The following is a 70,942-nucleotide window of genomic DNA, read 5'->3' as shown; positions in this document are numbered from 1 at the left end:
AGACTAAGTGTTGTCCCTGTCGAATTATGACGTCACAATTATGGCACCAATGACGTCATCATTAACATATGTTATTCTCCATGGAGAGTTCTTTACAATGAGCTGTGTCTCAATTTTTTCCATTCATCGGTTTTGGAGATATAGAGGTGCAAAGGTTTTCGGTTTTTTCCAAGATGGCGCCTGTACCAAATGACATGACGTCATGATTATCATTAAAATATTCTAAAGGAAGAGCACTCCCATGGTGAAAATTTCATGTCAATCGGACCAACGGTTGCCGAGAAAATGAATTTTTAAAATGCAGACACATATGGCACACAGCACACGTACGTACCTGAATGCTTCACCCCGTTTTTCGCTTTGCGAGCGCAGGGTAATGAGATGTGGGGACCAACTACAGGCTAAATGTCGGACGAAGTTGAATGAAGAAATTGCCACAACTGAAACAAAGGGACCTCTTACACCGCATGAGTTACAAACGCTTGGGAGTTTCTGGATCAAAGAAGCCCAGAAGACCCTTCGACATAGCCTTGATAGAGGTGAATTCAAGACCCTGAGCCCCTTTTTGGATGACGAGGGAGCCATCAGAGTTGGCAGTAGGGCAGATGAATCTATGATGTCCTGTGAGTCAAAGCATCCAGCACTACTTCCACATCGCAATCGGATATCTTTCTTGTTTACACATCAGATGCACCAGTATGGGTACAATGGAGTGGCAACCATGGCAGCAAAGACCAGACGAACAGCTCACCAAGTCTATCAGGTTAAGATGTGTATTTTGCCGAGAAATGGAGCATCGAGAAGAATATCAGGTGATGGCCAACTTACCAAGGCATCACACGGCACCATTTACTCCACCTTCCCACTACACATCCTGTGATGACTTTGGTCCATACCTTGTGAAGGTTGGACATAATAAGATGACCAAACACGACGGGGTCATCTTCACCTGTAAATACGGGAGCAGTTAATGTCGAGCTAGCAGTGGACTGTTCAACCATGGAGTTCGTGCAAGTATTACACCAATTTTTTGTATTGGAGGACAACCAGCATACCTGCTGAGTGATAACGGGATACAAATGTTAGGTGCAGAGAGAGAACTACGAGATTTTTTTGGTAGATGACTAGCAGAAGTAGTGTTGGGGGGACAGGGGGGAAAGGGGTGATGGAAGGGGGGGTAGGGGGGAGGGGGTGGAGGCAGGAGAGGAAGGGGAGGAAGGGGGTTCATCACCTTTTCGTTTAATATGTGCTGGTGAATGTCGCGTTCATCCCGTTTCTGCGTTAAGTGTGATGCTGTGGTGCTGTGCACACACGACTCGAGTCGAGTCGTGTGTGCACAGCCTCCGCCATCCGGGCATAGTCGATCGCGAGGTGGACCGCGTGCGCGACGGACCGGGAAAGGCAATCCGCCACCGGGTTGTCTTTACCCGCCACGTGACGGATGTCCGTCGTATACTCCGACACGGCAGAGAGGTGACGCTGCTGCTGTGCCGACCATGGCTCGGCGACCTTGGCCATCGCGAACACAAGGGGCTTGTGGTCGACGAAAGCCGTGAACGGGTTGCCCTCCAGCAGATGGCGGAAGTGTCGGACCACCAGGTGGAGCCCGAGCAGCTCACGGTCGAAGGTGCTGTAGCGGCGTTCGTGCGGGCAAAGCTGCCGGCTAAAAAACGCCAGCGGCTGCCAAGCACCACGCACCCACTGCTCGTGCACCCGCCCACCACGTAGTCCGACGCGTCGGTGGTGAGGGCGATCGGTGCATCGGGCGCTGGGTGCGCCAGCATGGTGGCGTTGGCCAGGGCCAGCTTCGCGCCCGCAAACGCCGCGGCCATCGGCTCCGATCAGGCGATGTCACCTTTGCCCGGCTTGCCCCGGAGGGCCTCGTGCAGGGGGCGGAGGAGCTGGGCGACATGGGGCACGAATCGGTGGCAAAAATTTACCATGCCCAGGAACTCCTGGAGCCCCTTGATCGTGCGGGGTCGCGGGAAATCCCTGACCCCCTCCACCTTGGCCGGTAAAGGGACGGCCCCGTGCCTGGTGATGCGGTGCCCCAAGTAGTCGATGGTGGCGACGCAAAACGGCACTTTGCGGGGTTGATGATTAGGCCATGCTGGCCCAGGCGTTCGAAAAGCGTGCGGAGGTGGAGCAGGTGCTCCTCCCGGGACGCGCTCGCGACTAGGATGTCGTCCAGGTAGACATAGATGAAAGGTAAGTCGCGCAAGACGCTGTCCATAAGCCGTTGGAACGCCTGGGCCGCATTCTTCAACCCGAAAGGCATTCGCAGGAACTCGAAGAGGCCGAAATGGGTGATGACGGCCGTCTTCGGGACATCGCCCGGTTGTACGGGGACGTGGTGGTAGCCCCGGATGAGGTCCACCTTGGAAAACACGGTCGTGTTCGCCAACCGGGCGGAAAAGTCCTGGATATGCGGGACCGGGTAGCGGTCTGGGGTGGTGGCATCATTGAGCCGGCGGTAGTCACCGCACGGCCGCCATCCTCCGCCGGGCTTCGGCACAATGTGCAGCGGAGAGGCCCAAGCGCTGTTTGAGCGCCGCACGATACCCAGCCGTTCCAGCGTGGCGAACTCCGCCTTCGCCACGGCGAGCTTCGTGGGTTCGAGTCGGCGTGCCCGGGCGTAGACCGGCGGCCCGACCGTGGGTATGTAGTGCTCCACCCCATGTTCAAACGGCCACCGCTGAGAAGGTGGGCCGCGTGAGGGCCGGGAAACTGGCTAGGAGGTGGGTAAAGTCGTCCGCTGCCGGAAGCGTGCAAACTAAACTCGCCGGGACGGAACCTTTCAGCAAGCCGCTTGGCAAGCCGCTCGGTGAGCCGCTCGGTGAGCCGCTCAACGGGCCGCTCAGCGAACAAGCGAGCGAGCTGAAGGTTTCGGCCTTGGCGAGACGTCTGCGCTTAACGTCGACCAACAAGCGCTGAATGCGCACATAGGAAGTCCGCACCGAGCAGGGCCATTGGCACGCTGGCGGTGACGAACGACCATTGAAAGCGCTGCCCTCCGAACCGCAGTGAGAGGCAACGCTTCCTGAATGTACGGATGGGTGTACCGTTGGCGGCAAGCAAAGCGGGGCCCCGGCCCGCGGCTTGCTTGTCGGACGCGTAAGCGGGGAGGACGCTTACCTGCGCTCCTGTGTCGCAAAGGAAACGGCGCCTGGACAAGGTGTCCGTGATGAACAGGAGGCTGCCGGAATGGCCAATGCTCATGGCCGCAAGTGAGCGCCGGTCGTTTCCCGACCCATCAAAAGAACACGGCGGGCGGCACGTTTTAGCCTGGCGGCCGAACCTGGCATGGTAGTAGCACCAGGTTTGCGGCGGTGGCCCCCGCGGCGGCCGTGCCGGCGGCGGTGGTGGTGGCCGTGGCGGTAGTGGATGGGGCGTAGCAGCGGCCACGAGGGAAGCGGGGGCGCTGGAGCCGCCGTGCCGGGATCCACTACGGCAGCACCGTACGCCGACCGCGTGCCGCAGGCCGCGAAATACTTGTCGGCCTCTCCAGCCAGGGCGCGGGGTTCCTTTATTTTGGAACCGGCCAGCGCGAGGCGTACCTGTACAGGTAGCTGGCGTAGGAAAAGCGCCCGGGATAAGAAATCCGGGGGCTGGTCTCCAAGCAGGGACAGCATGAAATCCATCCGGACAGATGGTCGTGTGTCGCCGAGGGCGGGAAGGTCCAGGAGGCGGTCGGCACGTTCGATCTCTGTGAGCCTGAATGTGGCGAGGAGGAGACGTTTGAGCGCCTCGTACTTGTGGTCGCCGAAGGATGGACACGACTCGGGCGGCAGTGCCGGGCCCGAGGGCAGCGACCACGTGGTAGTACCTGGTCTCGTCCGCCGTGATGCCCCGGAGTTCAAATTGAGCTTCGGCTTGCAAAAACCAAACGTCGGCTTGCGCTTCCCAAAGCTCCGGGAGTTTGAATGCGACGGCGTTGGTAGCCATGGCGCGTTCGGGGGTCAGCAACGGCTGAACCAATCGGCGTCACCAGTGTGGTGCTGTGCACACACGACTCGATTGCCAGAGAGGTAGGCCACAACGCGTTGGTACAAACAAAGAGTCTTTATTAAGAGCTCGCACTTCAGCACTGGGCGGGCTCGAGCTTAGAGCCCGCATATATGTCCCGAGGCCACGCCTTGCCCCCGGGCGTGGCCGGTCGGCCGATAGGCGGGGCATGCATTACAGTTCCCCGCCTGGACGCTCGCGCCACCTGCTGGTGTGCGGAATTCTTGTCCCTTGTGCCCGCCACAATGCCAGACAGGAAGAAGAAGAAGCCGTACTCCCAACTTCGTACACTTCCGGAATTCTTTGATTTATTTGTATTCAAATGTCTGGTGATTGTTTTGTATTTATTTATGCGAATGTGTACTTGTATATAACTGTCATTAAAGGGAGGGGAGGGGGAGTAGGAGGGGGGGACGAGGAGGGGGGGACGAGGCGGGGAGAGGGGGTAGGGGGAGGGGGAAAGGGAGGGGGAGGGAGGGGAGGAGGAGGAGGGGGAGGGGGGAAGGGGGAGAGGGGGGATGAGGATGGCTGGGGGGGAAGGAGGGGAGAAGGGAGAGGGGGGATGGGGACGGGAGGGTGGAAGGGGAGGGGAGGGGGGGAGGCAGGAGAGGAAGGGGGGTCATATATATGCTGGTGGGTGAATTAAGTGTGATGATTAATCTGAGTTAAGTGTGATGCCGATCAGGAAGACGAAGCCATACTACCAAATTCGTACACTTCCGGAATTGTTTGATTTATTTGTGTTCAAATGCCTGGTGATTGTTTTTTTTTGTTTTTTCGAATGTGTACTTGTATATAACTGACATTAATTTTAAAAAGCTTAGGCACTATCGAGCAAATTTTTTTTCTGACTCCAAAAAAAACGACCTTGTTATTGCTCAATGTTTTTTTTTTTGGTTTTTTTTTTTGGCCTAAACACTCCCAGTCACTCACTGATGAACCTCTGAAAGTTTGACCAAGATCCGTTCAGCCATCTCTGAGAAAAATGGCGACACAGACAGACAGACAGACAGACAGACAGACAGACAGACAGACAACTCTCTTATATAGTAGACTAGCTGAAAGCACCCGGCGTTGCCCGGGTTATTTTTGAATGAATTTACTACTATAATTCAGCTTTTACTCGCGGCCATAGAAGATTGACCGCTATAATTCAGCTCAGCTTTTAATTGCAAAATGGGCCCAGCCCAGCCAATGCGGCCTTGACCGGCCTCGCCACCTAGCCAATAACCTTCCCGGAGCCTGTCCCGACATTTTGGTTCTTTTTGAATGAATTTACTGCCATAATTCAGCTTTTACTCGTGACCATAGAAGATTGACTACTACAATTCAGCTCAGCTTTTCATTGTGAAATGGGCCCAGCCCGGTCGAGGCCCAGCCACCGAGCCAATAACCTTCCCGGGGCCTGTCCCGACATTCTCAAACTTTTTTGGACGACCGCCCCCTTCTGCCCTCTTGGACCAGCCCAATGCCCCCCTTGTCCTATCGTTCATGGTCGGACACCCAGAATTTATGCAGATAGGAAGCAAAAATAACAGAAGCCAAATATTTTCTGAATAATATTTTACTTTATTTTACTTTACTTTTTATTTTATTTTGCACGACCGACAATGTTTCAGCAGAACAGGTCCAGGTGAGGCAAACTGGGACTCTGTTATCACAGGCCCAAATACCGTTAGTGTGAAGGGTGGGCCTGTTGACTCGCTGCGAGATTACGAACGTCTGGCTCCATCTCGGTGAGGAAGAGACGCAGATCGCCCCTGTTGGTAATGTCAAGGCGGTTTCGATACTTGGTCAGCAGCACCATCACGGCGCTGAACCCTCTTTCAACGAGGTATGATGTGGGGAACGCCATCAGCAGCAGTTCTGCCTCTGTCCACATTGCAGGTTATTCGCCCCGCTCCAGAATCCAGAATTTGCCGTATTCATGCTGCGAGAATCTTGCCTTCGCCTCATCATCATTGTGGAGGTTGATAATTTTGTCCTGTAATTCGCGCTTCACATCTTGAATGTCGCATTTGAATGGGTTGATCACCCATGCTGGCACCGACAGTTCTAGCATGTCTCGAAATGCTGCTCCATATCTCCACGAATCTTCTCAAGGTGATTGCAATAAACGAGCAGCTCTTCATCAGAAACAGCAGGTTCCTTTGCCAACTGGGGAAAGTGGGACATATCTCTGCGGCCGAGGGTTTCCCTGTGCAGAGTCGCCTTGTAGTATAGGCATATTTGGAATTTCGTGTATTTTTTTTGTTAAAAGCAAAAACTCAATTGATTTTGTAAGAAGGTATCATAAGCTTTAAAAAAAATTAGGGTGGCATTTTTTCTGAACATTCTAAGACTATGAAATCCAAGATGGCGTCCAAAATGGCCGCCGAACACTAATAATGCGATATCTTCGCGAGTACATGTGATTCAATTACAAATAAAGTGTCTAAATATATGTTTTCTGAGACCAGGAATCGAATGGAATCATCAAATTTATGTTATATGTATGATCTACATGCCAAATTCCAAAATGGCCACCGCGCACCCACAATGTAAACTATACCTTCTCCCTTCGCATGTAATTACAAACAAAGTATCTATTTAAAGACATGTATTTTTCACAAAGAATACATAATTAACAAGCCAACAAACAGATCTAAATAAAATGAAATACTTGATTTACTGTTCAATCTCTTAAATCGTTTTAACAGGAAGATGCAAAAAGTCATACTGATTAAATGCCTGGCTTTCATTTAGTATTTTTAACAATGGATATCAAGTGAATTATAATTTTGTGAATGTCATCGAAAGTAACACCTCAATCTTCACAATCTTCATTTATCCCTGGTTGGACAGTTTTGTTGTTGCAGCTGAAAACCCAGCATCCACAAACTTCCGTACATGGGATATTGTTCTTGCGACAGCTGCACCTTCCTTCGCATCCACGTTTGCACCCGCACTTTATGAAGTGCAATACTGCTTCAGGAGCTGGTGGATTCAAACAGCGAACTGGAGAGAAGTGACTTGAAACTGCATCAAATGTCCAACCAAATGCAGGTGGTGCTGGGAGGCACGGGTGAGTTTCACAAGCTTTTCTCCAAATCATGGATATGTAATGTGCCCGACGAATGTGTAAGTCCAGTGAACCAGAAGTTGGTGGTAGGTTTTCTCCTTCGGCTGCACGATTTGAGTAGAGGAACCAACGGAGCTCATTCACTTTTGTGTAGATTTTGGATCGATACAAAATACAGACAAAGCGTTCCAACTGAGAGCATACATCAGCGGGCAGATCAATGTCATCATTCCCGAGCATTGCTAGTGCATCCAGGATCTCATCATCACAAGACATAAATGCCTTGAAGCACGAGTCTTTGGTTCTGCCAGCAAATATACCAGACATATCGGAACCTGTCAGAGCATGAAAACCTCACAGTGCAGAAGCGCGCTTTGGTCCTAAGTTGTTGTATATGCTCCGCACAGAAATGTTCCTCTTCAGCCTGCCCTTTCCCGTAAGGAAGGTTGTAGACGTTGGTAAGTTTGGATACATGTAGACAAGCAACAAAAAGACGTCTGTGTCTGGGGAACTGACAACAAGTTCTGCTTCATTTAGAACAGTTAGAGCATGCAGTACAAGCAAAGTGTCTGCCTCTTCTTGGCTGTGAGTGAGGAGCGAGTCTGGGATATCAACATTGCCCTTGGTTTGTGTTCCTGAGGTCACCATAAGTTGTTTCAGTCTGTTGTTGGAGCTCTTGCTGTGACATACAACTTTGTCAGCCAAATAGTCGGTCAGTTGTCCTTTGGCGCGGATATCTGATAAGAAGTCCTTCAGGGAAATATGTTGGATTAAAGTGTTGTCCTTCACGTGGTAATATGTTGACTTTCCCTTGGTCCTCTTTGTCCTCATCTGTTCCTTGAGCGATGTTTTGATGTACCGGTCGAACACCAATCTGACCTCATCATATTGTGCTGCCATGTTACAGATTATCTGGAGAAAGGCATCTGCAAAGTCTTGGCACGTTTTCATTTGTTACGTTTTGATAACTGAATTTACCACAGCCATCCCATCAATAATGATCACTCGGTGTGCTGACGATTCATCTGTTGGGTCAACATTTGTATGTTCCACTGCTGTGTCTGCCACCTGCAAGGGTACTTGGATTGCTTGGATTGCCTCATTTCTGTCAGCTTGAACATGTTGTGTGTTACTGTCCAGCTTCTCAAGATGATGAAGTATTGATGCCTTATCGTATGCCAGCAGGAGGGATCCATCTGAAGCAAATAGTGATCGAGGCACCACACCAAACTCATAAGTTCCGATGCATTCCTTGAGATTCAGCTCTGGTCGACTTCTTGAAATAACAATGAACCGTTGCAACAGTCCTCGCTCTTCTTTGATTTTGACCACCTTGTCTCCCATTCGGATTTCTGCCATTGCATTGGCACTTTTGAAGGTACCCAGTTTCTTTTTGGTCATTTTGTCCCACACAGAAAGTTTTCCTTCCGTTAGGCATTCAGTGACGAAACCTTCAAACATCTGTTGCCCAATCTCATCACGCCGAAGGATGTCGTTGGTAGCAGTTTCATTCATAACTGCTTTGGTGAGCAGGTTGTCGATCTCATCCTCATCAGTGGATTCAAATGGGTTTCCATGCTCGTGAAATACTGCACTGAGTTTGACAAACCTTTTATGCGATTCTTTAATGTAGAGAATTCTGTTTCCCCATATAAACATCGAACATCAGTTGTTGTAATTACTTTCTCTACTGAAGGCAAAGAAGGACGAAGCACATAGTTTGTATAATCTGTTTGCTTGCTGCTCAACTGGCAAATAAAGCATAGTTCAAAATCCACCGTTTTTGACTTCTTGTTAGATGAAGACTCTGCCATTTTGGTTAATCTAAGGTCTCTAAGCTATGTTATCCTGGGTGATGGTTGCTGTGGGTACTTGCAACCTGCAAAAGAAGAAAAGAATATGTTAGTACACCATAAAATGGACAAGTGGAACCTTAACACTATAAAGCGAACAAACTGCTGCCGGTGACTGGATTCGAACGTCAATTTTCCGGCCGCCATGTTGAAATAAAAAAGGCAGCCTCTGTCTGAAATTGTGCAAAATAAAAAGATTAGTAGTCAAGTGGAAGTTATTGTTATTATAGTCACCTCTATATACAAGTTCCAAGCAGTTCATGCTGAAAACAAAAATATTTAAACCACATTAAGTTAATTTTAGCGTCAAATTTAGGGCGTTTTGCTACGGTGGCGGCCATCTTGGATTTCAGGCCATTAGAATGTTCAGAAAAAATGCCACCCTAAATTTTTTTTAAAGCTTATGATACCTTCTTACAAAATCAAGTGACTTTTTGCTTTTAACAAAAAAAACACACGAATTTTTTTTTCATGACAAATATGCCTACAGTATTGGTTAAGAACGTGCCGAATCACTTTCTTTGCTTTAATCAGCGTCATATGGTCACCCTGGAGTTGTTTGTTGACATCATTCAGGCTCCTGAATATGTCAGTAAGCCACATCATGCTCAATCGCATTCACTTTCTCCGATAGCTCCGTATCAATTTCCGACAGAAACTCGACCACTGTTGAGAAGAGGGCATGGAAACGGGTTTATCTTCCAGTCCTTTATCCACGAGCTTTTGGCTGGCTTCGAACATCGGCTTTACCGTGGATCGCTTCTCAAATTTCTCTTTCAGCGATTGGAAATAGCTGACCTCTGCGCGAGCCTTATCACTGTGCTTTTTACTCAGGTGCTCGCTCAGTCGAGATGGTTTCATTGCTTCATTGGACAGCTTGATACCACACAACAAACACATCGGTAACTGTTTGTACGTCGGAGATGGAATGAATCCATACTTGATGTATTCACCGGAATACTGACGACACTTTTTCTTTGAGGCCGACATCTTGAAGCCGACCGGACGTGAAGCTTTTTTGAATAACGACATCAACACGCCAAAATGTCGAAAGACTGACACCAGCGCTAACACTGACTGTTCATACCTTGCCCAATGTCTGTGCTGGCAAGGCCAGGCTGTAAAGTTGACCCAGGCACGTTGAATAGTCCAGCACGAATCGAGTGTATTGTTACGGATCTCAGACGTCGGCTCTCCCCTTAACAAGGGGGGGTTAATCCCCTTGTCTTTCTATCTGGCCGACCCGAGTCCTGGATGTTATACGCTCCTTCCGGTCGGTATTAGGTAGGGTTATTGGTCAATTTAGTCCCAAATACCTAATTACGAACACAGACCGCGAAGCAGGGAAATAACTCCCACTCGAACCATGGATATGATGGAAAATGCCGAGCGGATAGCAATCCGTGATCCGAGCCGTTAACAATGGGACTAAACCCGATTATAAGCGGTTCCTATCGTGCCACGTTTACCCAATGATAGAAAAGACGGATGCGATCGGATAAGAGGAAACCAAGAAAGAACAGGGCAATTTATTCACAATGTACAAGAAGGAGAACAACAACACACACAACAACATGCATTTTAAGGCCATTTTCCCTGCTAGAGCGGGGGTTAGCCTTGTGGTCCCCATGACAATCTTCTCCATTTTGCCCTATTTTCTGCATCTCTCCTTGTTAACCCCCTTGCCCGCATTTCTTCTTCCACCATCTTCAGCCAAGTCTTTCTCGGACTTCCCCGTCCTCTACTTCCTTCTACATTCATTTCCATCACTCTTCTCAACCAGTCATTTTCATCCTTCCTCAACACATGACCAAACCATCTCAACCTGTTCCTCTTCACAGCATCAATCACAGGCTCTATTCCCATCATCTTTCACAATTCATCATTTGTCTTCCTCTCTCTCAAAGATACTCCGCACATCCACCGAACCATTCGCATTTCCACCCTACCATTCGCATTGCCACCCTTTCCAGCCTTCGTTGCTGCTCTACGTTCATGACCCATGTCTCGCTCCCATAAATCATAACACTTCTCACACATGCAGCATACACCTTTCTGTTCAGCTTCAACGACACTCCCCTCCTCATCAGCACGCCACTCAGTTCCCAAAACTTCTTCCATGCACATCTCACTCTTGCAACCGTTGCCGAGTCTGTTCCACCTTCTACATTCAGCATATCTCCGAGGTGGTAAAATGTTTTCACACCTTCCAGCTTCACGCCGTCTCCAAGATCCAACTCAACATTTCCTCCATCTGCAGCTCCCTCTGTGCACACCTTACATTTGAATGTAGCTGCCACACTGGTGAATGACCCTCTCAGACCACTACATTTTTGATGACCCCACTCAGCGCACATTGTACATTGAATGGAGTTCACTCCGACACCCTTCCTGCACACAGCACATTGCCACTTCCCAGTTCTTTCCACCTCACCACATGCTTTACCACTTGCCATCACCTTCGTCTTTCCTATATTCACCTTCAGACCTTTTGTCTCCATACATTCCTTCCACTTGTTCATCTTTTCCTTCAGTCCATCCATACTTTCCGCAATCAACACCAGATCATCAGCATACAACAACTCCCACGGTAAACCCTCCTTTACGTTCTGAGCCAGCACCTCCATCACAGCTACAAATAGAAGTGGACCTAGTACCGACCCCTGATACACTCCCATCTTCACCTCAAACTCACCACTGTTCCTGTCCTTCGTCCTTACAGCTGTGCGTGCTCTTTTATACATTGCCATCACTACTCTGATCAACCATTCCTCCACTCCTAACTTCCTCAATGCCCATGTCAATACTTTGCGTGGAACCCTGTCGAATGCTTTCTCCAAATCAACAAACCCAAGAAACAACTTCTTCCTCTTCTCCATGTACTTCTCCTGCACATGGAGAAGAGGAAGAAGTTGTTTCTTGGGTTTGTTGATCAAGAAGAAGACAAGAAGGAGAAGAGGAAACGAAAGAATGTACAGGATAGGAAGAGGAAGAAGCAGTTACACAGGGCAGTCTTAAAACAGTCTTATTCTTAGTACCCAGGACAAACATACGCACTCACATGGGGATTGTAGATGGTTGGGTGGAAGGTCCGGCGATGCGGTCCAGGCTCCGGTCGGCTCCAGTCCAGGCTTCGGTCCAGTGGCGAAACCTGGCAGGCAGCCCGCGTATAGTGGAACGCGTCTGGACAGTTTATATAACGGGGGGAAGCTGGCACGCTGCGTACGTAATATGTGCACTCTCGTGCCAAACGCCCCCTCTCCAAAGTCCTCTTATTCAGCGCGCCGTATATCTCATCAAGTAAGCCAAAGGTGCGCTCTCTCGGTCAAGTCGCTTCGCAAAGCAATCAAGCGCATTCCGCCAGAAAGAGTCCTGTTACAACGTGCGCGCCTCCAACCAGTCCTTGAAAGGGCTTTGCGCTCGCTTATATATCTCGACCAGCAAAACGCTCAACGAGCCCAAAAGCCACGCCTGTCGGCGAAGTTCCTTCGGCCCTGGTTGGCTGGTGAGGGCTTACCGGCTCCGCCTTTGACGGCTGGATGATGTGGCCACACCCTCTTCTTGGCGTTGTGCCCCCTTTCTCGGGCCTCACCGCGTGTCTTATGGCAGCATTGAGTGAGCGCACGGGCAGCGAAGGCTGCCGCTGCTGGCAGAGGCGCCTATCAAATTGGGAGAGCCATAGGGCAGACTGGAGGGCGCGTAATGGCGTCGCTTGGAGAGGTGGGTTGCAAAATGAATGGATTGGGGACCTACTCTTATTTAATTGGCACAACGCAGATTCAACTATTGGAAACACGGCCTTATCTAAACACATACTAATTAAATAATTGAAGTCCTATGGTGGCCTACGTGTTGCTTGTGGCCTAAATATGGGGTGCAACCTTTAACCTTTTAATGAAGGGATATTTACAAGAAAGTGTGGGTTCTAAAACCGCAACATGGCACCCCCCCCTTTTTCCAGGCTCGTACCGAGCTGAAACAAAAGGGCTATCTTTTAAATTAATGTGACACTTACGTGTGATCACCCTCTACTTTTAACCTCACCCTGAGTGCGACAGTTTTAACACTAGATATGTCCCACCTGCTGCGTTGCGTCCTACCTAACTGACTCATGCCCACAATTAACCGAATTACGGATTGGTCTTCAAACTACACATCGAGCCGGTGGGGAGCATTATTTACATTACACTACGAATTATTTACACTGTAACCCAGGACCTTTCTTTTGTGGGAAAAGGGAAGATGTTTTTGAAAAGAGGAAAATGCCATTGCAATGCACTGCACCGATACACCATACCCATATGCACCAATATGCACCATAATAAAAAAATGCACCAAAAAGCACCATCATGAAAATGCACCAAAACATTTCAAAGTTATGAATGATGCCTTGTCTTGTGCTTATCTGCTGGGCCGATGTATCTTGGCTTGAACTTCTTGCTTGATGTTATTTAATAAAAGGGCACAAACCGCGTTCGCTTTTTTATTTGTGGCCAGCAGGGCCAACTCAGGTGGTCCACTGCTGGGCATAGATGCCACTTTAAACCGTGGTCCACAAGCCAGACACCGCTGGCAACAATGGTCGGTCCCAGCAGAGGTGCCAGGCCACAGAACGTGTGGTCCATAAGTGGTGCCAGACCACAGAACGTGTGGTCCATATGGTGCATCAGTGCAGGCAGTGCACTGACTTCCTCTACTCATAACCAATATGTAGCTCTCAACAGAATCCTTTCATCTTCTCTCCCTGTCAAGGCTGGAGTGCCCCAGGGGAGTGTTCTGGGCACAGTCTTATTACAAATCTTCATTAATGATCTCTCTCACTTTATGGAAAATCCCTTTTATCTATTTGTCGATAACTCCACCATCTGCCACTCCACATCCTTCAAATAGGCAGGCAGCAGCCATGACAAATTCACAAGCTGATCACACATGGAATATGTCTTTCAATCCAGACAAATGCCACTCTCATTCTCTCGCTCTAAAAGGACCGTGAGTGAAACCCTCCTATCTACTTTCTTAACAATCCTCTTGAGGAAGTTCAGTCATTCAACCTCCTTTGTTCTCACTATCAGCCACAATTTTTCTTAGGCAAACCACATTTAAAAGTTGGCCTCTAAAGCTCGTCGCCGGACTGGGCATCCTCCGTCGTACAAAGTCCTTCTTTGGTACACCTGAATTCCTATCCACCAACAAGGCCTTCATCCACAGCTTGATGGAGTACTGCTCTTCGCTATGGGCTGGTCCCTTGCCTCACACTTTGTTCAGCTTGACACAGTGGAAACTAATACCTTCAAGATCAATGGAATCTCACACGATGAAGCTGAGTCGAAGAGATGAGCGTTTCACCTTCACAGACAGATCTGTGGTCTCTCTGTCTTCTACCATCTTCTTTCTGGTCTTGCACCCTCTGCTCTTTCTGTGCTTTGTCCTTCCCCCTCAGGTTTCTGCAGGGCACACACGGTCCACCATCAACCCCTTTCTGGTGAAACTCCCTAAATCCAGGATCATTTCTCACCTAAATTGGCGTTCTCACTGTCTTCTACCGACCTTGCTCCTCTCTGGCTTTGCTCCCCCAGCTCTCTCTGTGCTCTGTCCCCCAAATATTCCTGCAGGACACACAAGATCTGCCAGCAACCCTCTTCTGTTGAAACGACCAAAATCTAGGCTCTCTGCTCACCTTCACTCTTTCATTCCTCTTTTCTCCCGTCTCTGGAACAAACTCCCAAACTTTTTTCTATCCCACTCCTCCCTCCAGGTCTTCAAAACAGCTGTTCACCAATGTCTGATCATCCCCAATCCAAAACCATGATCTTTTCTATCCTCATTAACTCCTCTATCCTCTCCCCTCACCCCCAAGCCTTCTTTCTTACAAACTTACAGTTTCTGTATTCATTTTGTCCACCCATGGATCCATTCCTTCCTGAGAGTTTCCTTCTGTGTTCATCTTGTCCACCCCATGCATCCTTTCCTGTCCCCCATTCCTTCCCACACCGATTGTTTGTCCAAGTCTCCCTCTATCTTGTCCTTCAACTCCGCAGTTGGTGTCGTCCCCCGCTTTCCCCTTCTCTCTACTGTACTTTCGTCCGGTTACGTCCTGGTCTGTTCAGTGCATTATCTTTTCTATGAGCCTTGACTTTGTATACAAAACAATATTCCTTCATCAAGGCTGCGCAATGGTTTTTTTATGCTTGTCCAGGCTCTGCCCTTTTTTAAATGCTGACTGTTAGCAAATGATGGAAGGATTCAGTTGTGTTAAAGATCACATCAAGCACTGAACGCCATTTGCATCACGTGATCATTGTATTGAACCCCCATTTTGTACAGTGGTCCATATATCCTGTGTAGATAATCCAGTCTATGAAGCTGCTGCTGGTGATACAAATGTGTCCTTTTTATCCCAATGCCACCTCATCCATATATACACCTGGTCATACGTTTCCCTTTTTAAAACCTCTTTGCGGCATGACATGTAGTAGTCTTTTTAGATTTGTGTCCCTACTCTTTTGTCTATTCTTCGTTTTAGTACTTGTGGTCATCAAGGGTATTGGTCCAATCAAGTAATACGTGCATGATGCAGTTGATGACCTTTTCCTTATACAGGGTGTGGTAAAAAAAATATGGGACAGATTTCAGGGTGGAATAATTCCATGATAATGCAAGGTAATTATTGTTTTCTTTCAGGTTGTATCAGATGAACTGCAGATTAAAAACAAACAACCAATGAATCCACAGGAATGGCAAATTGGACATTTGTGGTTGAGCAGTATTTCTCCTTAGATATTCTACGATCATGACACAAAGATAATTCAGAAGACATTTCCAAGTTTGTGATGCACCATCAAGAAAAGTAATAACTAGAACGGCACTCAATAGAGAGCATTCCTCCGCCAGGTACGTTTTGTATCCCACTGAAAGGCCGGATTTGGATTCGGACCTGAACCAAAATCGAATCGGCTTTTTTGTCACCGAATCAACTCATCCCAAGTTTAGTCATAACTCGTCCATAACTTTTTCAAATATCACGTTGTTTGTCGCTTTTCACCCGATCTCTCAATGGTGAAGAATCACTTACAATCTATATAATAATAGCGTAAGGACTCGACTTTGTAATCCCTTTTACGCCGCACCCAGTGACCCGATGCCCACGGCACTAATGGATTTACGATCTACGAACCGCGCTCTTTGTTTATCACGTACAGCCATACTCGAAAAATCTGAATTAGCCGACGTTGGGGCCCAAAAGCATCCGATTAACTGCCGATACGACGCCATCTTATTGGCGTCTGCTGGGTAAAGGCGAAGCAAGCCGTCCGCTGATTGCACAGTCGAAGGCGACAGCAAGCCGTCCACTGAGTGGACAATCCTGAGCATGCATTTGTGCCGGTGTCATCGATCGTGGTGTACGCTAACCTCATCAGGTGGGTTTACCATAATTTCTTCCAACCGCGCTCTTTGTTTATCACGTACAGCCATACTCGAAAAATCTGTTCCAGTCGATTTACTAATCCGTTCATTTTTTTAAAGTCTATGGTTCTACTGCTGTTCCTTTCCATTGACACATACCACTGCGCCAGTGCTATGCGGATTCCTATTATGAATCCATTCATTTTTCAAAAGTATATCGTAGCGTTGTCATTTAAGTAGATTGCAATAAATACGTTGTTCATATACGCACTCTTCATTCTCATCTTTCTTCCTAACTCTTACTCGGACAAGCAAATCTCCTATGCCATCCATAGTGGTACACTCTATCCATACACCACATCCTCCCTTCCGTGGATGTTCCACGGGTTTCGGCTAGTTTTAAATAATTCTCGTATCCGAATCTAAATTCAGATCCTTTGAATTCTCCATTTGAATTTGAATTTGATTCAGATCCTTTTGATTTCTCCTTCGGTCTTTGTCACACACCCAACCTGTTAACCACGTTTCGTCCAAATCCGTCCATAACTTTTTGAGATATCCTGCTATGTATCGTTTTTGGCCCTATCTCCCATAAAGATCCGAATCCGGCCACAAGAGCTTTTTCATTTTTATTTGATTATTCACCATTGAGAGATGGGGCCAAAAACGATATACAGCATGATTTTTCAAAAATATATGGACAGATTATGATAACTTATTGGATGAGTTGGTTAGGTGACAAGAAAAAGGTGATTGGATTTTGGTTCAGATCGGGATCCAGATGCGGCCTGTCAATGGCATACAAAGTATAAACTGTTCCGCCTGGTAGAGGTATGTGCTCTTCCAAGTGCCGTTGTAGTTTATATAAAGTCAGGCCCCGACATTAGTGGTGGATACGTTCCTGGAAAATGCTGCAAATGTCGAATTCACAAATGTGGGGGCATTGTTTCAGTGGGAAAAGGGGGGTGGGTCACAGGTTCTCTGCAGATCCTGATTCGCGGAAAATCCCATGAATGTCGACACCGCAAATGTCGGGGCATTGTTTTAATGGGGGGAACGAGGGATAGGTAACTGCGGTTCCCGATTCATAGGGGAAAATCCCACGAATGTCGACACCGCAAATGTCAGGGCATTGTTTCAATGAGGAAGAGAGGGATTTGTTCCCGGCATTTCCTGATTCATAGGGGAAAATCCCACGAATGTCGACACCGCAAATGTCAGGGAATTGTTTCAATGAGGAAGAGAGGGATTTGTTCCCGGCATTTCCTGATGCATAGGGGAAAATTTTTAAAGTTAAAAAAAATGTCTGCGACCATGAATGCACATGGTTACAGTTTCATAAAATATGCTTAAATAATATTAAAAAACGATGACACCAGGTACTGTTTACAATGTTTATTGAAGGACAGTGATTACAGTTTATTAAAAGTCCTTAAACATACAGGGTTATTTACAATAGATTACAATTTCAATGATTGTGGATTACGATTGTGGAGGATTACAATGATTAAAGCAACGACAGGACGAGTGAACTCCAAGTGCTCATCTTCGAATGCCTGATCTTCACAAGTCCGAATTACTTGTCACTTGCGAAGCCAGCTGTTCCTTATCAACCGTTCCATTGGAGCACTTAAAATACCCTTCGGACAATCCCCGGGTCATACTTGGTATGTGGGCCAAATTTAATGACTGTGACATTTGTATGTATTACAGTTACATTTGTATGTATTACTGTTACATTTGTATGTATTAATGTCATAATAACCACACAAATTACTGCGATGATATTTATATATTACTGTTACATTTGTGTGTATTAGTTACATTTGTATGTATTCATCACATTTGTATGTATTAGTTACATTTGTATGTATTAGTTACATTTGTATGTATTAGTTACATTTGTATTATTACATTTGCGGATTGGCTACCATGGCTGGCTGGAACATTGCCGCAAGTTTCTGTGCAGCTCGTTGTAGGGAAGCATCACGTCATCCAACCCCTCTCAAGATTGAGGTAAAGCACCATGACTGGGTCAGCTCGTTGTAGGGGAGCATCATGTCATTGTTGTAGGGTGTGGGTGTCGTTGTCGTTGTAGGATTGCTCGTTGTAGGGGAGCATCATGGTAACGCTCCATGATTGGGTCAGCTTCTTGCCCACATATCCTGCAGCACCTTACCCCAGGAACTTGGCCATAGGGTTGGTCCTTTGCTTTCAAGCTTGCAAGTGCATCGCCTCTTCCTCTTTTTGTGGTGCATTTTATTGGTGTACATCTTTTTCAGCCTCTTTATCCACTTTGTAAAACAGAAAAGAATCCAGCGAATTGCCAAAGAATTGTACACAACTTGAAAGATGATTTCGTAGATGTTCATCTCCACCATCTCTTCTTCCTGATCTTCCCTTGAAATGAAGTCCAGACATTCTGAAGGGTTTGGGTTTGCAATGAGCAAAAGAAAGAGAAAATTTTACTTGGATGACTTTGAAATCAAATTAAGCAAAACAAACGCAGATCAGCCGTTCCTAATCAATAAATCATAATCAATTATGATTCCAACATTTCAGTGTGAAAATAAAACGAGGCCAAATATCATTTAAAATCACAAAAATCACAGTTATACAAGTAATTCTCAACCTGTTGTTATATCTGCAATGAAGAAATTATTACAAAAGGTAATGCAATGAAACAGTCCACCCAACTTACGAATCACTACTATTTTCTTGTTCTCTCAACATATTTTACATTCAGCATCAAAATCAACTTACGGTGAACATCCATATCATCCAGACATGTGGTTTCATTTCCAGGGATCTCAGTTGCTGGGGTCAACCAATGTGTTGGAGCGCACTTTGGGGAGCTCCATATGGAGGGCTCCCATGGGCAGGTGTCAGGTTCGATCTAAAAAAAAAAGTCAGAAAACTGAGTTTAGGAAAAATGTTTTAGTCCCACAACGCATTTAGACAAAGCATTATTAAATCCTTCATACATTATAGCTATGGATCCCACTTACCCTTATACATGATACAAATACATGCACATTTACACACATCTATATATCTATATATCTATATATATCTGTATATATCTATATATATCTATATATATATCTGTATATATCTATATATATATCTATATATATATCTATATATATATCTATATATATATCTATATATATATATATATATATATATATAAATAAAAATGTAAGCAGTTTTTTTGTAAAGGTTATACTGGGTGGTTTGCCATTACCTTCCCAGCAATAGTTGTATAAGAAATTTGTAATTTGTTCATGGTGCCAGTGATAGGTTGCCAACTCTTCGCGAATGACACCATGGGATATTTAATGTCCATTAACTAATGCCGACAAACGGGATGACCAGGTTTACCGACATCCGAAGGACGACACATACATTGATGAAACAACCTGCCTGTGAAACACCAGAATGACAGTTTCAATTAACACAATGACAGAACACTGGAACCTAATTGTTTTTGTTAAGTTTATTAATATTTTTTATTCTCCCGTTTTTGCACGTTTATTTTCTTTTAAATTCATTTTCTCTGCAACCCGCTTGAGCGATTGCCACGGAATTTTCACCAAAGGAGCACCTAATGCAGTAGATTTTTTTTAAATGATAAGAATGATATAATAGGTCACGAGGTGCGGGTGCCATTTTGGAAAAAAAAAAAAAAAAAAAAACTTTGCACCTCTGTATCTCTGAAAACGCTCCATGAAAAAAATTGAAAATTGACACATCGTCAAGAACTCCCCATGAGGAGTAAAATATATGTTGATCATGACATCGGTGCCTTCATATACAACACTTAATCCGGTCATAAGTACAATGCTTAATCCAATCAGTTTGAAATGTATTGAGCGTAATCTAGGCAAAAATTGTATGGGAGAATTATTACCCCCGCCACCAAAGGTGGATGGAGGTTATGTTTTCACCCCTGTCTGTTTGTCTGTCCTTTTGTCTGTGAACAAAATATCTCGAAAAGTTGTGGACGGATTCGGACGAAATATGTCAGAGATGTAGCGTATGTGACAAGGACGAAATGATTAGATTTTGGTGAAGATCCGGATTTGGATCCGGCTATTAGAATTTTTAAGTGATTCTTCACCTTTGGGAGATAGGGCCCTAAACAATTCCTTAGTTGGATATCTCAAAAAGTTATGGACGGATTTGGACGAAACTTTGTGGATTGGTTGGGTGTCTGACAAGATCGATTCAATTGGATTTTGGTGAAGATCTGAATATGGATTCGGATATGATAATTATTTATTTTTTTCAAGTGATTCTTCACCATTGGGAGATAGGGCCAAAAACGATGCATAGCAGGATATCTCAAAAGTTTATGGATGGATTTGGACGAAACTTGTTGAACAGGTTGTTTGTGTGAGACAAAGAAGAATCGATTCAATTTTGGTGAAGATCCAGATCCGATCCAGCTTGCAGAATTTTTTAAGGGATTCTTCACCATTGATTGATATGGCCAACCAGGCGGAGGTATGCTCTCCACTGAGTGCCGTTCTCGTATTGATGATGTCATTGGTCGCATGATTCGGCAGCCATATTGGCTTGAAAATACAAACTTTCTCCAAAACGGCTCACTAGATCGATGTGAAACGCCACACATATGATCTAACAGCCTTGGGAAATATATGTTGAAAACGATCAAGTCATAGGTCACATTGTTTGTCAGCCATATTGGATAAAAAAAACGAACCTTATCCGATCAACACAAAACATCACACACATGAACTCCTTCCCAATGCTAGGCGGCGGACATTTTTTATTATCTCAAAGGCCATGTGGTTGGGCAGCCATATTGGATCAAAGTAAAATAAATAAATAACTTTCCATGAAACGGCTTATGCTGTTGAAGTCAAACTTTACAAAATTTAAATGTGATAGATCACATGGTCTGGCAGCCAGAATATTATATATATGTGAAGAAGAAGAAACCTTTATGATGAAGAATAATAATTATTTTCACACTCCAGTACGGCTTAAAAGAATGATGTGAAACTTCACACACATTAGTAACGAGTATTTTGGAATACAGTTTGGTAATTTAAACATCGGCGGTTGCATTTCTGGCAGCCATTATTAAAAATTATTTTGAATCTGAGTATTGTTTGAATTCCTTTAAATTTCATTTTTTAAATCAAATTCTGAATCGAGTTTTTTTTTTTTTTAAAGAGGATTTCATTGGTCACGTGTCTGATCAAAGTGGGACGTCTTTGCACCGGACCATCACTGCCAACAGTTACAAAGTGGCAGTTCTAGTTATTATAATTAATAACACCTGTCAAAGTGATTTTAACCCAAACTAACCAATACTCGTAATCGTCATTTCAACCCAAACTAACCCATACTCGTCAAAGTGATTGACACAAACTGTCCATTTCCGTTCACACGACTTCAACCCAAACGAAGCAACACTGGTAACACCGGGAAAACATTTATTTTTCTACATTCGCTCAAGCTCTTTTTGAGCGGTGATACTTTTCCGAATTTGCCTTTTGATGTCCATTAGCCATCTTCATCACATCACCTGTATCTTTTACATTGTCCTCTGCACTCACAACCTCTGCTGCTTTACTTCTGTTTCGTTATAAGAGGTTGAGAATGCAGGTTTGACTCTAAATGGTACAAGTGATGATGAGGGACCACCCCGGTGACAAGTCTGGTCTTGGATCTAATAATCATCACCAAGATCTCCATAAATTTCGGGCAGATCAGATCGCTAAATTTAACCTCTGGAGGAACATTTTAATTTTAATTTACTTCAGAAATGAACAACTCATCCACTGAAATAAGTAAACCTGTTCTAGACATCACACAATCTCGCAAAACCCACACATGTAATTTCGGCCCATGAGTTGCTTGGTGGTTCTACTGCAGGAAACTAACCGTGCGTTCAACCCTCTTGAGCTAGGACGCCATGTTTGAGTGTGTTAAGTCAGGTCCCCTCTGGGATTAAAGCGTGTGTTTGAGTGATGTGTTTGCGATCATACCTTCAGAAAGGAGGTCGGAAGGATGTTAACTTCGGACTTCTGAGAGACATGAAAAGGGACATGAAAAAATGTGTGATGGACAGAAGAAAACAATAATTGAGAATTAATGAAATATTTCAACAAAGTGGCCACAGATGATCAGTTATCTCTCAACAGTCAGGGATATATTCTGCATGGTGTGTGTGGTTACAGATGTGGTTTTGCGAGTGGCTATGTCACTGCGTATGTGGTTGTCCTGGCCTGTTATGAAGTGTGTACATGTTCAGTTGGCTCTGCATGTATGTCATGGTGGTATTTATATCCTCTGGGATTAAAGTGTGTGTGTTTCTGGAATGATGTGTGTGACCATACCTTCAGAAAGGAGGTCGGAACGATGTTATGAATTCCATTGTACAAATACTTGAAAACCCCTATAATCTTCCGAGGAACAGATGGAACAGTTTCCTGTGTGATGGACACAAGAGAAGAAGAATTGAGAATTAATCAAAGATATTTCACTGAAATCGTGATCAGTGTTGAGGGTGAGGGGGCACTCAGAGGAGCATTTTGTCGATATTCGTTTGGTATGAGATTAGTGGTGTTCTGGGTCGGATTGGACGAGTGATATGCTTATTGGAATCATCCACACGTGAGCACTGACAGGATGTATCAACAACACCAGGAAAGGTAAATTCATAATCCCTTCTGTGATGCATTTGTCAGGTTGAGAATGCAGGTCCGACCCAAAAGGCTACAAGTGCTGATAAGTCTGGTTCAGGGAGTGGGGTTTTGGATCGAAAAATCATCACCAAAATCTCAATTCGTGAAAATTAAGTTCCTGGCAGATCGGATCACTAAATGTAACCTTTATTTGAACATTTTATTGTAAATTTACTTCATAAATGAACAACTCATCCTCTGAGATATATAAATATGTTCTTAGCCGAGTAACGTCTTCACAACACCCAAACTCGGGATGGAGATGGAGTCCTCGCAACACCCAAATCGCAGGAGATTAATTATTGACTATTGAACCACCTTGAGATAAATAGAATGCCAAATTTAAGTGTGTTACATCAAAACGCCGTGATGTCCACAGGTAACAAATGCGCACAGTGAAAACTTTTAGGAAGTGTGCAATGAACACCGCACAAGATCGAAGTGGCCATTGGTGGCGCAGTCAAGAAGTAACGGATCAAACGGCCCCTCCGATTCCTTTAAACTGAAAAGCCTGAAAGTGTTTCATTTCCTCAACAGTCATAGATTTGTGCGGGTGGAAGCGTGGTTACATATGTGGCTGCCCTCGTCTTTTGGAAAGCGTGGAAACACTTTGTTGGACGAGCATGTCTGCCCTGGTATAAGTTATATTCCCCGGCATTAAAACGTGTGTTTCTGGAGTGACATATATGCGAACATACCTTCAGAAAGGAGGACGGAACGATGTTACAGATTGTTTCACACAAAGACCTGGAAATGTCTTGGGGCTCCACAGACACAACCTTCTGTGTGATGGACAGAAGAAAACAATAATTGAGAATTAACGAAAGATATTTCACCAAAGTGGCCACAAATGATCAGTGATCCCTCAACAGTCAGGGATAGGTTCTGGATGGTGTGAGGTTACAGCCGAAGCCAAAAATATTGGCACCCTTGCACTTTTTTTCAAAGAACTCACAATTTTCTCGAAAACTAAGTTCAAATGGACAAAAGTATTTGGCCTCCACAATTCTCTATTTCACTGTTAATTTTACAAAACCATTGTTTTTCATTCAGAACTTAATATATCCTTTGAAATCATAAAATAAAAAGAAATGCTGTTGATAAAATTATTGACACCCTCTACTTAATATTTGGTAGCACAGCCTTTGGACAAAATAACTGCAGTCAAGCGCTTCCTATAGCCATTAATGAGTTTCTACACCTCGCTACTGGCAGTTTGACCCACTCTTCTTGTGCAAACTGCTCCGGTTTTGCCAGATTTGAAAGGTGCCTTCTCCCAACTGCTGTTTTCAGATCTCCCCACAGGTGTTCAATGGGATTTAGATCTGGACTCATTGCTGGCCACTTCAGAACTGTTCAGCATTTTGTCTTGAACCATTCCAGGGTGCTTTTTGAAGTGTGTTTGGGGTCATTGTCCTGCTGGAAGACCAATGACCTTCGACGGAGACCCAGATTTCTGACACTGGGTTGAACATTGCGCTCCAAAATGCCTTGGTAATCTCTTGATTTCATGATGCCATGCACACATTCAAGTCACCCAGTGCCAGAGGCAGCACAGCAACCCCAAAACATCACTGAACCTCCTCCATGTTTGACTGTAGGGAAGGTGTTCCTTTATTTGAATGCTTCATTTTGTTTTCTGTAAACATAGAGATGACGTGCTTTACAAAAAAGCTCTTATTTGGTCTCATCTGTCCAGAGGACATTCACCCAGAAGGATTTTGGCTTGTTCAGGTGTGTTTTGCCAAACTCCAGTCATGCTTTCTTCTGTCTCTCTCTCAGCAGTGAAGTCCTCAAGGGTCTCCGACCATAGAACCCCATTTCATTAAGTTGGCGACGGATGGTGCGAGTTGAAATTGTCATACTGTGTTGTGATTTAATTGACTCACTGTGTTGAAATTTATATCCTCTGTGTCTGAAGGTCAGCTTGAATCTGTTTGGCAGTTGATTGATATGCTTTCTCCATAATTCGATCAATCGTTCGCTGTAATCTTCGATCAAGTTTTCTCTTGTGGCCACGTCCAGAGAGGTTGGCTGCAGTGCCATGGGCCTCAAACTTCCTGATAACATTGCGTACGGTGGACACAGGAACATCAAGATCTCTGGAGATGGACTTGTAGCCTTGAGATTGTCCATGCTTGGCTACAATATTGTGTCTGACCTCCTCAGACAATTCTCTGGTTTTCTTTCTTTTCTCCATTCAAACTGGTTGAATGCGTGATTCTTACATTGCAGGCACCTGCAACTCACCAAAGGTGAGTTCAATTCCAAAGTAAAGGAGAATCACCTGCTTGAAATCCAATTATTTCTAACAACTTCTAAAACGTGCCAAAAATATTGTCCAGGCCATTTTAGGATTTTTGTGTGGAATAAGCTAAGATTTCCGAATATCTTCAGCTTTTTTTTGTTTTGTTCCATTGCAAACCAAAGACATACATTTGTGGAAACCAATTTTTTTTTAATTTCAACAATTTTCTGAAAGAAATGGTGCATTGTTTGAAAGCAGTGCAAGGGTGCCAATATTTTTGGCCACAACAGTACATATGTGATTCTGCGAGTTGCTATGTTGTTGCGTATGTGGTTGTCCTGGCCTTTTACGAAGTGTCTACATGCTCAGGTGGGTGTGCATGTCTGTCCTGGTATAAATTATATCCTGTGGCATTAAAGTGTGCATGTTTCTGGAATGATGTGTGTGTGATCATACCTTCAGAAAGGAGGTTGGAACGATGTTATGAATTCCATTGTACAAATACCTGAAAACCCCTATAATCTTCTGAGGAACAGATGGAACAGTTTCCTGTGTGATGGACACAAGAGAAGAAGAAATGAGAATTAACGAAAGATATTTCACCAAAGTGGCCACAAATGATCAGTGATCCCTCAACAATCAGGGATATGTTCTGGATGGTGTGAGGTTACAGCCGAAGCCAAAAATTTTGGCACCCTCGCACCTTTTTCAAATAACTCACAATTTTCTCAAAAACTAAGTTCAAATGGACAAAAGTATTTGGCCTCCACAATTCTCTATTTCACTGTTAATTTTACAGAACCATTGTTTTTCATTCAGAACTTAATATATCCTTTGAAGTCATAAAATAAAAAGAAATGCTGTTGATAAAATTATTGACACCCTATCCTTAATATTTGGTAGCACAGCCTTTGGACAAAATAACTGCAGTCAAGCGCTTCCTATAGCCATTAATGAGTTTCTACACCTCGCTACTGGCAGTTTGACCCACTCTTCTTGTGCAAACTGCTCCGGTTTTGCCAGATTTGAAAGGTGCCTTCTCCCAACTGCTGTTTTCAGATCTCCCCACAGGTGTTCAATGGGATTTAGATCTGGACTCATTGCTGGCCACTTCAGGACTGTCCAGCATTTTGTCTTGAACCATTCCAGGGTGCTTTTTGAAGTGTGTTTGGGGTCATTGTCCGGCTGGAAGACCAATGACCTTCGACGGAGACCCAGATTTCTGACACTGGGTTGAACATTGCGCTCCAAAATGCCTTGGTAATCTCTTGATTTCATGATGCCATGCACACATTCAAGTCACCCAGTGCCAGAGGCAGCACAGCAACCCCAAAACATCACTGAACCTCCTCCATGTTTGACTGTAGGGAAGGTGTTCCTTTATTTGAATGCTTCATTTTGTTTTCTGTAAACATAGAGATGACGTGCTTTACCAAAAAGCTCTTATTTGGTCTCATCTGTCCATAGGACATTCACCCAGAAGGATTTTGGCTTGTTCAGGTGTGTTTTGCCAAACTCCAGTCATGCTTTCTTCTGTCTCTCTCTCAGCAGTGAAGTCCTCAAGGGTCTCCGACCATAGAACCCCATTTCATTAAGTTGGCGACGGATGGTGCGAGTTGAAATTGTCATACTGTGTTGTGATTTAATTGACTCACTGTGTTGAAATTTATATCCTCTGTGTCTGAAGGTCAGCTTGAATCTGTTTGGCAGTTGATTGAGATGCTTTCTCCATAATTCGATCAATCGTTCGCTGTAATCTTCGATCAAGTTTTCTCTTGTGGCCACGTCCAGAGAGGTTGGCTGCAGTGCCATGGGCCTCAAACTTCCTGATAACATTGCGTACGGTGGACACAGGAACATCAAGGTCTCTGGAGATGGACTTGTAGCCTTGAGATTGTCCATGCTTGGCTACAATATTGTGTCTGACCTCCTCAGACAATTCTCTGGTTTTCTTTCTTTTCTCCATTCAAACTGGTTGAATGCATGATTCTTACATTGCAGGCACCTGCAACTCACCAAAGGTGAGTTCAATTCCAAAGTAAAGGAGAATCACCTGCTCGAAATCCAAATATTTCTAACAACTTCTAAAACGTGCCAATAATATTGTCCAGGCCATTTTAGGATTTTTGTGTGGAATAAGCTAAGATTTAGGAATATCTTCAGCTTTTTTTTGTTTTGTTCCATTGCAAACCAAAGACGTACATTTGTAGAAACCATTTTTTTTTGAATTTCAACAATTTTCTGAAAGAAATGGTGCATTGTTTGAAAGAAGTGCACGGGTGCCAATATTTTTGGCCACAACAGTACATATGTGATTCTGCGAGTTGCTATGTTGTTGCATATGTGGTTGTCCTGGCCTTTTATGAAGTGTCTACATGCTCAGGTGGGTGTGCGTGTCTGTCCTGGTATAAATTATATCCTGTGGCATTAAAGTGTGCATGTTTCTGGAATGATGTGTGTGTGTGATCATACCTTCAGAAAGGAGGTTGGAACGATGTGATGAATTCCATTGTACAAATACCTGAAATCCCATATAATCTTCTGAGGAACAGCTGGAACAGTTTCCTGTGTGATGGACACAAGAGAACAAGAATTGAGAATTAATGAAAGATATTTTACTGAAATGGTGATAAATGTTGTTGAGGGTGAGGGGGCACTCAGAGGAGCATTTTATCAATAACCGTTTGGTATGAGATTCCTGGTGTTCTGGGTAGGATCGGACGAGTGGTATTCAAGTGGAATCATCCACACATGAGGACTGGCAGGATGTATCAACTACACCAGGAAAGGTGAACTCATAATCCCTTCTGTGATGCATTTGTCAGGTTGAGAATGCAGGTGTGACGCAAAAGGGTGCAAGTGCTGATCACAGTCTGATTCAGGGAGGAGTAGGGTGTTGGATCGAAAGAATATCACCAAGATGTCCATTGATGAACTTTAACTTTCTGGCAGATCAGTTCGCTAAATTTATCCTTTCCTGGAACACTTTATTTTAAATTTACTTCACAAATGAACAACTCATCCTCTGAAATAAATAATCCTGTTCTTAGCCTAAAAACGTCCTCATAACACCCATACGCGGAATGTCAGACATTGAGCTGCTCAAAGGTTCTACTGCAGGAGATTAATTGTTTGTTGCACCACCATGAGATCAGGCGCCAAGTTTGGGTGTGTTACGTCATAACGCAGTGACATCCACAGGTTGCAAATGCGCACAATGAAAACTTTCAGCAAGTATGCAACGACCACCGCACAGGATCTAAGTGGCCATTGGTGGTGCAACAAGGAAGTAACGGATCAAATGCACCCCACCGGTTCCTTTAAACTGGAGAGCCTGAAAAGTGTTTCGTTTCCTCAACAGTCATAGATTTGTGCGGGTGGAAGCATGGTTACATATGTGGTTGCCCTCGTCTGTTGAAAAGTGTGGACCCCTTTGTTGGTCGTGCATGTCTGCCCTGGTATCATGGACAGACATGCATGACCAACTGGTCGTGGTATCATTTATGTCCTCCAGGATTATCGTGTGTGTGTTTATGGAGTGATGTGCGTGTGCGATCGTGAGATCTCGCGAGATCTTGGAGACGGCGGCAGGGATTTTCGAAGCTCCACACGGTCTCCACGTTTTTCGAAGTTGTCTGTTCACAATTGTATTTTGTCGAAACTGTATTTATCTTTCGGTGTGTGAAGTTATTGTGTGCAACTTTGGTTGTTTCTCGGTGTTTATCTTTCATAAATTGATCGTCTGTTTGCCGTGTCGTGTCTTGAGGCCTTGTACAGTGTGCACTGTACAACCTTGAGGCTTTGTTTTTCTCTCAGCGGTCCGTCTTTTGTGATCCAATAACTTTCGTTCTCTGTATTCCCAGTCTTTTCACCCATAGCCTACTTCCTTGTGTAAATCTCAACTCAAAAAAAAAAAAAAAAAAAAAAAAAAATTTCCCTTCTCTGTTATCATTCGTTTATTCATTCTTATTCGTTCGTTCGTTCTTTGACCACGTGTTTCTCCCCCATTTCCCCAGATAGTTTTCACTCATTAACCTTCAATGTTTACACTTTCCCCTCAAGTTATGTATTCCGTCATATTTTATAACACCTTTTTCTTCTTCTTCTTTAAAAGGCTGCTTTCGACTTGCTCACCAAATCAATTCATCCCAAAAAAAATATCCATCTCCTATAGTGCCTTTTTTCTACATTCCCTAAACTCTCCTGCACTCCATCCTCCATCCAGCGTCCTTAAACGTATTTTTAACTCGAAGGTCACAAGCAACTCATTTTGCAATAAATGTTCGTTTCCCATAAATCGTACACTTTCAAAAATCCAATCTCACCCCTCCCCTCCAAATCTTCCCCATAACCCCTCCCCTCCAAATCTTCCCCATCACCCCTCCCCTCCAAATCTTCCCCATCACCCATCCCTTTCAAATCTCCCCCCTTGCCCCCTCCCTCCTAAACGACCCCCTCACCCCTCCCCGCCAAGACGCCCCCTCGCCCCTCCCCTCCTAGACTCCTGCCTCACCCCTCCCCTCCAAATCTCCCCCATATCCCATCCCTTTCAAATCCCTCCCCTTGCCCCTTCCCTCCCAAACTTCCCCCTCACCCCTCCCCTTCAAATCTCCCCACCCTCATTGCTTCTCAATTTCCCCCCTCTCACTCCCCCTCCTCAAAGCGTCCTCCCCGCTTCTTCCCCCTTCAAACTCTCACCTCCATCTCCCCCAACCTTCTGCCTCGCTCTTCCCCCTCCTCAAATAACACCTCATTGTGGCTCACCCAATCACCATCAAACCTTTTGTCCGCCCCATCCTTCCCTTTCTCCGAGCTATTCTGAAATCTCTGACACACCTTCAACAGCTCTCCCTACCTCTTCCACCTCTTCCACATCTTACCCTACCCCTCCTCCCCCCTGTTCTGTATCTGATGCTCCCCCTTCCTCTTCATTAACGGTATGGACCTCAAACATCCGGGGCCTTCGTTCAAACTTAACTGATCTCTCCATACAGGTTGCTTCTGTCAAACCAGACGTGATCTGCTTAACAGAAACTTTCCTCCTTTATGATGTCTCTGATTCCATAGTATCTCTCCCGGGCTACTCCCTCCTCCGGTATGATAGACCTGAGCCTCGTCCTGGAGGCGGGGTTGCTATCTTTATCAAAAACTCTCTTCCTCACTCGCCCTGCACTGCACTCTCTCCACCTCACCCCCAGGAATACCTCTGGCTACGGCTTCCCCTTCGCTCCCACCTCTTGTTCATATGTGTGTTGTACCGTCCACCAAACAGTGATGACTCCATCTACATCTCGCTGTCTGATGATATGGACCAACTTCTATCTACTCATCCCAACTCTCTCTTCCTCATATGTGGTGATTTCAACTGTCATCATGCCAGTTGGCTGGGTGTGGGTACCTCTCTCACCAGCCATGGCTCCTCAGCAAAGGACTTCTGCGACTCACTGGGACTGACACAATCTGTCAATTTCCCGACCCGGATCTCAGTCAACGGAACATCTTCTCTTCTGGACTTGGTTATGACTAACTTCCCTGAAAATGTCTGCTGCTCTTCTTCTGCTCCGATCGGATCATCTGATCATGTCCTTGTTAAAGTGGACATCTCTCTGACCATCCTCAGGGAGCCTGCTCAGCGTCGACGAGTCTGGCATTTCACTCAGGCCAACTGGCACGGTCTTCAAGCAGCCATCAATCATCTGGACTGGTCTCCCATCTCTACCACCTCTGACATCAACTCATCCTGGGAATTCTTCCAAAGTAAATTGCTCTCTCTCATGCACAGATTTATCCCATCTCGTCTTCAGTTGTCATACCCTTCCTCCCGTCCATGGTACACGGAATCTTGTGGTGAGGCTGTTGCCCAGAAACAACTTGCCTTCGTCTCCTGGAAAGCAAATCCAACGGAAGGAAATCTCATTTCCTTTCACAAAGCCCGAAACAAGTGTGTGTCCACCCTCAGGAGAGCCAGGAAACAATATCTCTCCGTTCTCAAGACCGAACTCTCTTATCTGTCTCCCTCTTCCAAATCCTGGTGGCGTCTGGTCAAATCCGTTTCTGGTGTTTGTTCCCCCTCCATCCCCTCCCTTACCTCAAACGGCTACACAGCTGACTCCGCACGTGAAAAAGCTGAATGCCTCAACTCTGTGTTTGCCTCTAAATCTTGTGTCCCAAACCCATCCCTCTCTGTACCCACCATACCCAGTCGTACCCTGCTGCTCCTGGACTCCGTGTCCTTTCCTCCTGACAAGGTGGAAAAGTTTCTGTCAACCCTCGACTCTGATTCTGCAACTGGACCCGACGGCATCAGCCCACGGGTCCTAAAATCCTGCTCTGCTGCTCTATCTCACCCTCTCTCTGTTCTCTTCACCCTCTCTTTTGCTCAAGGTCAACTGCCATCTGCTTGGAAATCAGCCAACATCACCGCTTTGCACAAAAAAGGTGCAAAAACAGATCCTAGCAACTACAGACCAATCAGCCTTCTCCCAATTATCAGCAAAGTCATGGAATCCATCATTGCTTCGGATATGAAATCTTTCCTCTTCTCCAATGGCTTGATCTCTGATCATCAATTTGGTTTCAGACCAGGTCACTCTACTCTGGACATGCTGCTTCTGCTGTCTCAACAATGGATGGAGGTCCTCAATGCCAAACAGGAAATTAGAGCTGTCTCCCTCGACATATCACGTGCCTTCGACACGGTCTGGCACCCCGCTCTGCTCACCAAACTCTCCTCCTTTGGTATCCATGGAAATCTCCACGCATGGCTGGCGGACTTCCTCTCTAGTCGTCGTCAACGTGTGGCCCTGAATGGGTTTCTCTCATCTCCTCTTCCTGTTCAGGCTGGAGTTCCCCAAGGCAGTGTTCTGGGCCCCGTGCTTTTTCTGGTCTTCATCAATGATCTCTCTGACTCTCTCGAAAATCCTCTCTATCTCTTTGCTGATGACTCCACTCTCTGCCGCTCCATTCCTCTTCCCTCAGATCGGCAGTCTGCTGCCTCCTCACTCTCTGAAGACCTGGACAAAATCACAGACTGGTCAAACAAGTGGAACATGTCTTTCAATCCTGACAAATCTCACACTCTTACTATGTCTCTCCGAAAAGATCGACTGGACAACCCTCCCATCTACTTTCTCAACAATCCTCTCCAAGAAGTTCTGTCGCTCAAGATTTTGGGTCTCACTATCTGCCATGATCTTTCTTGGGAAAACCACATTTCCAAGCTGGCCTCCAAAGCCAGCTGGCCTCCAAAGCCAGTCGCCGACTGGGCATCCTCCGTCGTGCGAAGTCCTTCCTCGGCACACCTGAGCTCCTCACCACATACAAGGCTTTCATCCGCAGCTCAATGGAATACTGTTCTCCCCTATGGGCCGGTGCTCCTGCCTCACACCTAGCTCGGCTTCACGCTGTTGAAACCAAAGCTTTCAGAATTATTGGAATCTCCCGCGATGAAGCTATCTCTGAGGGCCTTTCACTCACTCACCGCAGGCAGGTAGGTGGTCTTTCTGTCTTCTACCGACTCCTCTCCGGCCTTGCACCCCCAGCTCTCTCTGTGCTCTGTCCCCCAAATATTCCTACAGGTCGCACAAGATCTGCCAGCAACCCTCTGATGGTTAAACTGCCGAAATCTCGGCTCTCTGCTCACCTTCACTCTTTCATTCCTCTTTTCTCCCGCCTCTGGAACAAACTCCCTCACTCCCTTCAATCCCACTCCTCCCTCCAGGTCTTTAAAACAGCTGTTCACCACCATCTCTTATCTTCCCCCATCCAAAACCTTGATCTTTTCTACCCCCGCTAATTCACCCCAGATCCACCTTGTTTGAAATTCCAACTTCTTTCCTGGAAGTCCTGGCAGTGTCCATATGTTTTATACCTCTCCCACCGCCCCCTTCCCACGCCCCCCCCCCCCCCAAAGCCCTCGCCCTCTCTCAGATCTCTCGGTGTCTCCATGTCTCTCGGTCCCTGCTCTCAAATGTTGTGTTTGTGTCCTTCCCCCTCTCTCCCCATCTTGTCTACCGCTCCCTATGTTATATGTTTTTTGTGTCGGTTTGTCTTTCTGTGTGATTAATGTTCGCTCTTTCACGAGCCTCGACCTTGTATACAAAAAAAAAAAAAAAAAAAAAAAAAAAAACCTTCAGAAAGGAGGTTGAAACGATGTTCTGAATTCCTTTGTACAAATAGCTGAAAACTCCTTCATTCTTCTGAGGAACAGATGGAACAGCTTCCTGTGTGATGGATGCAAGAGAAGAAGAAGTGACGATTCGTGAAAGATATTTCACTGAAATGGTGATAAATTTGAGGGTAAGGGTCACTCAGAGGAACATTTTATCGATAATCGTTTGGTATGAGATTCCTGGTGTTGTTGGTAGGATTGGACGAGTGGTTGGATTCTTTTGGAATCGTCCACACGTGAGCACTGGCAGGATGTATCAACAACACCAGGAAAGGTAAACTCATAATCCCTTCTGTGATGTATTTGTCAGGTTGAGAATGCAGGTCCGACCCAAAAGAGTACAAGTGCTGATCACAGTCCGGTTCAGGGAGGAGTAGGGTCTCGGATCGAAAGATTATCACCAAGATCTCCAGTGATGAACTTCAACTTTCTGGCAGAACAGTTCGTGAAATTTATCCTTTCGTGGAATACTTCATGATACATTTACTTCACAAATGAACAACTCATCCTTTGAAATAAATAATTCTGTTATTATTATTATTATTATTATTATTATTATTATTTTTTTATTTTTTTTGTATACAAGATCGAGGCTCGTGAAAGAGCGAACATTAATCACACAGAAAGACAAACAGACACACAAAACAAGTAACATCGGGAGCGGTAGACAAGATGGGGAGAGAGGGGGAAGGACACAAACACAACATTTGAGAGCAGGGACTGAGAGACATGGAGACCGAGAGAACTGTGGGAGGGAGAGGGCTTTGGGGGGAAGGCATGGGAAGGGGGGGGGGGGGGGGGTGGGAGAGGTATAAAACATATGGACCCTGCCAAGACTTCCAGGAAAGAAGTTGGAATTTCAAACAAGGTGGATCTGGGGTGAATTAGTGGGGGTAGAAAAGATCAAGGTTTTGGATGGGGGAAGATAGGAGATGGTGGTGAACAGCTGTTTTGAAGACCTGGAGGGAGGAGTGTGATTGAAGTGAGTGTGGGAGTTTGTTCCAGAGGCGGGAGAAAAGAGGAATGAAAGAGTGAAGGTGAGCAGAGAGCCGAGATTTCGGCAGTTTAACCATCAGAGGGTGGCTGGCAGATCTTGTGCGACCTGTAGGAATATTTGGGGGACAGAGCACAGAGAGAGCTGGGGGAGCAAGGCCGGAGAGGAGTCGGTAGAAGACAGAAAGACCACCTACCTGCCTGCGGTGAGTGAGTGAAAGGCCCTCAGAGATAGCTTCATCGCGGGAGATTCCAATGATTCTGAAAGCTTTGGATTCAACAGCGTGAAGCCGAGCCAGGTGTGAGGCAGGAGCACCGGCCCATAGGGGAGAACAGTATTCCATTGAGCTGCGGATGAAAGCCTTGTGTGTGGTGAGGAGCTCAGGTGTGCCTAGGAAGGACTTCGCACGACGGAGGATGCCCAGTCGGCGACTGGCTTTGGAGGCCAGCTTGGAAATGTGGTTTTCCCAAGAAAGATCATGGCAGATGGTGAGACCCAAAAGCTTGAGCGACAGAACTTCTTGGAGAGGATTGTTGAGAAAGTAGATGGGAGGGTTGTCCAGTCGATCTTTTCGGAGAGACATAGTAAGAGTGTGAGATTTGTCAGGATTGAAAGACATGTTCCACATGTTTGACCAGTCTGTGATTTTGTCCAGGTCTTCAGAGAGTGAGGAGGCTGCAGACTGCCGATCTGAGGGAAGAGGAATGGAGCGGCAGAGAGTGGAGTCATCAGCAAAGAGATACAGAGGATTTTCCAGAGAGTCGGAGAGATCATTGACAAAGACCAGAAAAAGCACAGGGCCCAGCACACTGCCTTGGGGAACTCCAGCCTGAACGGGAAGGGGAGATGAGAGAAATCCATTCAGGGCCACACGTTGACTACGACCAGAGAGGAAGTCCGCAAGCCATGCATGGAGATTTCCATGGATACCATAGGAGGAGAGTTTGGTGAGCAGAGCTGGGTGCCAGACCGTATCGAAGGCACGTGATATGTCAAGGGAGACAGCTCTGATTTCCTGTTTGGCATTGAGGACCTCCATCCATTGTTGAGACAGCAGAAGCAGCATGTCCAGAGTAGAGTGACCTGGTCTGAAACCAAATTGATGATCAGAGATCAGAGATCATGATCAGAGATCATGATCAGAGATCAAGCCATTGGAGAAGAGGAAAGATTTCATATCCGAAGCAATGATGGATTCCATGACTTTGCTGATAATTGGGAGCAGGCTGATTGGTCTGTAGTTGCAAGGATCTGTTTTTGCACCTTTTTTGTGTAAAGCGGTAATGTTTGCTGATTTCCAGGATGCTGGCAGATGACCTTGAGCAAAAGATAGGGTGAAAAGAACAGAGAGAGGGTGAGATAGAGTGGCAGAGCAGGATTTTAGGACCCGTGGGCTGATGCCATCTGGTCCAGTTGCAGAATCAGAGTCGAGGTTTGACAAAAACTCCTCCACCTTGTCAGGAGAGAAGGTCACAGAGTCCAGGAGCAGTTTGGTTCGACTGGGAAAGGTGGGAACAGAGAGAGTTGGGTTTGGGACTAAGGATTTTGAGGCAAACACAGAGTTGAGGCATTCGGCTTTGTCACGTGCGATGTCAACTGTGTGGCCATTTGAGGTAAGGGAGGGGATGGAGGGGGAACAAACACCAGAAACGGATTTGACCAGACGCCACCAGGATTTGGAGGAAGGAGACAGGTTTGAGAGTTCATTCTTGAGTGAGGAGAGATAGTGCTTCCTGGCACTCCTGAGGGTAGACACACACTTGTTCCGAGCTTGGTGGAAGGAACTGAGATTTCCTTCAGTTGGATTAGCCTTCCAAGAGGCAAAGGCAAGTTGTTTCAGGGCAACTGCCTCACCACAAGATTCAGTGTACCATGGATGGGAGGAAGGGTAAGACAACTGAAGGCGAGATGGGATAAATCTGTGCATGAGAGAGATCAGTTTGCCCTGGAAGAATTCCCAGGAAGAATTGATGTCAGAGGCAGTGGAGATGGGAGACCAATCCAGACGATTGATGGCTGCTTGAAGACCGTCCCAGTTGGCCTGAGTGAAATGCCAGACTCGTCGACGCTGAGGAGGCTCTCTGAGAATGGCCAGAGAGATGTCCACTTTGACAAGCACATGATCAGAAGAACCGATTGGAGCAGAAGAAGAGCAGCAGACATTAGCAGGGAAGTTAGTCATAACCAAGTCTAGAAGAGAAGATACTCCATTGGCTGAGATCCGGGTCGGGAAATTGACAGATTGTGTCAATCCCAGTGAGTCACAGAAGTCCTTTGCTGAGGGGCCTAGACTGGTGAGAGAGGAACCCACACCCAACCAGGTGGCATGATGACAATTGAAGTCACCACATATGAGGAAGAGAGAGTTGGGATGAGTGGATAGAAGTTGGTCCATGTTGTCAGACAGTGAAATGTAGATGGAGTCATCACTGTTTGGGGGACGGTACAGAACACATATGAACAAAAGGTGGGAGCGGAGAGGAAGCCGTAGCCAGAGGTACTCCTGGGGGTGAGGAGGAGAGAGGGCAGTGCAAGGAGAGTGAGGAAGAGAGTTTTTGATAAAGATAGCCACCCCACCACCAGGCCGAGGCTCAGGTCTATCATACCGGAGGAGGGAGTAACCAGGAAGAGATATTAAGGAATCAGAGACATCTTGAAGGAGGAAAGTCTCTGTTAAGCAGATCAAGTCTGGATTGTCAGAAGCAACCTGTATGGAGAGATCAGTCAGGTTTGAGCGAAGGCCCCGGATGTTTGAGGTCCATACCGTTAATGAAGAGAGAGGGGGAGCATCGGGTACAGGACAGGGGAGGGGAGGAGTAGGGTAAGATGAAGGATGAGAGGGGGAGGTAGGGAGAGCAGTTGTTAGTGTGTCAGCGATTGCAGAAGAGTTCCAAGAAAGGGAAGGATGAGGAGGATGAAAGGTTTGAAGGTGAAGGGATGAGGCACAGTGAGGTGTTGTTTGAGGGGGGGCAGAGGAAAGAAGAAGGTTGGGGGGGTGGAGGTATGAGATAGAAGGGAGACGAAGTGGGGAGGAGGCAGCTTTGAGGAGGAGGGAGAATTGGAGAGGAATGGTATGGGGGGAGATTTGAATGGGAGGGGTTGGGGGGGAGTTTTGAAGGGGAGGAGTGAGGGGGGAGTTTAGGAGGGGAAGGGCAAGGGGGGAGTTCAGGAGTGGAAGGGCAAGGGGGGAGTTCAGGAGTGGAGGGGTAGGGGGGGAGTTTAAGAGTGGCGGGGCAAGGGGGGAGTTTAGGAGTGTAGGTGCAAGCAAGGGGAGGGATTTGGATGGGAGGGGCAAGAGGGGCGTTTAGAAAGTGGATGATTAATGAAAGACGAACATTGAAAACAAATTGGGTTTGTTGTGATTTTCAAGTTAGCAATCCGGTTCAGAATGATGGAGGAGGGATGGAATTAATGTGAATTTAGACCATGTAGTGAGGGAGACGTATAAGATATTGAATTTCTTTTTTTTGAGGTGGAATGAGTTGGAGAGGAAATTGAGAAAAGCCTTTTAAATAGGAAGAAAAACAGCGTGTTGTAAAATACCACTGAGTAAAACACTGAAGGGGAAAGGTTATACATATTTAAATAATATTTAAACAGAACCGTGAACAACCTTATGTGCACAAAAATACCAACGGGGGGAGAGCCGAGAGGGACCACCACGAGTCACGTGAAGGGCAAACGGTGGATGGCAAGGAGTTAATGGGGGCGGGGCGAACAGCACACCTGGACAGAAAATACAGGATGAGTCAACAGTACACGTGGAGAAAGGAAAATAAATGTTTTTTTTTGTTTGTTTGTTTGTTTGGTTTTTGGGGGGGGAGGTGGGGATTTAGAACGTTAGACAGAGTATTATGTTCGGGGTAGAAGGGAAAAAAACTAAGAGCCAAGCAAAACACGATTAAGATAACAAACACCGACAGGGGTACAACTACAAGGCCACACACGAGGAGCAGAACACGATTAAATAATTACAAGTTACAGGAAATTCAAACCAAAAGTAACTATAATCAAAACAATAACGCATGGACGATAAAATAACGAGTTGAAATTTGACAATCTATCTGGGGAAAATGACAATCTATCTGTTCTTTGCCGAAAAACATCCTCACAACATCCAAACGCGGGATGTCAGACTGTGTACAAATGTCAAGGGGACCTTGAGTCAGACCTTGAGCTGCTCGAAGGTTCTACTGCAGGAGTTGAATTGTCTGTTGAAACACCGTGACATAGCACACCAAGTTTGAGTGTGTTACGTCATATCACCGTGACATCCACAGGTCACAAAAGCGCACAATGAAAACTTCCAGAAAGCGTGCAACGACCACTGTACAGGCCAAATGTGGCCGTTGTTGGTGCAGTCAAGAAGAAACAGATCAAACGGACCCCTCCGATTCCTTTAAACTGGAGACCCTGGAAAGTGTTTGTTTCCTCAACAGTCATAGATTTGTTCTGGTGGGAGTGTGGTTGCATATGAGGTTTTCTGGATTGCTATGTTGATGCGTATGTGGTTGTCCTAGCCTGGTATGAAGTGTGTACATGTTCAGGTGGCTGTGGGTGTCTGCCCTGGTATCATTTTTATCCTCTGGGATTAAAGTGTGTGTGTTTCTGGAGTGATGTGTGTGCGATCATACCTTCAGAAAGGAGGTCGGAACGATGTTATAAATGCCATTGTACAAATAGCTGAAAACTCCTTTATTCTTCTGAGGAACAGATGGAACAGTTTCCTGTGTGATGGACACAAGAGAACAAGAATTGATTCATGAAAGATATTTCACTGAAATGGTGATAAATGTTTAGGGTAAGGAGGCACTCAGAGGAGCATTTTGTCAATAATCGTTTGGTTTGAGATTCCCGGTGTTCTGGGTAGGATTGGACGAGTGGTATTCTTTTGGAATAACCCACACGCGAGCACTGCAGGATGTATCAACAACACCAGGAAAGGTAAACTCATCATCCCTTCTGTGATGCATTTGTCAGGTTGAGAATGCAGGTCCGACCCAAAAGAGTACAAGTGCTGATCACAATTCGGTTCAGGGAGGAGTAGGGTCTTGGATCAAAAGAATTTCACCAAGATCTCCATTGATGAACTCTTACTTTCTGGCACAACAGTTCGCGAAATTTATCCTTTTGTGGGACACTTTATTATAAATTTACTTCACAAATTAACAACTCATCCTCTGAAATAAACTAGATGGTATTCATAGAATACTTACCCTGCGCAGTCAACTTGTTGCGAGCCAACTCTTCTGTTTTTGAACATTTTTTTTTGTTAGATCCAATAGGGCTGCCAGACCATGTGAGCGATTAAATCATAAGTTTATATTCTCCAATATAATTGTTGCATAGATCACGCTCAATACATTTCAAACTGATCAGACTAAGCGTTGTCCCTGTCGAATTATGATGTCATAATTATGGTACCAATGACGTCATCGTTAACACCTATTTCCCATATGGAGTTCTTTACAATGAGCCATGTTTCCATTTTTTCCATGCAGTGGTTTTGGAGATATAGAGGTGCAACATTTTTCGGTTTTTCCAAGATGGCGCCTGTACCACATGACCTATGATGTCATGATTATCATTATAATATTCTACAGGAGGAGGTGCTGCTGTGGTGAAAATTTGGTGCCCATCAGACCAACAGTTGCTGAGAAAAAAAATTCACAATGATTGGATAAGTGTTGTACTTGTCGAATTATGACATCATATCGAAGGCACTGATGACATCATCATTAACACATCTTATTCCCCAAGGGCAGTGCTTGACAATGAGCCATGTTTCAATTTTTCCCATGGAGCGGTTTCGGAGATAGAGGTGTAACTTTTTTCGATTTTTCCCAAGATGGCGTCTGTACCACGTGACCTATGACGTTACAATTATCATTTTAAAAATTCTACAGGAGCCGCCGCACATATTCTGAAAATTTCGTGTCCATCGGACTAACAGTTGCAGAGGAATTTTTGTTTTATTCATCTTGATCAGATCAAGCGTTGTACTTGTCGAATTACGACGTCATAATTAAGGCACCGATGACATCACCATCAACATATCTTATTCCCCATGGTGAGTACTTGACAATGAGCCATGTTTAAATTTTTTCCATTGAGCGGTTTGGGAGATTTCGAAGTGTAACCTTTTTCGAAGATGGCGTCCGTACCACGTGACCTATGACGTCATAATCATGAATAAAAAAATTATACAGGCGGGGGAGCTTCTGTGATAAAATTTCGTGTCAATCGGAACAGTTGCCGAGAAAATGAATTTTTTTTAATGCAGACACGTACGGCACACACACATACGGCACACGTACGGCACACACATACGGCACACACATACGGCACACGGCACACACACGTATGGAAAACGGCACACACACACGTACAGCACACGGCACACGACACACGTACGCGTATGAATGCTTAACCCCGCATTTTGCTTCACGAGCGCAGGGTAATAATCCTGTTCTTAGCCTAAAAACGTCCTCACAACTACCAAACGCGGGATGTCAGATCTTGAGCTGCTCGAAGGTTCTACCGCAGGAGATGAATTGACTGTTGAACCACCATGACATAGGGTGCCAAGTTTGAGTGTATTACGTCATATCACAATGACATCCACAGGTCACAAAAGCACACAATGAAAACTTCCAGAAAGCGTGCAACGACCACTGTACAGGCCAAATGTGGCCGTTGTTGGTGCAGTCAAGAAGTGACAGATCAAACGGACCCCTCCGATTCCTTTAAACTGGAGACCCTGGAAAGTGTTTGTTTCCTCAACAGTCATATATTTGTTCTGGTGGGAGTGTGGTTGCATATGAGGTTTTGTGGATTGCTATGTTGATGCGTATGTGGTTGTCCTAGCCTGGTATGAAGTGTGTACATGTTCAGGTGGCTGTGGGTGTCTGCCCTGGTATCATTTTTATCCTCTGGGATTAAAGTGTGTGTGTTTCTGGAGTGATGTGTGTGCGATCATACCTTCAGAAAGGAGGTCGGAACGATGTTATAAATGCCATTGTACAAATAGCTGAAAACTCCTTTATTCTTCTGAGGAACAGATGGAACAGTTTCCTGTGTGATGGACACAAGAGAAGAAGAATTGATTCATGAAAGATATTTCACTGAAATGGTGATAAATGTTTAGGGTAAGGAGGCACTCAGAGGAGCATTTTGTCAATAATCGTTTGGTTTGAGATTCCCGGTGTTCTGGGTAGGATTGGACGAGTGGTATTCTTTTGGAATAATCCACATGTGAGGACTGGCAGGATGTAAATTTACTTCATCAATGAACAACTTATCCTGTGAGATATATAAATATGTTCTTAGCCTAAATAACGTCCTCACAACACCTAAACTCGGGATGGAGATTGAGTCCTCAACACGCAAAGCGCAGGAGATGAATTGACTGTTGAACCACCATGAGATTTATAGAATGCCAAGTTTGAGTGCGTTACATCATAACGCCGTGACGTCCACAGGTCACAAATGCGCACACTGAAAACTTTTAGGAAGCGTGCAATGAACCCAAGTGGCCATTGGTGGTGCAGTCAAGAAGTAATGGTTCAAACGGACCCCTCCGATTCCTTTGAATTGGAGAGCCTGAAAGCGTTTCATTTCCTCAACAGTCATAGATTTATGCAGGTGGAAGTGTGGTCACATATGTGGTTGCTCTTGTCTGTTGAAAGTGTGGACACACTTTGTTGCTCGTGCATGTCTGCCTTGGTATCATTTACGTCCTCCAGGATTATCATGTGTGTGTTTCTGGAGTGATGTGTGTGCGATCATACCTTCAGAAAAGAGGGTAGAAGGATGTTACGGATGGTTTTACACAAAGACCAGGGAATGTCTTGGGGCTCCACAGACACAACCTTCTGTGTGATGGACACAGGAAAACAAAAATTGAGAATTAACGAAAGATATTTTACCAAAGTGGCCACAAATGATCAGCGTTTCCTCAACAGTCATAGATTTGTTCTGGTGGGAGTGTGGTTACATATGAGGTTTTGTGGATTGCTATGTTGTTGTGTAGGTGGTTGATCTGGCTTGTTATGAAGTATGTATATGTTCAGGTGGGTGTGCATGCTGTCCTGGTATCATTTATATCCTCTGCGATCAAAGTGTGTGTGTTTGTGGAGTGATGTGTGTGCGATCATACCTTCAGACAGCAGGTCGGAACGATATTTCAGTTATTAAGAAAATAATAAATTGATTATATTAATGAAAGATATTTCACTGAATATGGTGGTGGAGAACTGAGCAACTCCTCATCCATAAAATATCCCATATTGTCTGCGTCTCAAATAGCCTCTCCTGATCAAACTCCTACCGCATGGCTTCTCGTGCCGACCCCTGTTTTAACTAAATGTGGAGGTGTGAAAGGCGGGTGTTTGGCATCTTAAAACCAAGCTTGCTCCGGGTAGGTGGAACTCGTTAGCCTTGGCCGGCAATCTGCCTAGAAGAAGGACAACTCTGATCCCAAACCCGGGTGGGTTGAGCTCGTTAGCCTTGGTTGGCAGTCTTCCAAAAATGGGGGTAGATGCACTGTTGTCTCAAAGAAGACTAGTTTACCCGTCCCAGCCCTTTTTGTTCTGTGCATAGACAACAACAACAACATGCATTTTAAGGCAATTTTCCCTGCTAGAGCGGGGGTTAGCCTTGCGGTCCCCATGACAATCTTCTCCATTTTGCCCTATTTTCTGCATCTCTCCTTGTTAACCCCCTTGCCCGCATTTCTTCTTCCACCATCTTTAGCCAAGTCTTTCTCGGTCTTCCACGTCCTCTACTTCCTTCTACATTAACTTCCATCACTCTTCTCAACCAGTCACTTTCATCCTTCCTCAACACATGACCAAACCATCTCAACCTGTTCCTCTTCACAGCATCAATCACAGGCAATATTCCCATCATCTTTCGCAATTCATCATTTGTCCTCCTCTCTCTCAACGATACTCCGCACATCCATCGAACCATTCGCATTTCCACCCTTTCCAGCCTTCGTTGCTGCTCTACGTTCATTACCCATGTCTCGCTCCCATAAATCATAACACTTCTCACACATGTAGCATACACCTTTCCCTTCAGCTTCAGCGACACTCTCCTCCTCATCAGCACGCCACTCAGTTCCCGAAACTTCTTCCATGCACATCTCACTCGAGCAACCGTTGCCGAGTCTGATCCACCTTCTCCATTCAGCATGTCTCCGAGGTAGCAAAATGTTTTCACACCTTCCAGCTTCACGCCATCTCCAAGATCCAACTCAACATTTCCTCCATCTGCAGCTCCCTCTGCGCACACCTTACATTTGAATGTAGCTGCCACACTGGTTAATGACCCTCTCAGACCACTACATTTTTGATGAACCCACTCAGCGCACATTGTACACTGAATGGAGTTCACTCCGACACCCTTCCTGCACACAGCACACGGCCACTTCCCAGTTCTTTCCACCTCACCACATGCTTTACCACTTGCCATCACCTTTGTCTTTCCGATATTCACCTTCAGACCTTTTGTCTCCATACATTCCTTCCACTTGTTCATCTTTTCCTTCAGTCCATCCATACTTTCCGCAATCAACACCAGATCATCTGCATACAACAACTCCCACGGTAAACCCTCCTTTACGTTCTGAGCCAGCACCTCCATCACAGCTACAAATAGTAGTGGACTTAGTACCGACCCCTGATGCACTCCCACCTTCACCTCAAACTCACCACTGTTTCCGTCCTTCGTCCTTACAGCTGTGCGTGCTCTTTTGTACATTGCCATCACTACTCTGATCAACCATTCCTCCACTCCTAACTTCCTCAATGCCCATGTCAATACTTTGCGTGGAACCCTATCGAATGCTTTCTCCAGATCAACAAACCCAAAAAACAACTTCTTCCTCTTATCCATGTACTTCTCCTGCAACTGCCTCACAATGAAAAGCGCATCTGTCGTTCCTCTTCCTGGCATAAATCCAAACTGCATTTCGTCGATCTTCACTTTCTTCCTTATCCTCCTTTCCAACACCCTTTCCAATACCTTCATTCCATGCTCCAATAACTTTATCGCTCGGTACGAGCCACACTCCAGAGGGTCACCTTTCCCCTTGTATAGAGGGACGAGGGTACTCAGTTCCCAATCCACTGGAATGCGGCCTTCTTTCACCACCAGATTACAGATCTCTGTCATTCTCTTCACACCCCAACTTCCTGCTGCCTTCAACATATCTCCCACAACTCCCGTCGGCCCTCCCGCTTTTCCACTCTTCATTGCTTTTATCGCTTCCTCAACTTCCTTCTCAGTTATCTTCTCTGCCGGTCCTAAAACTGGGTTACTCTCTATGTTGTCATCCCATTCATTCTCTGTATTCAACAGCATTTCCATATATCTTTTCCATCTTCCTTTAATTCCATCTGGGTCGACAACGATTTGTCCCACTTCATCCTTCAAGCAACTCACCCCCATCACATCACACCTCTCTTTCGCTATGTGCTTTGCAATCCTGAATACTGCTTTCTGACCCTCTTCCGAATCCAAGCGTTCTCCGAACATTTTCCTACATGCCTCCTGCGCCTTTGCTACCTCTTTCTTTGCAGCCTTCCTGGCTGCCTTATAACTTTCATGCTCTGCTGTTTCTGCTCCCGTACCCTTCGCCTTCTGCCACTCTTTGAACTTCTTCCTCTTCTCGTCAATCCTCTTTCCAACTTCAACATCCCACCACCATGTTTCCGAGTGCCTCAGTGATCCTTTTGTCCATCCACATACCTCACCAACGGCTCCCAACAGACTAGCTTTCATTGACATCCAACCACTTTCAAGCTCAACCACATCATCCTCTACCCTACTCAGCCTCTCTTTTAATGCCTCCCTTACTGTCACCTCTTTCAACCTCCACACCTTCATTCTCGGTTGGTACTTCACCCGCCGAGCTCTCCTCGCACCTTTCACCCTTATGTCGCAGACAACCAAGTGGTGCTGTGAAACAGCCTCCTCCCCCGGGATCACCTTTGTGTCCCGGAGGTGCCCCCTATCTCGCCTACGCACCATCAGGTAGTCAACGGTTGTCGTCGACCCACCTGACGTGTATGTAACAAGCTTATTGTCCTCTTTCTGGAACTGAGTATTACAAATCAACAAATCAGCTCCATCAGCAAACTCCAAAATCCTTTCACCTTCTCCATTTCTCACACCATATCCGTAACCCCCATGAACTCCCTCAAAACCGTCCATACTCCTTCCCACATGTCCATTTAGGTCTCCTCCCACCACAACAACTTCCTCATCTTTCACGTTTTCCATCAGCTTCTCTATCGCACACCAGAACTTGTCCTTATCTTCATCGCTTCGACCAACCTGCGGAGCATATCCCGAGATGACGTTCACCAAGAGCTTTCCAATCATCATTTTCACCATCATCAACCTATCACTCACTCTAGTCACACTCACCACACTGTCTACAAACTCCTCAGAAAACAGGACACCAACACCATTCACGCCCTCCGGGCACCCTTGCCACACAAACTTGTATTTCTGTGCCTGCCTACCCTTCACCATTCTCACACCACTTCCCTTCCATCTCGTCTCTTGCACACAACATATGTCCACTCTTCTTCTGACCAATACTTCCACCACTTCTCCTGATCTCCCTGTCATTGTCCCTACATTCCATGTCCCAAACCTCAGAAACCGATCTCCACTTCGGTCTGTACCCTGCCCATATGTACTTGTGATTGTCATGGTTCTCTTTTTGAGGCAATGTTTTTATGGCCGGATGCCCTTCCTGACGCCAACCCTCTTAGTCGTCTCTTACGACACGCAGGGATACGGTGTACCTATTCTGACCAGGGTACACACTGGGAAACGTTTAAAACATGTTAATTCTGGGGGGGGGGGGGGGGGGCGTCAGCATCACGGCTGCGGTTTAAACATATTCCAACAATATCCAAACAGAACCATGAAAAAAAAAAAAAAACAATCCGGGAAAAGTCTCCAAGCAAGAACGTGGATTTGAGAAGGAAGGAGCAGAGGCGGAAGAAAACGAGATACAGGGGGCGGGGCACAAGCCGAGATGAGGAGGAGAGCGAACAAGCACGTGTCCGGGAGGAGAGAAAGAATCAATATATAATTCTTTGTCTCGGGAGGTGAGGTGAGGGGGAGAAAACAAAATAAAAGAAACAAGCAATACAGCGAAGGAAATAACCCAAACCGACAACCAATTCTTTTGGTTGCAACCAAAAAAAGCAACCAATTTTGGTTTAATAAAACCAAAAAGTTTCGACAGACAACTTTCTTCATTTGTCTTGTTTCAATCCAAGGGGCTGGTTGTTCTGCTTTTGTTTTCTTTGTGTAGCCCCCACCTCGAGTGGCCCTATAGGCTTTGTGGTGGGCCATATCCCATAAAAAAAAACTCGAAGAATGCGACTGTCGCCAATAGTCCCACAAGGGGTAGATGCCCTGGTTCACTGTCCAAAAAATAGAGGTTTGATTTCAATCCCTTCAGCTGTTCTCAAGTATCACATGACAGGTTTCACATTGATCGGTGAAGCAGTTTCAGAGAAGGGATTTTGTTTAAATATCGGCTTTAAAGCTAATATGGCTGCCACACCATCACGTTTGTGAGGATTCGTGTTGATCGGATAAGGTTCGTTTTTCTATCCAAGATGGCTGCCCAAGCACGTGACCTACAACATCATCATTTTCAAACTATATGCAACAGTGCTGTTATGTGATATTTGTAAAATCCCGCATTGATAGGGTGAGCGGTTTCGGAGATATAATTATTTAATATTTTCCTTCAATCCAATATGGCTGTCAAACCATGTGACCTATGATGTCATAAATTTAATATTTCAATACAAATGGGTCATAGATCATGTGCATGCAATTTCAGATTTTTAGGACAAGGAATTCGATTGAAACATTTTTGGCTGGTATACCACTTCACCGATGTCATCATTGTCATGCTTTTGTTCTCCATTGGGAGTACGTAACAATGTGCCGTTTCAAATTTTTCCATTCAGTAGTTTCCGATAAATAATTTTTAAATTATTTGCTTTTAATCCAAGATGGTTGCCATACAACGTAACCTATGACGTCACAATTATCATGAAGACATTGTGCATGGGTGTCACTCCCACCCTGAAAGTTGTCTCAATCGGACATATGGTTGCTGAGAAAAACGTGGTTTATCCCGAATGGACGGACAACCCGAACACGTAATGCCTCCGGAGACTTTGTCGGCGGAAACATTAAAAACATAATCACCAAGGGATTTAAATTTACGTCAGATCGGATCACTAAATTTAACCTTTCAAAGAACATTTTATTATAAGTTTACTCCGTCAGTGAACAACTGATCCACTGAAATAAATAAACCTGTTCTTCACCTCACGACGTCCCCACAACACGAAAACGCGGGATGTCCGACTGCGAAGTGCGAGCTGCTCGAAGGTTCCACAACAGGAGACGAACCGTCCGTTCAAACCTCCGCAGAAGGGCGCCAAGTACGGCATGACGTCGACACGTCGCAAACGCGGACAGAGAAAACATCCCGGAAACGCACAACGCCCACGCCCACCGCACGGGGTCGACATTATTGTGGAAAAGGGGCACGAACGTGTCGAACGAGCGAACCTTCTCGGTACTTGAACACATGAAGGACACGACAGGAACTTTGACGCAGGAGGAGGAGGAGGTCATTCGGCCCAGCAAGCCGCCGTTACATCAACACTATATTAATCTAATCTACAACATTGGACAGAGAACTCGGTCGATAAATGTCGGGAGAATTCCATAAAGAAACTCAGTTGAAAACTTACCTCTTTGATGACGTCACCGCGTCCATGGTGGAAAATGGGGTGAGAGATGGTAATGGTCGACAGTACAAACAAAAATATCACGATGATCAGAGATACACACTTCATGCTTCTCTTCTCACGAACAATGAGTGGAACAGCGTTTGTGGGTCAATTATACAACACCGAGAACCATTGTGACGGCGACAATGACGTCATTGGATGACGAAATCGGAACAGTTTAATGATAAATAACTAAACATTAAGAGAAGATAATTCAAAATTAAAACAATTAACATTTACTAGATGAACACTTTTAATAATAAACGGTCATTTAAATATTTTAATTTTCAAAGTATATCCTTCAATTGAACGAATGGAGCTAATTATTCATTCCGTCGTCCGTTCATCCCCATGGCAACAGATGTGCATTGATTCGAATTGCATTCCTGATGTTTTTCAACCATTAAATCTGTAAATAACCCCAGAACAAAAACAAATAAACAGGAGTGTGTTCCATTACCAAGCGGCTTGCTATCGCTTTCCAATGTTTGTACATCTCGACATCGTAATCTGTATATATCTACATATAGTAATCAACATACATCAACAACAACAACAACAACAACATGCATTTTAAGGCCATTTTCCCTGCTAGAGCGGGGGTTAGCCTTGCGGTCCCCATGACAATGTTCTCAATTTTGCCCTATTTTCTGCATCTCTCCTTGTTAACCCCCTTGCCCGCATTTCTTCTTCCACCATCTTTAGCCAAGTCTTTCTCGGTCTTCCCCGTCCTCTACTTCCTTCTACATTCATTTCCATCACTCTTCTCAACCAGTCACTTTCATCCTTCCTCAACACATGACCAAACCATCTCAACCTGTTCCTCTTCACAGCATCAGTCACAGGCTCTATTCCCATCATCTTTCGCAATTCATCATTTGTCTTCCTCTCTCTCAACGATACTCCTCACATCCATCGAACCATTCGCATTTCCACCCTTTCCAGCCTTCGTTGCTGCTCTACGTTCATTACCCAAGTCTCGCTCCCATAAATCATAACACTTCTCACACATGCAGCATACACCTTTCCCTTCAGCTTCAATCAACATACATCAATCAATACATTTGTTCAATACATCAATACACCAATACATCAAAACATTTTGTTCTTCAATCAACATACATCAAATACAGTAATCTAGATACAACTACATACAGTAATCTACATACAGCTACATATAGTAATCTACATACATCTACATATAGTAATCTACATACATCTACATATAGCAATCTACATATATCTACATATCGTCATCTACATACATTTACATATAGTAATCTGTATATAAGTACATACAGTAATCTACATACAACTACATACAGTAATCTACATACATCTACATACAGTAATCTACATACAGCTACATACAGTAATCTACATACATCTACATATAGCAATCTACATACATCTACATATAGTAATCTATATAATCGATATGACATCTTCATATGGTAATCTATATAAATCTACATATAGTAATCTATATACATGTACATATAGTAATATATATATGTATATATATTGGGGGTCATGTGCTCGACAGCTGTCCAAAAGTGACGTTCTCGCCACGTGCTTTCGGTACCAAGCTCAGGCCGTCTATGATACAGGTGGACGGCCGACGAATTTCCTTAGCTGAAGATACGTCTTTCTCCAGATGCCTTGCCATGGCCATCTTTGTTGGCAACATGTGACCTGGATACAAAAAAACAATAACATAAACGTTCTATCAAATTTAATATTCAAATTTGTGTTCTAAAATAAAGTGTCAGTGAAATTGACGAGTATGACAGCTATAATCAGTAATTATATGAAAATAATGTTATCATGATCCGCCATCTTGGATTGACCTACATTCTGCCACTAAGCTACCAATCTGTCATGGCCATCATAATTTTTTACTATCTAGAAATATTAAGGAACAAAAAAAACACTACGGCGCTTTGTCCCTCCGGATGGTAGCAGTTAGCGTCCGAGCTCATGTACTAATGGTGAAGAATGACTTTAAAATTTCTAGTAGCCGGATCCGGATCTTCACCAAAATCGAATCATTTCGTCCTCATCACATACACTACATCTCTACCAAATTTCGTCCGAATCCATCCACAACCTTTTGAGATATTTTGTTCACAGACAAACGGACAGGCCAACAGACAGGGTTGAAAACATAACCTCCATCCACCTTTGGTGGCGGAGGGAATAGTCAGGTTCACTATGTTTTTTCGTTCAAAATCATGGTAGATTAGCAAACCTATACATTTTTGGAAACGTGATTACATGGAAAATCTGAAAATCAATGTTTACATTTGCCAATTCCGACCAATTCGATTCGACCAATTCGACCAATTCGACCAATCGACCAATTCCATTCGACCAATTCGACCATGCGACCATTCGACCAATCGCTTCGATCGACCATTCGACCAATTCGATCGATTCGATTCATCGAATTCGATTCGATCGACCATTCGACCAATTCGATTCGACCAATTCGACCAATCGACCAATTCCATTCGACCAATTCGACCATTCGACCATTCGACCAATCGCTTCGATCGACCATTCGACCAATTCGATCGATTCGATTCGATTTGATTCATCTAATTCGATTCGATCGACCATTCGACCGATTCGATTTTCCAATCAATTTGACCGACCTTTGCTTGTGTGGAACGGACTGTGAAAACGATGCGGACTATATTGTCGGATACGACACAAAGGACAGCGATGACGAACTCTAAATGGCATATTCTGGTTTTTTTTGGTTTTGCTTTTTTGTTTTTTTTTGTATACTGAATCGAGGCTCGTGAAAGAGCTAACATTTATTTCACAAACAAATCAACCAGACAAACAAAACACACAAAAAGAGGGAGCGGAAGACAAGATGGGGAGAGAAGGGGAAGCACACAACCACAACATTTGAGAGCAGGGAGAAGTGTGGGAGGGAGAGGGCTTGGGGGCAGGAGGCGTGGGAAGGGGGGGGGGGGAGAGAGAGGTATAAAACACAAGGGGACCGAAATTAGCGGGGGTAGAAAAGATCAAGGTTTTGGATGGGGGAGGATAAGAGATGGTGGTGAACAGCTGTTTTAAAGACCTGGAGGGATGAGTGGGATTGAAGAGAGTGAGGGAGTTTGTTCCAGAGGCGGGAGAAAAGAGGCATGAAGGAGTGAAGGTGAGCAGAAAGTCTTGATTTTGGCAGTTTAACCATAAGAGGGTTGCAGGCAGATCTTGTGCAACCTGTAGGAATATTTGGGGGACAGAGCCCAGAGAGCGCTGGGGGGGGCAAGGCCCGAGAGGAGTCGGTCGAAGACGGAAAGACCACCAACCTGCCTGCGGTGAGTGAGTGAAAGGCCCTTGGAGTTAGCTTCATCGCGGGAGATTCAAATGATTCTGAACGCTTTGGTTTCAACAGCGTGAAGACGAGCTAGGTGGACGGTGGGAGGGATTTTCGAAGCTCCACACGGTCTCCACGTTTTTCGAAGTTAAGTCTGTTCACAATTGTATTTTGTCGAAACTGTATTTATCTTTCGGTGTGTGAAGTTATTGTGTGCAACTTTGGTTGTTTCTCGGTGTTTATCTTTCATAAATTGATCGTCTGTTTGCCGTGTCGTGTCTTGAGGCCTTGTACAGTGTGCACTGTACAACCTTGAGGCTTTGTTTTTCTCTCAGCGGTCCGTCATTTGTGATCCAATAACTTTCGTTCTCTGTATTCCCAGGCTTTTCACCCATAGCCTACTTCCTTGTGTAAATCTCAACTCAAAAAAACAAAAACAAACAAAAAAAAAAAAAACATTTCCTTCTCTGTTCTCATTCGTTTATTCATTCTTATTCGTTCGTTCGTTCTTCGACCACGTGTTTCTCCCCCATTTCCCCAGATAGTTTTCACTCATTAACCTTCAATGTTTACACTTTCCCCTCAAGTTATGTATTCCGTCATATTTTATAACACCTTTTTCTTCTTCTTCTTTAAAAGGCTGCTTTCGACTTGCTCACCAAATCAATTCATCCCCAAAAAAATATCCATCTCCTATAGTGCCTTTTTTCTACATTCCCTAAACTCTCCTGCACTCCATCCTCCATCCAGCGTCCTTAAACGTATTTTTAACTCGAAGGTCACAAGAAACTCATTTTGCAATAAATGTTCGTTTCCCATAAATCATACACTTTCAAAAATCCAATCTCACCCCTCCCCTCCAAATCTTCCCCATAACCCCTCCCCTCCAAATCTTCCCCATCACCCCTCCCCTCCAAATCTTCCCCATCACCCATCCCTTTCAAATCTCCCCCCCTTGCCCCCTCCCTCCTAAACTACCCCCTCACCCCTCCCCGCCAAGACGCCCCCTCGCCCCTCCCCTCCTAGACTCCTGCCTCACCCCTCCCCTCCAAATCTCCCCCATATCCCATCCCTTTCAAATCCCTCCCCTTGTCCCTTCCCTCCCAAACTCCCCCCTCACCCCTCCCCTTCAAATCTCCCCACCCTCATTGCTTCTCAATTTCCCCCCTCTCACTCCCCCTCCTCAAAGCGTCCTCCCCGCTTCTTCCCCCTTCAAACTCTCACCTCCATCTCCCCCAACCTTCTGCCTCGCTCTTCCCCCTCCTCAAATAACACCTCATTGTGGCTTACCCAATCACCATCAAACCTTTTGTCCGCCCCATCCTTCCCTTTCTCCGAGCTATTCTGAAATCTCTGACACACCTTCAACAGCTCTCCCTATCTCTTCCACCTCTTCCACATCTTACCCTACCCCTCCTCCCCCCTGTTCTGTATCTGATGCTCCCCCTTCCTCTTCATTAACGGTATGGACCTCAAACATCCGGGGCCTTCGTTCAAACTTAACTGATCTCTCCATACAGGTTGCTTCTGTCAAACCAGACGTGATCTGCTTAACAGAAACTTTCCTCCTTTATGATGTCTCTGATTCCATAGTATCTCTCCCGGGCTACTCCCTCCTCCGGTATGATAGACCTGAGCCTCGTCCTGGAGGCGGGGTTGCTATCTTTATCAAAAACTCTCTTCCTCACTCGCCCTGCACTGCACTCTCTCCACCTCACCCCCAGGAATACCTCTGGCTACGGCTTCCCCTTCGCTCCCACCTCTTGTTCATATGTGTGTTGTACCGTCCACCAAACAGTGATGACTCCATCTACATCTCGCTGTCTGATGATATGGACCAACTTCTATCTACTCATCCCAACTCTCTCTTCCTCATATGTGGTGATTTCAATTGTCACCATGCCAGTTGGCTGGGTGTGGGTACCTCTCTCACCAGCCATGGCTCTTCAGCAAAGGACTTCTGCGACTCACTGGGACTGACACAATCTGTCAATTTCCCGACCCGGATCTCAGTCAACGGAACATCTTCTCTTCTGGACTTGGTTATGACTAACTTCCCTGAAAATGTCTGCTGCTCTTCTTCTGCTCCGATCGGATCATCTGATCATGTCCTTGTTAAAGTGGACATCTCTCTGACCATCCTCAGGGAGCCTGCTCAGCGTCGACGAGTCTGGCATTTCACTCAGGCCAACTGGCACGGTCTTCAAGCAGCCATCAATCATCTGGACTGGTCTCCCATCTCTACCACCTCTGACATCAACTCATCCTGGGAATTCTTCCAAAGTAAATTGCTCTCTCTCATGCACAGATTTATCCCATCTCGTCTTCAGTTGTCATACCCTTCCTCCCATCCATGGTACACGGAATCTTGTGGTGAGGCTGTTGCCCAGAAACAACTTGCCTTCGTCTCCTGGAAAGCAAATCCAACGGAAGGAAATCTCATTTCCTTTCACAAAGCCCGAAACAAGTGTGTGTCCACCCTCAGGAGAGCCAGGAAACAATATCTCTCCGTTCTCAAGACCGAACTCTCTTATCTGTCTCCCTCTTCCAAATCCTGGTGGCGTCTGGTCAAATCCGTTTCTGGTGTTTGTTCCCCCTCCATCCCCTCCCTTACCTCAAACGGCTACACAGCTGACTCCGCACATGAAAAAGCTGAATGCCTCAACTCTGTGTTTGCCTCTAAATCTTGTGTCCCAAACCCATCCCTCTCTGTACCCACCATACCCAGTCGTACCCTGCTGCTCCTGGACTCCGTGTCCTTTCCTCCTGACAAGGTGGAAAAGTTTCTGTCAACCCTCGACTCTGATTCTGCAACTGGACCCGACGGCATCAGCCCACGGGTCCTAAAATCCTGCTCTGCTGCTCTATCTCACCCTCTCTCTGTTCTCTTCACCCTCTCTTTTGCTCAAGGTCAACTGCCATCTGCTTGGAAATCAGCCAACATCACCGCTTTGCACAAAAAAGGTGCAAAAACAGATCCTAGCAACTACAGACCAATCAGCCTTCTCCCAATTATCAGCAAAGTCATGGAATCCATCATTGCTTCGGATATGAAATCTTTCCTCTTCTCCAATGGCTTGATCTCTGATCATCAATTTGGTTTCAGACCAGGTCACTCGACTCTGGACATGCTGCTTCTGCTGTCTCAACAATGGATGGAGGTCCTCAATGCCAAACAGGAAATTAGAGCTGTCTCCCTCGACATATCACGTGCCTTCGACACGGTCTGGCACCCCGCTCTGCTCACCAAACTCTCCTCCTTTGGTATCCATGGAAATCTCCACGCATGGCTGGCGGACTTCCTCTCTAGTCGTCGTCAACGTGTGGCCCTGAATGGGTTTCTCTCATCTCCTCTTCCTGTTCAGGCTGGAGTTCCCCAAGGCAGTGTTCTGGGCCCCGTGCTTTTTCTGGTCTTCATCAATGATCTCTCTGACTCTCTCGAAAATCCTCTCTATCTCTTTGCTGATGACTCCACTCTCTGCCGCTCCATTCCTCTTCCCTCAGATCGGCAGTCTGCTGCCTCCTCACTCTCTGAAGACCTGGACAAAATCACAGACTGGTCAAACAAGTGGAACACGTCTTTCAATCCTGACAAATCTCACACTCTTACTATGTCTATCCGAAAAGATCGACTGGACAACCCTCCCATCTACTTTCTCAACAATCCTCTCCAAGAAGTTCTGTCGCTCAAGATTTTGGGTCTCACTATCTGCCATGATCTTTCTTGGGAAAACCACATTTCCAAGCTGGCCTCCAAAGCCAGTCGCCGACTGGGCATCCTCCGTCGTGCGAAGTCCTTCCTCGGCACACCTGAGCTCCTCACCACATACAAGGCTTTCATCCGCAGCTCAATGGAATACTGTTCTCCCCTATGGGCCGGTGCTCCTGCCTCACACCTAGCTCGGCTTCACGCTGTTGAAACCAAAGCTTTCAGAATTATTGGAATCTCCCACGATGAAGCTATCTCTGAGGGCCTTTCACTCACTCACCGCAGGCAGGTAGGTGGTCTTTCTGTCTTCTACCGACTCCTCTCCGGCCTTGCACCCCCAGCTCTCTCTGTGCTCTGTCCCCCAAATATTCCTACAGGTCGCACAAGATCTGCCAGCAACCCTCTGATGGTTAAACTGCCGAAATCTCGGCTCTCTGCTCACCTTCACTCTTTCATTCCTCTTTTCTCCCGCCTCTGGAACAAACTCCCTCACTCCCTTCAATCCCACTCCTGTCTCCATGTCTCTCGGTCCCTGCTCTCAAATGTTGTGTTTGTGTCCTTCCCCCTCTCTCCCCATCTTGTCTAACGCTCCCGATGTTATTTGTTTTGTGTGGCTGTTTGTCTTTCTGTGTGATTAATGTTCGCTCTTTCACGAGCCTCGATCTTGTATACAAAAAAAAAAAAAAAAAAAAAAAAAAAAACTCCCTCACTCCCTTCAATCCCACTCCTCCCTCCAGGTCTTTAAAACAGCTGTTCACCACCATCTCTTATCTTCCCCCATCCAAAACCTTGATCTTTTCTACCCCCACTAATTCACCCCAGATCCACCTTGTTTGAAATTCCAACTTCTTTCCTGGAAGTCTTGGCAGGGTCCATATGTTTTATACCTCTCCCACCCCCCCCCCCCCCTTCCCATGCCTTCCCCCCAAAGCCCTCTCCCTCCCACAGTTCTCTCGATGTCTCCATGTCTCTCAGTCCCTGCTCTCAAATGTTGTGTTTGTGTCCTTCCCCCTCTCTCCCCATCTTGTGTACCGCTCCCGATGTTATATGTTTTATGTGTCGGTTTGTCTTTCTGTGTGATTAATGTTCGCTCTTTCACGAGCCTCGATCTTGTATACAAAAAAAAAAAAAAAAAAAAAAAAAAAAGGTGTCAGGCAGGAGCACCAGACCAGAGGGGAGAGCAGTATTCCATAGAGCTGCGGATGAAAGCCTTGTATGTGGTGAGGAGCTCAGGTGTGCCAAGGAAGGACTTCACACGACGGAGGATGCCCAGTCGTGTATGTTTGATGCCATTGACTGCCCGTGTATATTTTGTCATTGACTGCCTGTGTCGATGTGAAGTTATACTGACTGCATGTGTATATATGATTTTGCTGACTGCCTGTGCATGTTTGGTGATATTAATTATTGTGACACATTTTGATGTTATTAACTGCCTGTACAAAATGATAACATGTATTTGATTATGCAACTTATCGCGAATATAAAGACAGTATTTTGCAATTCATAACCTTTGATTCGTGTCTTACCATTCCCCATAGCACTAATTTGATACTTTCATTGGATTCATTGTCCCTGAAAATATAGGTTTAGTGTATTTTAAAGTTTTTATGGTAATTAGAGGCAGAAATAGAACAAAATATGTATTTTACAGTGGCCATTTTGAAAATCCAAAATGGCCGCCATACAGGTATCTCTCCAAATGTAAACATTGATTTTTAGTTTCCTTATGCTATAACCTTACAAAAATGTATAGGTTTGCTAATCTACCATGATTTTGAACGAAATATAATTTATTGACATAGTGAACCTGACTAGAATAAAGTCTATCAGAATGGCCTGAATTTCACTTGTAAAGGTTTATTTCAGTTCGGTGAGTGTGTGTGGCCTGTTGCTGTACACTCTGTCTTTTACATATCCCCACAGGAAATAATCAGGAGGAGCCTTGCCTTGTGGCACACTTGTTGTTGAAACCAAAAGTCCTGCATGTAAAGTTCGTTAAACTTTGGAATAACATATCCATACAGCATTTGCTTTGCACTGCACAAAGCGCCTTCCGGAATATTGCACGGATTGACGACGCTTTTGCTCGTTAACATTTCCATTTAAGTGTAAATATGCTTCATCTGACACGAGGAGGCATGTAACATGTGCGTCACATTGAAGTTGCTGAAACCAGTGTGCAAATTGTGATCGTTTTTGCAGCATCTCCTCGTATACTGTTTCACGGAAGCTTGCCGACCATTTGTTTACCTGCGCCACCAAACATGGATGGAGGTGATGTTTTCACCCCTGTCTATTTGGAAATTAAACTCACCCAATATGTAGGATGAATATGTGAGGGAGATATTCTATCCCTGTACAGAGACAAACGCTGTAAACACAGGAAACAAACATCTGCGCCGGACGAAATAATCGTTTGTTTAATCACGAATTTGCCAGTTTTGAAAGCCTCTTTGCGGGTTTAAAGAAGAGGAAGAAGCGCTAATGCATGTTTATTCACACAGCAGTTTGAACGGAAACATTTATTATTCTACGGCAGTATAATAAAGCGCGATGCTGCGCGCGCTAATGCTTACGCAAGGAGCAAGCGGACAACGCGGTTCATAAAAGAGTCTTTATTGAAAGTACTCAAACTGCAGCACGAAGCTGCTCAGGGCTGCGCGCCCCGTGTATATCGTGAGGCCACGCCTCTCTCCCTGGCGTGGCCCATCCCCACTTGGTGTGCGGGGTGATGTCACCACGTCAGTGCTTTCGTGTCCGCCACACGCGCCCCCCCAGAATCCCCGCGCACCTGAAGGGTCAGTTTGCGGGGCAAACGGATGACCCGGCCGAGGCGCCCCCTGGCGACTGGCGGCGTCTGGGATGCAGGGATGCCATCTGGGATGCCTCCGGCTGCAGGACCGGGGGGCGGCGTGGCGGCGGGGCTGGGCGGTGCCGGAGGTCCGCCCGCAGGGGGGCGGCCCCGACGCGGGGGTCGGGCCACTGGCGGTGGATGGTCCACGTCGAGGTGGGCCGGCTTGAGGCGGTCTACAGAAACGCGGTCAGGAGTACCGCCGATGTCCAGGGTGAAGTGCTTCGCCCCGGTCTCCAGCACGCGGAAAGGCCCGTCGTACGGGGGCCGCAGTGGTGTCCGGTGGGCATCGTGGCGGACGAAGACGTACTCCGCCGTGCGAAGCTCCGGGGCGACGTGCGTCGGTGGGTGCCCGTGGCATGCCGTTGGCACCGGGGCGAACCTCTGGGTGGTCTCTTGCAGAGCGGAGCGCTGCTGTGCCGCGGACCATGGTGCCGTGGAGTCGGGGAGGAACTCGCCCGGCACCCGCAACGGTTACCCGAAGACCAACTCCACCGCGGCGGCGCGCAGGTCCTCCTTGGGCGCCGTCCGGAGGCCCAGCAGGACCCAGGGGAGCCTGTCGACCCAGCCGCCGTCGAGGAGGGTGGCCCGGAGCGCGGCCTTCAATGAGCGGTGAAATCGCTCACACAGGCCGTTAGCCTGGGGGTGGTAGGCCGTGGTTCGGTGCAGCCGGACCCCGAGCCCGTGCGCGACTGGCCCCCAGAGCTCCGAGGTGAACTGGGGGCCGCGGTCAGACGAGATGTCTGAGGGGGCGCCGAACCGGGCGACCCAGGTGGCGATGAAAGCCTGCACGACATCCGCCGCCATCGTCGACGCCAAGGGCACGGCCTCCGGCCACCGGGTGGTGCGGTCCACCATGGTGAGGACGTGGGTGAAACCCCGCGAGGGGGGCAGAGGTCCCACCAGGTCCACGTGGACGTGGTCAAACCGGCGTTCCGGCACCGTGAACGGGGCCAACGGGGCCTGGGTGTGCCGGTGCACCTTGGCGGGCTGGCACGAGAGGCACGTCCTAGCCCAGCCGCGGACGGCCTTCCGGAGGCCCTGCCAGACAAACTTGTCGGCGATCAACCTTTGGGAGACCCTCGCGCCCGGGTGGGACAGGCCGTGGATGGCGTCAAACACCTGGCGCTGCCAGCCCGCGGGCACGATGGGGCGAGGACGCCCGAGGGAGACGTCGCACAAGAGGGCCACGCCCGCGCCGTCGAACGGCACCTCGGTGACGCGGAGGCCCGTGACGGCGGTCCGCAAGGCCTGGACGTCGGGGTCAGCGGCCTGGTCCGCTGCCATCCGGGCATAGTCGATGCCGAGGTGGACTGTGTGGGCGACGGCCCGGGAAAGGCAATCCGCCACCGGGTTGTCCTTCCCCGCGACGTGCCGGATGTCCGTCGTGTACTCGGACACGGCCGAGAGGTGACGCTGCTGCCGGGCCGACCACGGCTCGGTGACCTTGCCCATCGCGAAGATCAGCGGCTTGTGGTCGACGAAGGCCGTGAACGCACGGCCCTCGAGCAGCTGGCGGAAGTGCCTGACCGCCAAGTGAAGCCCGAGCAACTCGCGGTCGAAGGTACTGTAACGGCGTTCGGACTGGCGAAGCTGCCGGCTAAAGAACGCCAGCGGTTGCCAAGCTCCACGCACCCATTGCTCATGCACCGCGCCCACCCCGTAGTCCAAGGCGTCGGTGGTGAGGGCGATCGGTGCATCGGGCGCCGGGTGCGCGAGCATGGTGGCGTTAGCCAAGGCGAGCTTCGCGCCCGTGAACGCCGTGTCCATCTGCTCGGTCCAGGTAACGTCGCCTTTGCCCGGCTTACCTCGGAGAGCTTCGTGCAGGGGACGCAGGAGCTGGGCGATACGGGGCAGGAACCGATGGTAAAAGTTCACCATGCCCAGGAACTCCTGCAGCCCTCTGATCGTGCGGGGGCGCGGAAACCACTTCACTGCCTCACCTTGGCCGGCAGGGGGACGGCTCCGTGCCTGGTGACACGGTGCCCCAGAAAATCGATTACGGCGGCGCCGAACCGGCACTTTGCGGGGTTCACAATCAGGCCATGCTGGCCCAGGCGTTCGAAGAGCGTGCGGAGGTGGCGTAGGTGCTCTTCGCGGGACGCGCTGGCGACGAGGATATCGTCCAGGTAGACGTAGACAAAATCCAAGTCGCGCAGGATGCTGTCCATCAGTCGCTGGAACGCCTGAGCCGCATTCTTCAGACCGAAGGGCATCCGCAGGAACTCGAAGAGTCCGAATGGCGTGATGACCGCCGTCTTCGGGACGTCCTCCGGCCTGACGGGGACCTGATGGCAGCCGCGTATGAGGTCCACCTTCGAGAAGAAGGACATGCCCGCCAAACGGGCGGAAAAGTCCTGAATGTGGGGGACGGGGTAGCGGTCGGGAGTGGTGGCGTCATTGAGACGGCGATAGTCCCCGCACGGTCGCCATCCCCCGCCGGGCTTCGGCACGATGTGCAGCGGCGACGCCCATGTGCTCTCTGAGCGCCGAACGATGCCGAGTCGCTCCAGGGTAGCGAACGCCACTTTTGCCACCGCCAGCTTCGTCGGCTCGAGGCGGCGTGCCCGGACGTAGACCGGTGGCCCGACGGTGGGGATGTGATGGGCCACCCCGTGCTTGACGGCCCCCGCAGAGAAGGTGGGCCGCGTGAGGGCCGGGAAGCCGGCGAGGAGGCGGGTGAATGCGTCCGCTGCCGGAAGCGTACAGATCAACGTGGCCGGAACCGAACCGTTCGGCAAGCCGCTTGGCAAGCCGCTCGACGAGCTGGGCAGCGCACAAGCGAGCGAGCTGAACGTCTCGGCCTGGACAAGACGTCTGCGCTTTACGTCGACCAGGAGCCCAATAGCGCACAGGAAGTCCGCGCCAAGCAGTGCCATGGGCACGTCGGCGGTGACGAACGTCCATCGGAAAACCTGCCTCCGAACCGCAGAGAGAGGCAGCATTTTCCGTACGTATGGATGGGCGTCCCATTCGCGGCAAGCAGCGCGGGGCCCCCGCCCGCGGCGTGCTTGTCTGACGTACCGGCGGGAACGACACTCACCTGCGCTCCCATGTCGCACAGGTAACGGCACCCGGATAAGGTGTCCGTTATGAACAGCAGGCTGCTCGAACGGCCGGCGCTCATCGCCACTATTGAGCGCCGGCCCGGGCGTTTCCCGACCTGTTGAAGGAGCATGGCGGATGGCATTGCCGAGCCTCGTGGCCAAGCTTGGCGTGGAACCAGCACCAGGTGGTGGAGCTGGAGGAGTGTGGCTGGCTCCGCCAGGCCGGTGGAGTTGGCGGTTTTCCCCGCGGTGGCGGTTTTCGCCGCGGCGGTGGGCGGGGCGTGGCGGCGGTCACGAGGGGCGTATCAGCATGCTGCGTATGCTGTGTAAGCTGATGCTGTGGATCAGCATCATCAGCAGCATCAGCAGCATCAGCCTCGAGGTCCGTGACGGCCGCACCGACTCTCGCCCGCGTATCCGAAGCCGCGAAGTACCTGTCCGCCTCGGCTGCCAATGCTCGGGGTTCCGTTAGCCCGGTCCCGGCCAACGCAAGGCGAACCTGCGCTGGAAGTTGGCGACGGAAAAGCGCCCGGAATAGAGAACCGGGGGCTTCGTCGCCCAAGAGTGACAGCATATGGTCCATTCGGACCGACGGGCGCGTGTCGCCGAGCTCGGGGAGATCCAGGAGGCGGTCGGCCCGTGCGTCATCCGTGAGGCCGAACGTGGCTAGGAGTAGCCGCTTGAGCGCCTCGTACTTGTGGCCGTCCGGTGGGTGGCGAAGGATGGACACAACTCGAGCGGCCGTGCCGGGCCCGAGGGAGGCGACGACGTGGCAGTAGCGCGTGTCGTCGCCGGTGAGGCGCCGAAGCTGAAATTGGGCTTCGGCTTGAACGAACCAGACTTCGGCCTGGGCCTCCCAAAATTCGGGAAGTTTAATCGCCATTGCCTTGTCGTTTGCCATTGCAATGGCGTCGTGTTCGGAAGGATCGCTACGGCAGATCCAACGTCGAGGTCACCATATAAAGCGCGATGCTGCGCGCGCTAATGCTTACGCAAGGAGCAAGCGGACAACGCGGTTCATAAAAGAGTCTTTATTGAAAGTACTCAAACTGCAGCACTAAGCTGCTCAAGGCTGTGCGCCCCGTGTATATCGTGAGGCCACGCCTCTCTCCCTGGCGTGGCCCATCCCCACTTGGTGTGCGGGGTGATATCACCACGTCAGTGCTTTCGTGTCCGCCACAATAACCCCTTTAGAAGGACACGGAACAATCATACAAAATAATATCTGCAGTAATGATATTTACTACGATAACAATCGATTGTTATAAAAGATCCTTATTTTCACGTGTTTTACTTCATGTGTTTCACATGTTTGTTTGTGTTTCACACTGAATGAAAAACGTAAGGTATAGCATGCAGATTGTGATACATGACAGGTTCAACGATATGTCCGGCCTGAACGGCATCGGAATCAAAATGGCGGTGTGTGGAGTCAGCCGTCGTACCGCTGTAATGACGTCACATCACTCCTGTCATGGAACCAGATCCTCAGCTCTGATTGGTGTACGTTTGCGCGGACATATATACATATATACATACATACATACATACATACATACGGACAGACAAACACTGTTCGAGACGGCTTTGCCCGATGGGCCGTAAAAATTATGTTTGTGAAGCAAGGAATCATTCAATTCCAGTATTTATTTCACAGAACGGTGGAATTTTCAGCACCACTCCCCTCCATTGTTTGGATTTGTCGAGACATGCTAGTTTCGTGGGAAGAAAGGGGTATCGTGCAACCCCCGGAAATCAACTTCTAATCGACGTCCCTAGATCAGAAAAAAATGCGTAGAAAACGATGAGCTATGGTAACAAATTGTAAAAATGGGCCACGTATCATTTTTATGCAAATTAGGCCGCCATTACCTATATCTCAGCCATTACTGCAGATAACTGAACAAATAAGGTGTCTAGACCCATGTTTTGAGGGTCAAAGATTATAATAAAACTATTCTTGAAGTGACCACATGTGTCCGTGGCATACCAGTAGGCAAATTAGTGCCACCATTACCGAAAAATCATTTTTTTGCCATATTGTTATGGATTCATCACTTCCGTTGTTGTGGTTCTCGTCACGAAGTCTCAATGATCTGAATGAATTGCAGAAACGGCACCGAATGATGCGCCACCCACGGTAAGCGCAGGCTTTCCTCTTTGAACACTCTTTTGTAATTTTAGTGCTGTTTGAAAGTTTTCTTTGCGGAATAATAATAAAGTAAAGGCTTTGCAGTTTACAACATGTGATGGCTCTTAAAAGAGCTGTTATATTCTTTATACTTTAAAAATATCAGATTAAAGGGGAAGGAGATCAGACAAGGAAATAGGTTTGAGTATCTGAGGGGAACAGTGTCCAAGGATGATAAGTCAGAAGTAGAGGTGCGGAAGAGGATTAATGTGTGTGCGAATGTGTGGAGGAGCGTGGAGTGAGTAATGGTAGACAGAAATATTTAAAGGAGATTGAAAGGAAAGGTTCTGGTGTGTGTAACGCAAAAGCCAACCTTTACAGTCTGGATGTGGTGGCACTGACATAGAGACAACAACAGAGGCTGCAGGTTTGCAAAAACAGCTGGTCAGGAGCATTGTGGGAGTAATGAGGGTGGATAGAAGGAGAATGGATGAGCTGAGGTAAGAGATTGATGTACAGATGAGCTTGACGGGGAGATTGGTGAAATGCCAGCTGAGATGGGCTGGATACTTGGTGTGGATGGGGGGAAGAGAGAATGGCAAAGAGCGGATAGGTTGTGGGAACAAGGTAGGGAGAAAATATGTAGACCATGGGTGAGATGGGAGGATTGTGTGAAGAGGGATATCAGTAAGGTGTGGGTGGTTGGATAGTGCAGAGAGTTAGCTATGGACAAACCGGAGTGAGGAAGATCGTGGTCAAGGCAGGGCAGGAGATTGGTACCATTGGACATTGGTACAATGGGAGGTGAAGAAGAAGAAGAATTTTAAAATACCTCTAAAGAAAAATAAGAAAAGTGGGCCTCGACGTTTTGCCGTTTAGGGCCCACCAAGAAGGCCTGCCTTTTTTACAAAGAAAAAAGGTAAAAAGTCAAACATTTGAACAGCCTTGGACGTGCACCTTGGCCCCATGGTCAAGGCACATCGTCAACAAGGCTGTCCCCATAACAATACACATGCGCCTCAACCCCAAGGGGGAAGCGCATGGTCATTCAAAACACATGCATCATGCCCCCGAAGGGCCACAATGCATGGTCATACAGGTGGGACCACTCCTCTTAATAGGAGTGAGACCCCTTAATCCACCGGCAGGGAATTACTCCTGCCAGGTCCGATTTGCATGCAGTTCTTTGCTTCGCCACAGGGCGGCACACTGCGAAAAATCTGCGTTTTGCGCAGCATGCTCCACCCATCGACAGGAGGAAGTAAATGGAACGAATGGGATGCAGAATTTATAAGAACTCCACAACTCCCATTGGCTGGTTATTGTGGGTTTCTGATTGGCTGGTCATTGAGTATTGCCGTTTGGCCAGTGTGGTCTTTCTCATCATGGTGCATTGTCCTCGGTGTATTTATAGTTGTGATTCTAGGTGTCTGGTTGTTAATGGCGGAGAGCCAGATATGGCTAATGGGTGGCCCCTTTTCTTGGGGGACCATGTGATGTAGATGTTACATTGTAGCTACCAGCTAATGCTTGCGATGGTCCTGAAATTGAAGGCTTAACATCCATACTTGGGATGGTCTCCTTGTTGATGCATCAATGTGTCTGCAAAACAATAGGTTGACAGTTTATAGGCCACCCCAGAATGCAGCCTAAACGAGACAACCCAAAGGTGAATATGCTACCTCTCAAGTCTCATGCCGACCCCGTTCCGTAATCAAAGACGTACCACTGAAGGTTGTGCAAGATGGTTAGACATAACTGTCTTCATTAATTGTGAAGATCCTGTCATGGCGGTCAAGGCAATTACACCTTGGAAGCATAAATTCAAAGTTTACTTCATTTCTCCACCCGCTCCCACAATGTTAGCTTGTATGATCTTGAATGAATCGTGCCTCTCATATTATAACGAGGATGCTGCATGTCTGCTTGTGTCCATCTGCCCCTGCTTTACCACCGTGGCACGATACAGGCAGCACTTTACAAGTGAATGCAGCGCAGAGAGTAAAAGTAATGAATCTTCTGAGGATGATGTCGAGATGTCTGTGCGCCTCCTGTGGCTCTCTATGTGGAGGATGCCGCCGGCGCTCTTCCGCCTCTGCCTGTGCCACTTGTGCACTTGGGTTTCCCTTATCACCATGGTGGTCTTCTACACTGACTTTATGGGTCAGGCGGTCTTCAATGGTGATCCAACTGTGAGAGTTTGTAAACTTACATTTGTCACACATTATGGTGAATCTGAACATGTATCCAATTGTATAAGAGCATTGCAATTGTAAAATAATAATAGACACAAAGCAAGAACCATTTGTGTACTGTGTATTTGTTCATTGATGATTGTTATTCACCGTTTCGATTATTCATTGTTCAATAATACATCAATTAGACACGAAATGCTTTTTGACAAGATGCCATTTTATAGTTCTTCCAGTTATATATCTCAGGACCATTTTGTCACCATGGCAAAAGGTAGTCCTATGTGAACGGTTGGTGTCTCTTAAAGGGCCACAATCATCATTTTTTTGAAGATATATGTTTTAGAGGATCATATTCCTGACCCGTTAGGATAAAAAAAAATTGGGAGAAAAATGGGCCGGATAGTCGTCCTTTAAAATCGGACTATTATCACTTCTACAATGCAAATGAGCTACTTCTCACAGGTGCACAACTCATTGATGGACGCATACTTTTGCTTTTCCTCCCAAGTTATTCTAGCATTATGAGGCTGATGTGCCAAACTTTTAACTGTTCGAATCGTCGATAAATCTGCCCACAGAACACACAAGTCGTTTTTTTGCATCCCTGACCCATGAAATTCAACCACAAAGCACACGATCGTTGAAGATCTTTTGTGGGTGTCAGGGATGCAAAAAAAAAAAAAACAACTACAGGTTGCTTGGCTATACAGCCAAGACAACGCAGGAGCGGCTTAGGGACAACTCTGTGAAGGTCCTTGAGTGGCCCAGCCAGAGCCCTGACTTGAACCCAATCGAACATCTCTGGAGAGACCTGAAAATGGCTGTCCACCAACGGTCCCCATCCAACCTGACAGAGCTTGAGAGGATCTGCAGAGAAGAATGGCAGAAAATTCCCAAATCCAGGTGTGCAAAGCGTGTCGCGTCATAACCAAGAAGACTCGAGGCTGTAATCGCTGCCAAAGGTGCTTCAACTAAGTACTGAGTTAAGGGTCTGAATACTTATGTCAATGTAATATTTCAGTTTTTTCTTTTTAATAAATTTGCAAAACTTTCTAAAATCCTGTTTTCTCTTTGTCATTATGGGGTATTGAGTGTAGATTGATGAGGGAAAAAAATGAATTTAAAAATGAAGATATCTATTGGAAGGAAGCACTTTCATCATCTACACCAACCACAAACCTTTGGTGTAGGCCTTAGACTCAAAGCCTGATCGTCACTCCCCAAGGGAGATCTCGACTACATATCCCAGTCCACACCAGACATCAGACATGTTAAGGAACTCGATAATGTGCTAGCGGATGCACACTCACATTCGCACATTGCTGCGCTTTCGCTCTTCCTCCATCGATTACAGCCAGATAGCAGCTAAACAGGAGAATAATGAGCTCTGCGAGCTACAAGATTCATCTTCCTCACTGTCGTTTCGGAAAGTACCACTCCCTGCTTCAGGTGGATACATCTGATGTGATGTCTCAACAAGCCACGAATGACCTTTTTGGCCTAAAAAAACACTGTCATGGAATCTTCAATGCACTCCACTGTTTGTCACACCCTGGCATCAGATCCACTCAGAAGTTGACATCAGCACGTTTCCTTTGGCCAGATGTTAACAAGGATAACTCGTGAGTGGGCAATGAATTGCATTCCATGTCAGAAAACTAAGGTCCATCGCCATGTCAAATCCCCTTTAAGTACCATTACTACGTCAGATGCGAGATTTGAGCACATCCATATCGATCTCAGAGAACCACTACCTCCATCAAGTGGGTACAGTTACATGCTCACCTGTATTGATTGCTATACCAGTGGTCTGATGCCATTCCTCCACATGACATTATAGTAGACATAGTCGTTGGAGTATTGGTACATCATTGGATTTCAAAGTATGGCACACCACCTGCCATCATCACAGGTAGGGGGCAGCAATTTGAATCGAATGATTTAGGACGAATCGAACGAACGCCAAGTTTGTTAGGGATTTATCCCCCCCCCCCCCAACCCCGCAAGGGATGAATCTGAGACATCTTAGACAGTTACAGGAGAATTTATTAGGGTCTCAACATGTACATGGGAAAGCTGCCATTTTCAAAGTAATGACAGCTTCTCGTCAAACACATCAGGCTAGGGTCTTTTTACTCGACAGGAAATAATGAAACTAACTTCAAAGACAGGATGTAAAGAATAACATTGGGGTTGTTTTTGTCAGGGGAGAGCTATCAAGCCGCGTCTTCTCGTCCACTCTGCTTTTGCTCAAGGTCGGTGCCTGAAAGCTTCAATAAGCAGGCCATATTATCACAGGCCAGGGGTTACCCTCTAACCAATAGGAGGGGGAGAAAGGGACTGAGACTCTCGAGAGGTTTTGTGCATGGTCAGACATGAAGGATGCTCTCGCAGTGTTTTTTTCTTGATTTGCTTACTTGGAGTGTTAATAAAACATATTACGCACTCAAATGAAGTGTCCTCACTAAAGTATATTGGTAGATTTTTTTTTTTGAGGATTTGTATTGCATTGAACCAATGGAGTGTCCATGCCATCCTTACATAGGAAGTCTATATCAACTTCCTGATAAGTTACAAGAGAACAACTTCCTTAATAGTGATATACAATATTTAAATATGAAAATCCTTTGTGGCGTTTCATAGACTATTATACCTCGTTCTGAGAGCTTGTTGACATTCTCAGTAAGTTAGCCAATAATGACTTTCAGTGTCAACTTAAAACCTGGGATGATTATTTCATTCATTAAAAATCCAAGGTGGAGTAGTCCTGATCCACCATTCAAGTTAGCACAATTCCAATGTCGTTGTAAAAGATGTGAAGCACCTCTATTCTCCCTGGTTGGTGCATGTTTGGTGTGTTTTTGGACGCATAGAGGTCAGCCCTTACTCTGACGAACAAGACGTTGGTTTTGGCCCACAGTTGCGACACCACTTTTTGTTTCCAGTAATGATTTGTTCCAAGAAAGTTTCATATATCCCAAGGAAAATGCTAAAGACATGGAGAGCAAGCCTGCTGAGTTTCTGTTCATCCGTGCGAACAAGTGGCAGTCATTTTGCCATCACCTTTCTCTCTCCTCGATCTTCAGTGACAACGTGATGCACTGTTGACATGGTATTCCCGAGTCTGCCTTTAAGTTGTGAATCATGATATGCTGATCTTGAAGCAAGAGTTCGTCAATAAAAGAGACATTGTCCTCACATCGTCTGGTGGAAGGCCTGTTTCATAGGTAAACGGTTCCGTTGAGTGGAGAAATTTTGGGAAGAATTGCAAACATTTCTCAGTGTTTTTCATCTTGTGTGTTTCTTCCACATCACCATGGGTTTATATAACAACTTCAAGAGCTCAGGTATATTCTTTCATGAAACTTACTGCCACAGCCACATCCTTTATGTCCTCGATGCAATTAAATCATGAACCCAAACAAATAGTGCGAGAAACTTGGTACCTCCCACAATTATCAGGAAATAATGAGACTAAATGTAATCTGTATTGTGATTGTGAAGTTTTTTTAATTTTAAAAGTTGTAGTAGGGTATCAGAACTTTTTGGTTGATCATGAGTGTTTGCCTTCTTTCTTATTCAGCTCATGCCTGCGTATAACATCATTTTCTGGGGGAGTGGTGAAGATTCCTGTGCTGCTGCTGCAGTTCCCCCTGTAGGTTAGAGCAGGAATTTGTTACTTATTCAGGTGCCGTCTGTTCAGGATAACTCGCCTACTCTTCGTGAAGGACACCGTGGGATATTTAACATCCACAACTAATGCTGGCAGTTAGGATGTCGAGTTTAACATCCATCCCATCCGAGCGGCGGCACACACCCTGATGAATCTCCCGACATGTGAAACACCAGGATGACAGTTTATAGTTGGGTCTGGATTCAAACACAGGCGAGACAGCTCACAGGGGAGTGTGCATACCTCTAGGGCCTAGGCCATCCTGCAAGTCCTGTGTTGTGTGTATGTGTTTGAGTGTTCATTTACACTCCTTTGCCGATGAAGTGTTGATGATACTGGCAGAGAAAAGCTTCCGATCCACAGCAGGAACAAAATTAACTTCTCTCGCTGGGTGATCTACCGCACTAACTGAGGATTTTAAATCCTCAATTTTATACCAGTACAGCGGAAGGGAGCACCATTTACAGATACACGTTTCTGGCCATTTGCCATCATCAGTGCGAAGACAGCAAGGACAGGCACTCACTACTTAAATGTGAACCAAGCTGGTCTGGGTAGCCTCATCATCTCGCTTGACCTGGTTCAGCTTCAGTGTTTCGGCTCAGGTTCAGAGTTGGGTTGGAATTGGGACACTATTTTGATAGAATAATGATGAGCATTAAGCTTTGCCCCTTGCTATTGGGGACACAGACTTTGGTTTTACCTTGGATTTGTTCTGGTTCACATAAGTTCCAGACTGTCTGCTGGAGACTATTTAGTACAACAATCTGTTTGACTATTTCACCCTCATATGACATTAACGTTTGCCTTCTTCAATTCTACATATGGACATATCTGCAAGGCAATGCTCCATGTTAGCTGACTAACAAATCTGATATGATAACATTGATATTGTTACAGACGCGGTTTTGGATGTTAGTTTACCGAGCGGTTTGGTATGACCGCGTCTGCACAGTTTACCCGATTCCACTCGAACGTTGGCCAAATCACGCTATGCTAAATCAATTAAGGAAAGGACACAACGGCTGGGTTAGATGACACGACACCAGGGGTACAGTTCTCAAGACCTCCGGAGGAGGTTATAATATTTGTATGCGGAACGTTTAGATTACAAGGACAAGAGGTACCGCATAGGAAGGTAGGCACTTAGACACACTTATCTTATTCCCGACAGACCACAGATAAACGGGACAAGACTGACTCACACAGGGATTGATGGCAAGGAAGGGCAGGTAGTCGATGGACAGCACAAGGTGCACCTTGGCTCAGGGACAGGATAGCGCGGTCCAAAAGATGCAGGGAGGTATCGGCGCGCTGGAGGTGGCGTCTGTTTCTCCTCAAGCTGGGGGCGCATCTGACGTCACCTCCGGTAAGTCGCTGCGTATATCCAGCGGGGAGTGACACGCCCTCGGCTCGTTAGCTCCGCCCCAGATGGAATCGGCCCGCCGCTTCTTATTGGGTGCGGGGGGGTTACCGGGCTCCGCCCTTGACGAGGAGCTGACAGTCAGCCCCTTCGTGGTAACCCCGTCGGAGCACATGGGCAATGGCGGCTAACCAAGCCGGAGTGAGGACGCACACTCCCCGCGCGCTGTTGTTGTAGTTGTTGTTGTTGTTGTAGTTTCATGAGGAAGATGGGAGGAGGTATGGGGAGGTCCTAAACTCACTACTGGTGCCATACAATCACATTCTGGTGCA

General features: G+C 46.6%; 2 long non-coding RNA genes across 2 annotated transcripts; both read right to left on the bottom strand.

Annotated features, from left to right (window-relative positions):
- Positions 1–18,841: 18,841 nt before the first annotated feature.
- On the bottom strand, positions 18,842–24,167 carry LOC137414043 (uncharacterized). The gene is made up of 4 exons (XR_010981812.2): positions 23,744–24,167; positions 22,698–22,790; positions 22,347–22,385; positions 18,842–19,219 (listed from the first exon to the last, which is right to left on the bottom strand). It is a non-coding gene; the product is annotated as an uncharacterized LOC137414043 (long non-coding RNA).
- Positions 24,168–33,427: 9,260 nt separating this feature from the next.
- On the bottom strand, positions 33,428–41,533 carry LOC144889147 (uncharacterized). Its single transcript, XR_013621617.1, has 3 exons — positions 41,439–41,533; positions 39,092–39,184; positions 33,428–33,515 (listed from the first exon to the last, which is right to left on the bottom strand). It is a non-coding gene; the product is annotated as an uncharacterized LOC144889147 (long non-coding RNA).
- Positions 41,534–70,942: the final 29,409 nt, after the last annotated feature.

The sequence above is a fragment of the Myxine glutinosa genome, unplaced genomic scaffold (genome assembly GCF_964187855.1).
Source record: "Myxine glutinosa unplaced genomic scaffold, kmMyxGlut1.1 SCAFFOLD_1132, whole genome shotgun sequence".
Taxonomy (NCBI): Eukaryota; Metazoa; Chordata; class Myxini; order Myxiniformes; family Myxinidae; genus Myxine; species Myxine glutinosa.
The sequence above is the reverse complement of the archived record's forward strand: the minus strand, read 5'-3'. Positions and strand labels throughout refer to the sequence as shown.